The sequence below is a fragment of the Podarcis pityusensis genome (assembly GCF_964106645.2).
Source record: "Podarcis pityusensis genome assembly, chromosome: 17".
In the NCBI taxonomy this organism is placed as follows: Eukaryota; Metazoa; Chordata; class Lepidosauria; order Squamata; family Lacertidae; genus Podarcis; species Podarcis pityusensis.
Window position 1 is genome coordinate 23,377,406 of NC_138042.1, and position 72,089 is coordinate 23,449,494.

General features: G+C 40.8%; 3 protein-coding genes across 6 annotated transcripts in view; all 3 read right to left on the bottom strand.

The window, feature by feature from the left end:
- Positions 1-10,080: 10,080 nt before the first annotated feature.
- Positions 10,081-49,995, bottom strand: ZDHHC21 (zDHHC palmitoyltransferase 21). Of its 3 annotated transcripts, none has more exons than XM_080987935.1 (9): positions 49,872-49,995; positions 44,018-44,129; positions 42,916-43,125; positions 41,233-41,331; positions 38,292-38,403; positions 36,265-36,403; positions 28,672-28,788; positions 11,081-11,124; positions 10,081-10,602 (listed from the first exon to the last, which is right to left on the bottom strand). In XM_080987935.1, the coding sequence occupies exons 3-9, from the start codon at positions 43,067-43,069 to the stop codon at positions 10,470-10,472; spliced, it is 798 nt and encodes a 265-aa protein (XP_080844061.1). In that variant the 5' UTR covers positions 43,070-43,125; positions 44,018-44,129; positions 49,872-49,995; the 3' UTR covers positions 10,081-10,469. The 3 variants fall into 3 exon arrangements, with proteins under 3 accessions (XP_080844061.1, XP_080844060.1, XP_080844059.1); XM_080987934.1 differs by having other exon boundaries at positions 42,916-43,119; positions 44,014-44,129; XM_080987933.1 differs by lacking the exon at positions 44,018-44,129 and having other exon boundaries at positions 42,916-43,119; positions 49,868-49,964.
- A 9,953-nt stretch (positions 49,996-59,948) lies between these two features.
- CER1 (cerberus 1, DAN family BMP antagonist) lies at positions 59,949-62,765 on the bottom strand. Its single transcript, XM_080988439.1, has 2 exons — positions 62,270-62,765; positions 59,949-61,076 (listed from the first exon to the last, which is right to left on the bottom strand). The coding sequence occupies exons 1-2, from the start codon at positions 62,762-62,764 to the stop codon at positions 60,783-60,785; spliced, it is 789 nt and encodes a 262-aa protein (XP_080844565.1). The 5' UTR covers position 62,765; the 3' UTR covers positions 59,949-60,782.
- Positions 62,766-70,691: 7,926 nt separating this feature from the next.
- The window catches only part of FREM1 (FRAS1 related extracellular matrix 1), a gene marked incomplete at its 5' end in the record, with an annotated part of 715,053 nt that continues 713,655 nt past the window's right edge, over positions 70,692-72,089 (bottom strand). For both annotated transcript variants that reach the window (XM_080987621.1, XM_080987620.1), the window contains one exon: positions 70,692-72,089. This exon is cut by the window's right edge and continues 1,870 nt beyond it.

The following is a 72,089-nucleotide window of genomic DNA, read 5'->3' on the forward strand; positions in this document are numbered from 1 at the left end:
GTGACTTTGGGGTTGAGACCATGACTGATCACAAACCAAAGCTTTAGCAAAGGGGATGTTTTGAGAAAAAAACGGCTAAACAGAGAATGTTCAAAAATGAGTTTTCAGAGAACTCACTGTCTTTTATAAGTTGAAGTATTTCCGTTTACAAATTTGCTTAGCTGTGTTTTATTCCAAACGAACACATCCTCCATCCTTCCTCAAGTCTGTTTACTCAGCTGGATGTCCAGAGGGTCCAATTTTCCTAACAATTGCCCTTGCACGCTAATATAATTGCTGCTCATATGGGTAATTGGTCAGCCTACAGCAGTGCTAGCATGCATTTGTTCATCTGTATTACCTGGCAGCTTCTCAAAATGAATTTTCAACCTCCAGATACTGCTGGAATACATGAAAAGAAGAGCAAGCTTGCAAATGATTTCCGTGGAAGCCATGCAGTAGACAGACAAGTGGGAATATGGAACATATTTCTAGCAAAATACACTTTGGATTCCAAAATACCAAAAGCAAATATGTGCACTATATAGGCCAGCTCCATAGCTTGTTTACATGAAATAGGATTCCTAAACAGAATCCCTATAACTTCTGTACATCATCACACATTTCACATATGCCATGGGAACTGCTGTGTACATTGTCATTGTGATGGCAGAGTACATTGGAATATAGGAACATAAAAAGTGCCTTGCTAAAGCGATCTAATCTAGTCTTTAATCCTCAGCAGTAGTCAGCCCTATGTGCTTTGGAAACAATATTTATGTGTGACATCCCTCTTTTATTTATTACACTCTGGTTCTGACAAAGAAAAACCTGAGTGACAAAAAAAACGTACTACATCATGTTTATTTCACCATTATATTTTGCAAATGAAACCACAAATGTGTTATTTTGTATATATAAGAATTATACAAAAATACAGCAAATAATTAGCAATGTGTGCATTGTAGATGTGACTCTTCAAGGAATCTGGGATGCTTGCTTAACTATTTTGTCAAGAGATTAATAAATCTGAACATATCAAAGTACTGCAAAATCAGCTAAATAGTGTGTGTTTTTCTACAGGCAGCGTACTGATTTTAAAAGAGAAATTTAACATACAATTGTTTATGTTTATTTAAAAAATAAGATTTCCCAAAATACAGTACATAAGACATCTTAACAAAAGTAAATAATAATAATTGCTAACATAATTTGTAAAGAAAAACGGGGATGTTACATGAAGGAAAACAAATACAAAAATGTTTGTAAAGAAGACACATATATTACTTTGAGATATCACTATACAGTAATAGCACAATATGATTCTCCAGTAATCTTTTATTAGTCAAATTCAAGTACTAGACAGCTTCACAATGCCAAATGTAAATAATTTTTCAGTGTTGTTTTGTAGCAGTCTTGGTACAACAGATAAAACAACAACAACCAAGATGGCACTCAGATATGCTCTAAAATGCTGAATTCCTTGTTACAAAACATTATATGCGCCACAATAGAATATACTTCATTATGGCACTTTGGTTGAAAGTTGGTCAGAAGAGATATACCATATGACTTTTAGTACAGCGGAGAATGAAAAGCTGCTTCAAGTATATTCAGAAAGTACTAAGTTTGTTTTACCCTCCCCCCCCCCAAAAAAAACCCCAGCAAGCAGCTATCACAATACCAACCCTCTGAAAACCTCAGGCGTAACATTTTCACATTGTGTCCTGATAATGTGTATACAATTACATGTGTTTGACTCTATGGCAGGCAGTGAGATTCTGCTAGACACAACAAGGAAATGATTTGAGTTTTAACAGGGCTAGGTTGGAGGAAATCCCATACCTAGGGTACCTTCAAGCAGTTTTCAGCTCCATTCTACATTTCTGTTAAGAGCAGTTATTGCTGAAGAACCACTTCATAGATACTTCTAGATATAGATACAATGGTACCTTGGTTCTCAAATGCCTTGGTACTCAAACAACTTGGAACCTAAACACTGCAAACCTGGAAGTAAGTGTTCTGGTTTGTGAACTTTTTTCAGAAGCCAAACATTCTCCATTTTGAGTGTTACACTTCTGGTTTGAGTGTTACGCTGAGGTCTGTCTGTTTTTGCTATTTACTTTGTGGGTTTTTTTGTGTGACTGAGTGGAACCCAGTTCAGCTACTGATTGATTGATTGATTGATTGATTGATTGTGTGACTGCAGTACTGTTTATTGCTTTCATTTTATGTATCAATGGTCTTGTTAGATTGTAAAATTCATGTTAAATTGCTGTTTTAGGGGTTGTTTTTAAAAGTCTGGAACGGATTAATCCATTTTGCATTAATTTCTATAGGAAAGTGCACCTTGGTTTTGGAATGCTTTGGTTTTGGAACGAACTTCCGGAACGGATTAAGTTTGAGAACCAAGGTACCACTGTAAAATGATTTATCAAGCTTCAGTGTGTAGCTACAACACAGCAATCAAATGGCCATTAATGTTGGATCATAGATCTGTAGCAATCCTAGAGGAAAAACATTATTTGGAAGTATCCTAAGGAATTCTTACACATTACCTTTTAAAGCTACAACATAACAGCTCATGAGAAATCAAGCCGTCACGCGTGTTTCTCATATTCACTGACACAGGGAAGTAAAGACATGCTTCTTCTGCAGATCCAAAACATCCGCTATTTTTGGTTTGAACCTATAACCGCAGTTCCATAAACCAGACCAAAACTTTTGACCTTCAGATCCATTCAACTCCTTGACCGGCAGGTGATGGCTGCTTTAAGTTCCACAATTACTAATACTATACACATTCCCTTTAGAAAGATGCTTTACCTGGAAATCTTAGCTATCCCATCTAAGTTTGGGTATGCCAGGTCAGAGGAAACAGCTTTTGTCCCTCCTGTTATAGGATTTTAGCAGCCAGAGGCAGATGTTGGCTAAACAGAAGTATAATTCAATTTGTTGAAATCAAGTATCTCATCCCCCAAAATATATGGGGGAATGGTGTGGGCAACCAGTATCTGTTGCTAGATATAAACGCTCTTTTATTTGCCCTGTACTGCAGCACTGTTTATTTCTCTTACTTACCTGGGAATAAGTCTCCCTGTGTATAGGATTGCACAGTAAATAACTTGTTCAAAGGTTGAGACCAAAAGATACAGCTCACATGGCCAAACTCCCATTGGTTTTAATGGTGCTGAACTACACCCAGTTTTTATTCTACGTTATTTTCTCTTTAGAGCGGCTTTCTGCTACTCCTTATTTCCTCCTGAACTACAACAGAGGCATATTTTAATGCTGATCCACAATACAAAGCTATTAGCTATAAAAGTGAAATCTTTTCATCATTTAATTTCTGACTGTGCAATTTTAAATCACTGGAAGCAAAAAGTTTTAATGCTGCATTTTTTCATTATCTAATACTTTCTAACTGCAAAACTCTACAGATCTTTCATTAAGCTTGCTTTGGTCATCTGTGTGGTGCCTCTGTATGCAAACACTTGTTGATTCCCAGAAATTGAAATTAATATTGCTAGTGTGAGAATAGGTTATCTGATTTACTATAGCAAATCATCCCATTTTGCATTAGAAGTGCAGCATATATTTTTGCATATTATAGAATAAACATATGGTTCCTGGTTTGTACTAAACCATTTGAGTAGCTTTGGGGCTTATTAGGAATTTGCACTGTCAATACCATTATCAATGGCACCATCAAATGCAGTTTGCATTATTTTGGGCATTCCTTTTCCACAATCAAGTCTTCTCTGCCATTTCAACCTACCTTGCCATTAACCTGTTTGCTGAGATACCGTGTGATGATTAAACAAAAAATGGACACAGCACTCTTATTGGGTAAATTTTCTTCCAATCTTTAACTTGTTTTGTGTGAGGTAGAGAGGAATATATATACTGTACATGAAAAATGAAACACACTTGCTGGGGAGCAAACCCCCAAATGGGCTGGTCACAGGTTTGTGATAGGCCTGTAGCAAAGTGCCCTCTGGTGAGTCTGATCCTCCATCAGTGGGTCCTATTAGGCTGACCTAGCCATGGGGAGTGGCAATGGTAGGAAAGGCATTCTAAGCAGTGCCGAGTGATTGGCTCGAACTACCCTTTCCATTTTTCACAATGCCCTGAAGCACTGGGATGGAGCCCCCGGGAGATGGTGCCAGGTGTGGGAATTGCTTGGTCCCTTAAAAAGTTGCTCAAGGATGGTGGGTGCCAATGTTTACATCAACAGGGTTTACTTCCACCTAAACCTGGATTCTTCTTCTCTGGCGATCACTCGTAGCCGAGTAAGATTGTCTTCCATAAACACGATTTTAACAATGAGTCTGTAAGGGACTGTGGAGGCCAATTCTGGACCCACATGTCCTTCCACAGTGGGGACATTGGTTCCCAGGCGGGAGTTGATCACGGTGTGGATTTGCCAAGCGTGCCTTCCTCCTAGCACATTTCTCCTTTGCATTCTGAGTTTGAGTGTCTTCAAAGTCCATGACACCTTTGGTAAAGGCTGTTGTCCAACTGGAGTGCTCGCCGGTCAGTGTTTCCCAGTTGTCGGTGTTTATACTACATTTAAAAAGATTTGCCTTGTCTTTAAACCTCTTTCGTTGCCCACCAACATTACACTTTCCATTTTTAAGTTCAGAATAGAGTAGTTGTTTTGGAAGACGATAATCAGGCATCCACACAACATGACCAGTCCAACGAAGTTGATGTTGAAGAATCATTGCTTCAACACAGGTGATCTTTGCTTCATCCAGTACACTGATATTGGTTCGCCTGTCTTCCCAAGCGATGTGTAAGATTTTTTTGGAGACACTGTTGATGGAATCTTTCGAGAAGCTGGAGATGGTGTTTGTAAGTGCTCCATGTTTTACAAGCATACAGTAAAGTTGGTAGTACAATAGCTTTGTAAACAAGCATTTTGGTTTCCCTGCATTAGGCTAAGTGTCCCATAAGTCCATGACCCATGTTTGGAATGGAATTACCTTTCAAATCCAGTGGTCTACAGTAGCTCCCAATAACATCTAGATCTCGATGTCTAACAACCCAACCCAAGCTGCACAGTATTTTTAAAAGGGGTCGTAGGGAGAAGACTCCTTATGTCCAAGAAACAGAACATCCCCCTAATATATGGAGTCTACGCAAAGCTGCACCTGGTCTATCTCCAGAGCAAGAGAATTTACAGGGAGTTCTGGGCTGCCTGCCTTTCCTAGTGACTGCATTATGAATCTGCAGTGGGGCCAGTAGAGCTACTGCCTTGGATTATCTGAAGAAGGTTTTTGAAAATATCCTCTGAAACCTAACTTGCACGCTATAGAACTGTAAATATATTTATCCTCATACACTGACATGACAAGTCCAGTTCTAAGGCTGTGTTTGCTGCTGTATAAAGCTCCCAAGCTGATGAAACCAAATGGAGGAAGTCTAGTTGTGAATTCTTCACTTTACATACCATTGACATCCCTTTAATGAAATGGATGTATATGGGAACATGGCCATAAAGCTAGACTTACACCAGAGCACCGTTAGCTCTTAGAGCATACTGTACATCTCTCAGCACTAAGTGTAGAGCATTAAATCTTTTTCAAGACTGGGGTGCTATTTCTAGTTGCAAATATGTCCCATAGCACCAACTATACATATAAGAAATAATAGAAGGGTGGTTTTCATTCTACTGACGCAGAAAGTTAAGAAAGCCAGAGCCATTTTTGTATAAATTTTAAACTGTCCTCCATTTTGCCATTATGGTAATAACACTTTTATTTTATTTTTATAGCTTAGAATAGGAGAAGGGGGGGGGGGAATATTACTGTTCAATCAGTGCACATGATAGGGCATTTCCAGATCAGATCTCTTAAAAATTCAGGGGGCACTTCTTGTGATTTATCACACTGATATGGTGAGGTAAACACGGAGTACAATAGGATTGTCCCACCCCGTGAAATGTGTGCAGAAAGCATGTTGCACAGGGTGCATGTGTACCAAATCACACGTGTAGGAGCTGCTACATGCATTCCTGATTCAACAGGCATGTGCAGTACGCATTTGGAACCCTACTCCAAAGTGTTGCCTAACTTGCAGGCTGCCCAGAGGGGAAACAGAGGCACATGCAGATCTCTAGGCTTGACTGTGAGCTGTGGCTCAGATGGTATGGTTGCAGTGCCCAGTCTCCATCGACAGGTGAGGTTTGTAGACTTTGTTCTCTTACTTGGTCCTAATGAATATGCTGGTCAGGAATCTCAGCAATCATTGCAGCTGAACATTGTCATTACATTCGCCCAGTGAGCCTTCCCACCCACTTTTAGGCAGCTGCCAATAACTGAACTAGGCCTCCCTGCGTCTCCTCACTCATTGGTTAACCTAGGGATAGTTCAGTCAGTAAAGCCTGAGAATCTTACTCTCAGGGTTGTGAGTTCAAGCCCCATATCGCGCAAAAGATTCCTGAATTGCAGGGGGTTGATCTAGATGACCCTTGTGCCCCCTTCCATCTCTATAATTCTGTGATTCTATGGCATCCTAGGATCACCCTTTGTAAGCAAAAGCGTGCTTCAGTCAGGGAACAAAGAGTTAAAATTACAGGACACATCATCACGAAATCTAGTTGGTAACTACCCTAATGATATTGGAATGGAATGATAAATTAAAGGTGTTAAAATATATATTTTTCTAATCAAATAAATGAATAAATTCTGCCTAAAGTCTGATTCTTATATTACATACATTTACACAGCTATTAATTATTTTAGGTGCCAGATCGCAGGCATTCCCCCCCACCTCCGCCAACTGCCTCGTTTACAATTATTAATGCTTAGCATTGCATGAACATTATTCAACTACTTCAATTCAGACATCCAAAAATTAAGAGATTATAAACAAACGGCACAGATGCAAAATAAGAGTAGAAAGCTAAGCAGCTGCCCTTGTCATATTAAAACACATTTATTTCCAACTAATCTCTCAATTTATTATCCTAATGTTATGTTTCAGATCCACCAGGAAAAGCATTTCCTAGGATTTAAATCTGGGGTTTAGTGGTTATGAGGTGACTCCACAGAACTATCTATCATTATGAAATGAGAGGTAATATTACAGAGCAGATAGCCAGTCCAGTTCCTTTAAACTGATAATTTCATAGCATTTTACTAGGGGATGGACACTAAATATTAGATAGAGAGAGAGAGAGCGCTTACAACATTTCATTGAACTTTTACCATTTCAATGGTCTGCCTGGATTTCGTAGCAGTATATGCAGAACTGGCAGGAGTTAACCACCTGAGAACTGACAAAGGCTCAATCCCTAACACATCAGATGATGTTGCAAGGACAGATATTGACTACTCCAGTCAGGTTTATTACTAAATATGTCAGCAAAAAACCCCTGCAAATATCTGAGTGCCAGAATGAGCTCTTTGTTTTTTCTTTTCTTTTCTGGATACACAGGGACTGTTTTTCCAAGTCAAGTAATATAAGACATTTATTGCACCATCATGCATCAGAATCTAAACATACTTTCTGGCACAAATCTCAATACTCAAGTATGAAAAAGTGACACATAAAAATACCCTGAATCTTGTTTTCTGAAGTTAGAACATTATTTTTATTCGAGGGTGGAATACCATTGTCATTACATAATTCAACCAAGAGAGGGCACTTTGAGAACAAGATAAATAAAGATATCTCAACCTCGAATAGTATGTATAGAAACTTTTAGAATGACTGGGACTGTTTTTCTGATGCATTCAAAATTATCTTAGATTTAGACTTTGCACAAAAGGCATGCATTCATAACAGTACCTTAGGCAGTAGAACACAACAGGCATTTAACAGACGTCATTACTGCTTCTGTCCTGAATTTGATTTTCAAAATAAATAATAGCAATAACATAACTGCATAGAGCAACTGTTCCAATTGATATTAAAAGGTGCTAAAATGGAGTTACGGAAGCCAGAGCACAAACAATCTTAGGAAAAAAGGAAATTAAGAACTGTGTTCCTTAAAAGGGAAATGGATACCCTGATTCTGTCAAAAATCTGAATGGCTTTTGTGACTTTTGGAAGACTGGTAGCTCATCTCTTTTCTTAATCAATTTGCATGGAACATTTATATTAAGTCACGTATTTAAACTTTCCTAAAAGCCTAACAGCAGGCTTTCTCAAAATGAAAAGACCAGAGGGACATTTCAAAACATGAAATAATTGCTGTCATTTTTATGGCGATGCATGCAGAATTACCAGAATATCCCATTTTTTAGAAGAGGCTGGAAGCTGGGGAAGGTGGCCGAGGAAAGGATTGGCCATTTCTTCGCTTGCACTAAAACTGCATTTACTTACTTACTTACTTGGAAGTATTTGCTAGCAACCACAATGTAATCAAGTTTATAATAAAGTTACATCTCTGTGAGATACAGTTTAGGATGTCTAGTTCTGTTTTTGTAGGACGAGTCTCCTATCCGACATGGGCACTGCCTCGGTGGGTTACTTTAACCACATGCAGTATTTGCCTGCCCAGGACCACGTAGGCTGAAGATTGAAAGGGTGCAAAATCTGCTTGCACAGGTGAGCACCTTTTATATGCAAAAGTGGAGCACAGATCATGCTTCCATGGGCAAAGCGCTTATGCTGAAATCTGGGCATGCGGCAACTTTTGAAGAACCAGAAGGGGTTTGCTTCCTTTGCCAATGCCACCTGCCTGACTCCTGTCTGATAGGGCTAGTCATGCAGCAATCAGCAGCACAAAGGCTCAAAAGCGCGCCGCCGAAGGAAGAGCTGCACACACGCTGTACTTCGGGACGGTTACGACACGACGTTTGAACTGGTTGACAACAGCACTCGAAAGGAAATAGATACGATAAGGCGGAAAAGCACCAGGACAGCAATGCTTCTTTACCAGAAGTACAACTGGGGTTAAGCCAGGGTTCTTGCTGCAAACTGTGATGCTGTCCTTGATTTAGTGCACTGCTCCTATCTACACAACATTTCTCAGAACTGTTTCTCTGGATCAGCCTTCTGAATAGGGAACATCCTTTTAATGGGGAGCTATCTTGCTAATTTTTATTTTATTTTAAAGAATTCACCCATCCTGCTGAGTAGTACTTGACATAAACCTGAAATCAACACCAACATAGATCTTTGACTCGGATTACCGTTTGATCAGGTCTAATATTGCCTTATAGGTATGCCCGCTTCATCTTGCTTTTAATCACCAACTGCAATTTAATAAATTACTACAATCTCATACACACTTAACTACTGTTTATCTTTTAACATCCATATTTGCTATATATAAATACTATTTTTAAAAATATCTCCCACATATATTACCCAACCTATGCACGCTTGTGATTTAAATTCTATATATTTCTAGCAGTGACTATACAAAACAAGTATTATTTCAGTGACAACACAGTATTTTATATGTTTATATTAGCTATATTTTATACCGATCGGTAAAACCTATAGGTATGATCCAGCCAAAATTAAGCAGTGCAGTCTTCTGCAAGTCTGCTTGGAAGTAAGTCCTATTGAGTTCAATGGGACTTACCCCCCAGGTAAATGTGTTGAGGATTGCAGCGAAAACCCACAGAAACACATGTCATAATAAATTTGTTAGTCATTAAGGTGCTATAAGACCTTTGGATATTTTTGCTGCAACAGACTAGCACAGCTACCATTCAGGAAACCGATGGGCAGGTGGCTCACATGCCCCCCCCCAATTAGGATTGAAGAGATGCGTAACTTTGACTTGATCATGCCTAATTTTAAAAAATACACATCTACCACAAAGGGCTAATTATTGCATTTACAAAAAACAGGAAAAGAATCTTTTTCTTCCTTTTAGACTTAACAGTGGGCTGAATTCTTCTGCTTTGCTTTTACATAGGAACAATAGACACTTTTAAAATATATAAAACTGAGGACATAAGACACAAAATTGCCCTTGCTTTAAAAAAAGCCCAGTGTTAAAATGCCACCCTTTTCAAGAGATGAACCGTTCAACTGATATCATGCATCATAAATAAAAGACAACTTTGTGGATTTTAAGCCAGGTAAGCAGGAAAAGGGTCTTGCCACATAATCTAGTAAGTATTATTGATTAAAAAAAAAAGAATGAAAAAATTCAAGGCAGACAAGACACTTTTGAAACCTATTCATCTATGTAAAACATATCACACTGTCCAATATAAAAACAATTTTGTTCATAACTTTGTACATCAGCTGTGTTTGTTATTAACCTCAAATATTAAAGTAATTCCTCTAAAAAGCTAATTTGAAAGTAAGTACACTTTAAAAGTAAACAGAGAAATGTGCATTTAATCCCAATACGGAATCAAGATCATTATTATTAAAATAAAGCCTGGGGCACATTGTGACGTCTAAGATTGGTGGGTAGATTTTAATTGGCTTGAGGACTGTCATGGTTCTATTATCACAAAACCTGCAACACACTTCCAGCATGGAGGACCCATCTGTGCCCACCATCCATCTGTTTAGACGTGATTGGCAAAGTGGTGGGGAACTCTCAGTGGTCGCCTTTGCCTGAAAGGAATAAACCACAGGATCTTCCAGCGAGTGCCAAAAACTTCTGAGAAGGTCTGCTGCCATGGCTTTCGGGGTCTCGATCTACAGACGACAGCATTATTAGTGAAAGACAGCATTCCCATGGTGCACTTCAGTCAACGAGAACAATGCAGGTTGGCTGGGGAGCCATTACTTGACTCTGATGAATTGCATCCCAGCCACTACAAGAGCAGCTTTCCTTTCACTGCAGCATGCAGATGAGATTTAACTATGAGAAGCACGCACTGCATCTGTATCAACCAAAGGCAGCCTTAAAGCTACGGCAGCCCTCGTGATCTGCACAGTGTTTGCCAACAAAACAGAAACTTTCTCTAGAGCCTGTGCTTTGAAAAGGGAGTTTTGATGGCTTTAGATAGGAAAGAATAGTCTGGTGTTGTTTTTCGCTAAAGGGTCATACGAATCACGGCAAAACAGGGCATGCAAGGCTTTCATTGGTGCCTTCAGAGTTTCCTAAATAGACAATCTTTAACTGTATAGCCCCCCCATTAAGCCTTTAGCACATCAAAACAGAGATACTTACATGTCTTCGCAACAGTTTGCCAGTTTTTCTATGCTTGTAGTGTCCTGTTATAGAGAAGACATTCTTAAGTATTCCCTCGCACAGTGAAGATTGGAAAATAATTATTCCTGCAAATGCATATATAAAAGAACATACATACAAAGTTCTAATTCATGGCAAACTAAGGCCCGGGGGCCGGATCCGGGCCAATCGCCTTCTAAATCCAGCCCTTGGACAGTCCAGGGATCAGTGTGTTTTTACATAAGTAGAATGTGTCCTTTTATTTAAAATGCATCTCTGGGTTATTTGTGGGCATAGGAATTCATTCTTTTTTCCCCTTCAGAATATAGTCCAGCGCTCCACAAGGTCTGAGGGACAGTGCACCGGCCCCCTGCTGAAAAAGTCTGCTGACACCTGTTCTAATTGCATTAGAGATATTTAACACGTCTTACAGAATGAATATGGATATTATTCTGTAGCCAAAGCCAGTGCAAAAAAAATAAAATGAATGCCACGTGAGTGAGATGAATAAACACCTAGCAATAAAGGACAATGGGAGAGGGTTCACCTCAGCAATATCTCTCTCAAAATTACAAATACCTAAATACAGATGGGCGTTTACTCCTGCTAGATTCAACGTGCAGTTAAAATAATTATTAAAACCAGGCATTCCGTCAGGTAAGAGCTTGCTCCCCTGAAGAATGTAACTTATCATCCCCTATAGAAGAGATATATGAATAGCACCACTTAAAACCAGTGGTAAGACAAGTTTCCCATAGCAAAGGTCACAATCTTAAAGTGGTTTTGAATGTCAATCACCCAGTAGAAATCAGCATTTATTGCTTGCCTGCTCAGGTGGGTGAAGACTAAACACCATATAAACATAAGCAAAAACTTCTGCCTGCATTTGTGCTTCCCCGGTCTCTGTATAAGGCTGTCTATGATTACAGCCCAAGTGAATTTTATCACTTATTTCGTAAAGTGGCGCGAAGAGGTTTAGAAATACATGAGAACTGGGGTGTTGCAGAAGTTAAATTGGAATCTACCTGTAGATCTTGGGATGATTTGTAGTAAAGCAGCAAGGATTTCCGACTCCCATTTTTCTTTTTAAGCAACAAAAGTAACAAAATTACTTTCCCACCAAAATTAGGCTGCTCAAATGAACAGAAAGCACACCAGGAGCGGATGTTTGTGTGCAAAGATTGCAAGGTCAGTTCAGCTCTGGTATTGAAAAGAAATTCCCAAGCTCAAGAAGTCTTCAAAGACACCTTGTTCTCCCATCCTAACTACGAATCTTTGGCACCTGACTCTCACTGGTAGATCTTGGGGTTCTAGTAAAAAACTGATTATCTCTGACAGGCCCAAAGCCTGCATTAGAGACCTAACTGGTGTGCAATTGTTCACATGCTCTTTCTATCAGATATTGTACTGCGAAGATTTTGGTCTTCCATGAGCCCCAAGGAGGCAACAGGGTAGATATCCAAATGGATAAAAAGAACAATACATGATAGTATAATTTCCATAATATAACTGCAATAATCCTATTGTGTTCCTACTGTAAATAAAGAGGTATGTGTACAAAAAGCAAAAAAAAGCTTGACCACATTGCTAGGGTGGGGAGAATTAAACCAAATTGCAATAAATTGCAATAAAACATGCTCATATTTTCAAAGCCAAACTGATACGCTGCTCTATTTTGCTAATTCAGAACTTCTTCTATTTTAAAATACCTCCCTATTCCAGTAATAGCTTTTCTTTTTTTTCGGAATCTGAATGGGACTATCAATAGCCTATTTGATATTCAAAAAGGCTGCTCAGCAACCTCAGCTGAACACCATGAATAGAGGAATGGAGAAAAGAAACTACTGCCCTTTGAAAGTTAAATATGGAGACTGCTGAACACATGAAAGCAAGTTTGTCTCTCATCCACCTGCAAAGTTCTCCTACCAAGCAGATGGGCGAAATCTACTTTCAATGTGGAGCGAACTAATTTACCTTATGTGATTTTTTTTTGGACTGCAACTGAAAGTCAAGCCAGTAATTTGGAAGTAAAAGGATTGAAATATCATTCCTAAAACAGCCCCCTCCATGTGGAATGTCTCTCCCCCTCCCCATTTGTGTCTCATCACAAAGGATGGGTAACTTAAAAGGGTTTTCCCCTTTTTAAGTTGCTTTTACCCATATGAAGGCCCTGATCATTTGGGACCTTAAGTCCAGGGTCACTGTGGGGGGAGGGGCCTGCAATGACAATACAGGGGCTGTTTAAAGTTAGATTTGTAAAACAGTCTAAATCATAGAAAGATTTTGCCATTCACAGTTTTGTTTATGACCATGTGTAAGTATTCGAGAAAAAATCAGCAGCAAGTACAGAATACGGTGTCAGTTTAGTTTTAATTTGTGCAGTCTTCTTTTATATAAAGTGTAAAACTTGTAACTGCGCTAAAATTTCTCCTGCCCTATATTTTCATAACAGATACCATTAACAGTAAAGGGTGTTCTCTAGTGCACTCTGTATGCAGTCTTCATTTGTCACACTAAACCATGGTTTAGCACAAGCCACAGCAAACCATGGCAACATATACTTCCCCTTCCTCTTCCTCTGCAGATAGAAATAGGACTTTTTGTTTTCCCTTAAAAGCAGCTTGTTCTTTGATCCAAACTGTAGGTCATGGTTTACTAGCCATAGCTAACCACGGTTAACTTTCAAAAATCAGCTGTGGGAAACACCACTTGATGTTCAACCACAATTCCTTTCAAGTTGCTTTCAAGGCAAAAAGAAATACTGTATTTTTCTGTGTATAACACGCCCCCTATTTTTTGGGACTTCAAATTAAGAAAATGGTGGGAGACTTCCCAGAGTTATTAAGCTTTTTTTATGGGGGAATGCCCAGACTTGTTGAGCTTGGCAATCGGTCACCCGCCTGAACGCAGCTGCCAATCGCATGCCTCACAGAAGACAACCATCGTCTGCCCAATCGCCAACAGCAGCCAGAAATCGCCCACCCAATTGCCGCAACAACAGCCAATCCCAAACAGCCCTTGGCGCATACACCAGTCACCTGCCCAATCGCCACTGTATATCTCCTACTCATGGCTGCCAACAATCGCCCGCCCCCCCATGCACTACCCTGTATAAGACAACCCCAAATTTTTAACAATATTTTAAAATAAAAAACCCTTGTCTTATACACAGAAAAATACGGCAAGTTTCAATCCTCAGTCATCCTAAGGCTTGGAAATCAGATATGGGGAGATTTAATTTTGTCTGCATATATTATATATATGGCATGGGGGGGGGAGCGGTTGAAATATATATTTACATACATTGGGGACAGAGTGACTTTTGCAGCTGTTGTTAAGTTGAAAAACAATGAAGCACGGAGCAATGGATAAATTTCTGGAACAATAATGGGATATCAGCTCCGCCCAAGGCATGGTGGATAACAGCAACAACCATGGGAAAGAAAGCCATAACATCTTACAAGGACAGGAAGAAACATCACTGACAGAATACCGGTAACTGCCACACACAGGAAGAACAAGGATATAGTTTGAGTTCCTCACTTGCAATTTTATGAATCATTTAATGTGTCAACACGAATAGAAGTTATTAATATCGCAGTTGTTGTATGGGGGGTTATGATGATGACTGGAATGCAATGGAAATCAATAAGATTTTGGAACGCAGAAATAAAGCAAATAATCAATTTATCTAATCTAGCACGTGGGAGGCCACTTTACCAAAATTACATAATTCGGTATTTGAAAGATTGTTATTAATAATTGTATTATAAATCAGTATTGTTATAATGAGGCTATTATTGGTTTGTGATTGAAAACTAATAAAAAATATTATTTCAAAAACCCTATGTATGAGAAAAAAGGAAATATATATTTACACACAGAGTCTAAGGAAATATATAAGTTAAAATGTCCAGGTTTTTTTTTTTTAAAAAAGACGGATCCTAACAGTTGCATACAGAATGCCAGAATCCACCCAATTTTCATCCTTTAGCTCCTCACTCTTCCTTCCACAAGCTGTTTTTGATGACTGAGAGACATTCCAGAGGGAACATTTAATAAATAACAGCAACAAGTATAGGATTAGAAGAAACAATGGCCACAAACGCATGCACAGAAATGGCTTCTGCTTATGCCCAGGATGTTTAGATCCCTGCCAAAAGAATTTTTTTCCTCCAGCATTCGCCATGTAACATTTTAGAAGCAATATGACATAAATGCATCTTAAAGGCAGGAAGTGAAGTTAATTCGGACAACGTGGGAAAAATAAATGGAAAATGTAGGTAAGAATTAAACAATTATTCTGAAGAAGAGGAAAGTTCGATGTCTAGATGCTTAGCTCTACTTGTAAAAAGGTACAGATGGGCAAAGCCTATGTTACATTTATATCTCCCATCCCAGCTATACAGCAGCCCTTAACAATATTGATTGGTTCAATACGAGCTCAGAAGGTATGTTTCACTTTCTGAATTGCCAATATTTCCCGTGGCGTTTCAGCTTTCTCTAGCAATCTTGTATCTAAATAGTGACCCAGAATGACCCTGCTTAGCTCAGTACATCTCAGGAGATCACAGCTTGAAGTGGGCAAATGGGAATTCTTGTTCTTTCACTTAATAAGAGCACGTCCTGGTAGACGAGTTGCTTTTCATCTTAATGTCAGTAGTTAAATACTAAAACATTCTTGATTAATCCTAGATCTTCAAGGCTTGTTAAATGAACCTCTTATACCAATGAATCGGGAATATTTGAAAGTAGGAATCGTTAAGACTAAAACATTACCGCCCGATTTTCCCAGATGAAGCATTGAATATGGTAGCAGGCAACTATCAAAAACTGCTTTGAAAAAAAGTTCAAGTGATTGACTCATCAGCTTGCTTGAGAATTCTGAACCCGAAGAGATTTCATGGGATGGATCCAAGTTGATTCAATAGCTCCAGATGGCAATGAATGAACTGTCAGAGAGGAAGGAGCCATCCACCAGGTTTCCTCAAGGACCAGTGCTGGGCCCAGTGCTGTTTAATGTATTCTACAAATGAGTCAAAAGGAAACTCAGATCTACGACCGATGAAAATGGAAAATGGAGAACCCAGATAACAGGGTACTAGAATAGGAGTACTTGGCAAACAAAATACACTATTTTTTTTTAAGAACTCATAAATGCACAAGTGAAAGATGAGGAATAACTGGGTGCCAGCAAGAAGGATGTAAACGTTATGCTGGAAAATGGGCAGAGACTGGAACTCTAAAGTTCCATGTACTTTATAGAGCTATATAGCTCAAATTATGTTTTTTTAACAACTCTGCTTTCAGTACTCTAGTTTGAGTACAGTCATACCTCGGAAGTCGAACAGAATTCGTTCCAGAAGTCCGTTTGACTTCCAAAACGTTCAGGAACCAATGTGTGGCTCCTGCAGCCAATTGGAAGCCACAATTGACGTTCTGGTTCCAAAGAACATTCATGAACTGGAACACTCACTTCTGGGTTTGCAGCATTCAGGAACCAAAACGTTCGACTCGCAAGGCGTTCGACTTCCGAGGTACGACAGTACTGCTAGACTGAGGCCACAAAGCAGATCTGGGTCTGATCAGTGCCTGCATGAATAACTACCCAATAAACCCACATGGATATGATTTGGGTTCCAGGATGGATATTCCTATAAGAAAAAAATAATTGAATAAATAAAAGCCTAGCACTTTTAAGCCCCATCCAGCATATTTCTGGGCAACAGAAAAATATTCACAAGGTAGAAAAAAATGGAGAAGAGCTAGAACTTAAAATAGCTTTGCAGGCACATTCTAGGTGGAATAAACTTTGATATAGCTCATGCAAGTAACTGCATTGGATTTTAGCCTTATATTCCAGACTTATATTACAACTCCCATGAACCACAGCAAGCATGGCCAATGGCCAGGGAAGATAGTAGCTGCATTTCTGCAATATCTGGAGGGCCAAAGGTTCTCCACACTGATAGAAGTGCAATGTTAGCTTTGCTTCATACACTGCTACAATTATTTAGGAGCAAATAGCAACAACATTGTAGCTTTGTTTAGCAGTGCACATTTTAAAGTTCAAAATATGTCCAAGCCAATGGAGGTGTATCGGGTTCTGTTTTTAGAATTTCTGGACTTTTGAAAAATAATATGCACATTGAACCAAATGTATTCTAGAATATATTTCTAGAATTTCTAGCTCAATTTACAAGTCCCAATTACCACTGCATGACAAGGAGAGTAAGGACGAGTCCTTTGTCTCCTCCCTCCATCATAACATAAGTTTAAGGGGGGGGGGAGCCCAAACCCCGATATGTATTTGAATCTGTAGCTTCTATAGTAGTACCTCAGGTTAAGTACTTAATTCGTTCCGGAGGTCCGTTCTTAACCTGAAACTGTTCTTAACCTGAAGCACCACTTTAGCTAATGGGGCCTCCTGCTACCGCCGCTCCGCCGGAGCCCGATTTCTGTTCTCATCCTGAAGCAAAGTTCTTAACCTGAAGCACTATTTCTGGGTTTCTGTAACCTGAAGCGTAGGTAACCCGAGGTACCACTGTATTGGATTGAAAAGCTAAAACAAAACAAAAACCTTCCACCCCATAAGATACATTCTTACAAAGAGCTGTTTAAGAGGATTGCTTCTCTCCATATGAATCTACGCAGACCCGGAGATCAGCCTTTCTTCATGTGCCTCCTCTGCGTGATGTCTGGATGGTGGCAACACAAGAATGGGCCTTCTCTGTAGTGGCTCCCCGTCTGTGAAATGCTCTCCCCAGGGTGGTTCACCTGGCACCTTCATTATACACCTTTAGATGCCAGGCAAAAACGTTCCTCTTTAACCAGGCCTTTGACTGATCCGATTTACATCCTATGCCCTTTTAAAATGTGTTGTGGAAGGGGGGATTGTTGAGTTGTCTTTGTTTTTATTATACATTTTGTGTTTTCTTTATATTGTGATTTTATGTTACAAACCACTGAGATCTGTAGGTTTGGATGGTATACAAATTTAATAAATAATAACAACAGGAGCCAAAGTTATTCTTTTGGTGGTTGTTTTTTAGAGCTACAGAGCTTCTTTATAGTTATAGCCATTTACCTAGGTGTAGGTCCCACTGAAGGGTCACGGGTGGCGCTGTGGGTTAAACACAGAGCCTAGGACTTGCCGATCAGAAAGTCGGCGGTTCGAATCCCCGCGACGGGGTGAGCTCCCGTTGCTCTGTCCCAGCTCCTCCCAACCTAGCAGTTTGAAAGCACGTCAAAGTGCAAGTAGGTAAATAGGGACAGCTCCGGTGAGAAGGTAAATGGCATTTCTGTGCGCTGCTCTGGTTTGCCAGAAGCAGCTTAGTCATGTGGCCACATGACCCGGAAGCTGTACGCCGGCTCCCTTGGCCAATAAAGCGAGATGAGCGCCGCAACCCCAGAATCGGCCACGACTGGACCTAATGGTCAGGGGTCCCTTTACCTTTAAGGTCCCACTGAACTTCAGTGAGGCTTACTTCTGAGTAGACATGCACAGTTAATCTCATATCAAGAATGGCAGTGTTGCGTCTGAAAATTGTTTGCTTTGCACACCGATAGATGCAAATGCATGTTCCCATTTGAAGCTTGGGCCCTTCTCATGAGTAAAGCTGCATCTAACATTAAAAGCAACGGGGAATCCCTCATTCATAAAAGAGTTCCACAAATGCACTGTAGCACAGACTAGATAGACAACATAGGGCATCGAGATTTTAGTAATAAATGTACAATACGTGCCTTTCATGATGTCTGGAATCACTAAGATTTCTTAGATATCCAGCTATTTGAAGCCAAGCATTATTTTCATGCAAAGCAAAAAATTAGTAGGTTTACATCAGTTTCCCACTTTGGAACAAATATGTCTCAATTCCATTTCAAGGCTATATAGTGATTCCAGTTGACAATTTAATTTATAAAATCATTTAGCTCTCACAATGCCCATTCAGTTCAATGGGAAATTTAAACAGCTGTAAGTCACACAGTCCGTATAGTTAAAGCCATGGTTTTCCCAGTAGTGATGTATGGAAGTGAGAGCTGGACCATAAAGAAGGCTGATCGCCGAAGAATTGATGCTTTGGAATTATGGTGCTGGAGGAGACTCTTGAGAGTCCCATGGACTGCAAGAAGATCAAACGTATCCATTCTTAAGGAAATCAGGCCTACATGCTCACTGGAAGGACAGATCGTGAAGCTGAGGCTCCAATACAGACCCTGATGTTGGGAAAGATGGAGGGCACAAGGAGAAGGGGATGACAGAGGACAAGATGGTTGGACAGTGTTCTCGAAGCTACAAACATGAGTCTGACCAAACTGCGGGAGGCAGTGGAAGACAGGAGTGCCTGGCGTGCTCTGGTCCATGGGGTCACGAAGAGTCGGACACGACTAAACGACTAAACAACAACAACAAGTCACACAGTGCCTCTGAGATGGTACAACACCCAAGTCAAATAAATAAATTGTTAAAATTTGTGTTTTTTTATCTTACCCAATTTGCCGGAAAAGTGGTGTAAAATAATGTTAAAACACAAATGATTAAATTAAATTATCAAATGATAAATTATTGTTTATTGGGTAGTATATATGCCTGTAAATAAATAATCAACTAATTCAAAAGAGCCAAACAAGAGTAGGCTGAGAAAGCTAATAGGATAAAAAAAAAGGCCTTATAATTCCACGATGAAGAAAAATATAGGGCAAATCATACATGACTTAATTATTTTATATTTCAGTATATGTAGACGTAGACCATTATTGTCTTAGAAGAATGCGACATCCTACCCTGATCCTGATTGTTGCTCTACTAAAACTTAATTATAAGGATTAATACTGCCTTTGATTACATTTCTAGCATGTTTGAAAAAACAAGTAAAGCCCTAATTATTAAACTAATCAAAACAGTATTTAATAGATTATCAGATTGAGCATATGATTAAAATATTTTGCTTAATTATAATAAGATGCTTTTCATCTCCATAAATAAGTATTTTACAATATGGCTGTTCCAGGCTCCGGTCTGATGTTGTTATATGAAAATGTCTGCTATTTATGACAGACCAAGAAATTAACACTGTATGTAACAGGGATCAGAATATTATTTCCAATTACAGATAAGTCACTTGTTTTATGTTAAATAGTTGTTCTTCACAATCTTTCCTTTAAAGAAATTTTACTGAGCCAAACATGATACAATTTTTAATATTCTAAGGACAATTTTTGTATTCGTAATTTATATTTGCCTGGTGCCTTTGTTTCATATTTTCAGGTGCCGGGCAAAAACATTCCTCTTTTCCCAGGCCTTTGACTAATTAAACAAACAGTGGGAGAGGTATTCCTTTTGTTTGTAACTGTGGTACATATTTTTGAGTTTTTATATTGCAGATGGCCTTGTGATTTAATAAATAGCAACAATTATGATAATAATCAATTAGGCATCTAGCAAGAGATTTTTTTAGGATAAGGCTACTTAAGCAGCAGGGACACGGGTGGGACGCGAGTGGCGCTGTGGGTAAAACCGCAGCGCCTAGGACTTGCCGATCGCATGGTCGGCGGTTCGAATCCCCACGGCGGGGTGCGCTCCCGTCGTTCGGTCCCAGCGCCTGCCAACCTAGCAGTTCGAAAGCACCCCCGGGTGCAAGTAGATAAATAGGGACCGCTTACCAACGGGAAGGTAAACGGCATTCCGTGTGCTGCGCTGGCTCGCCAGATGCAGCTTGTCACGCTGGCCACGTGACCCGGAAGTGTCTGCGGACAGCGCTGGCTCCCGGCCTATAGAGTGAGATGAGCGCACAACCCTAGAGTCTGGCAAGACTGGCCCGTACGGGCAGGGGTACCTTTACCTTTACCTTTTACTTAAGCAGAAGTTTTGAAACCACACCTTCCAGTAATACTATATGTGTAACTTGTTTTATGATTGTAGCTGGAGTAGAAGTTCCCAGTTGCCCTAAAAGTAAACACTACAATCCACACCAAGCTCCTCTGTGCGGAGGTAGTCCTGCTGATTACAATGAAAGCACCAGGTCATCGTTCACCGCCGTCATTCACTGAAATGGGTGTGGGCAATGAGAGAAATACTGCAAAGAACAAAAATGTAAATGGTTCGCCATTTGGTACACAGGACAGAATCCTTTACAAATTTGAAGGGGACGCAAGTTGTGCACGAGCAGTTTAGTAAATGTTCCATGTATATTAGCATAGATAGATAGATAGATAGATAGATAGATAGATAGATAGATAGATAGATAGATAGATGATGGATAGAGATAGATAGATAGATAGATGATAGATAGATAGATGATAGATAGATAGATAGATAGATAGATAGATATAGATAGATAGGTGATAGATGATAGATGATAGATGATAATGATGATGATGATGATGATGATAAAATTTATTATTATTATTATTATTATTATTATTATTATCTACATCCCGCCCTCCCCAGCCAAAGCCAGGCTCAGGGCGGCTAACAACAATAAAATAGTACAACATTCTAAAATCATTTCATTATAAAATTAATTCAAATCAAATTGATGACAACCATTAGGCTAAAGTTCTGTGAAGATTGCCAAAGGAGGAAGTCAGGCTGTGCCCTGACCAAAGGCCTGGTGGAACAGCTCTGTCTTGCAGGCCCTGCGGAAAGATGTCAAGTCCCGCAGGGCCCTAATTTCTTGTGACAGAGCATTCCACCAGATTGGAGCCACAGCCAAAAAACCGCTGGCTCTAGTTGAGGCCAGCCTAACCTCTCTGTGGCCTGGGACCTTCCAGATGTTTTTGTTTGAAGACCATAAGTTCCTCTGTGGGACATACCAGGAGAGGGTATGTCTCTGTGGGACATACCAGGAGATAGATTTAGAAATATATATATAGCTAAAATTTTAAGCATGTACAGGGCCGTCTTACCCATAGGCGCCTTGGGTCCAGGGCACCCAGAGCGCCAGGCTCTCAGGTATGCCAGGCTGAGAGTCCGGGGCCCAAGAGTTGAGTCCAGGGAAGCCCGCCCATCGGTCAGAGCGCTGTGGCGGGCTCTTCTGCTGCAAGCGGCTCTGAGCCGTGAGTTTGGGGGCAACTGAGCCAGCGAGATGCTGAGGCAGCCAGCTGGCTCCGCCCTCCTGCATGCCTGAGACTGGGCAACCGGGGGGGGGCACCGGGCGGATCTCTGCACCCCGGCGCAGCATTTACTAAGACAGCCCTGAGCATGTATAATTTTAACAAAGTTTATTTAACCCCTTTCCATCAGTGTAGATCATTAAACAAAGCACATTTCCTTGACAAATTGGAAGGCCAAGGTAAATTTGTCCATACCGAAGGCTAAGTGCCTCTGAAAAAAGGACATAAAGTTCCAGTCACAATCTGCTCTTTTCTTTCCAGAGCAGACCTCAAAAACCAACTCACTGTGTCCAGAGTTGGGTGCATGCTGGTGGTGGAGATTGTCAATGCTTTGCTAACTAAGTTAATAAAAATATAGCAAACTGATTCAAAAGTGTTCTTTTCTGCCCAAAGGCAACTTTTATCTTTTCTGTTAGCTTTTCGCTATCTGCTGTACCCTTTGGTATCACTGATCTACATTCACTCCTTGATTTCCCCCCATTACACACTATCACAGACCTTGTGCCTGCTGTTAGTGGATTCAGTGTCTATTATTCAAGTCTGAATCAAGGCGTGTGTTTATGTGTGCATGAGCATCAATTGTGGAGAAGGGTGGGTCTACTGACCTGTAACAGAGCTGGCTTCCTGAAACATCAGTATCCAAAAAGTGTGAAAACAGGAAATGCCCAATACATGCATATCTACATCCCAGTCTATTACCAGCCCTGCCAACATGCAGGAGACATTCCAGGGCACATTAGGGACAATTTCCTTGTATAACAAATTTATGGACTGCTCTTTCACTTTATATTTTTATAATGTTGTTTGTACCACCTCCAGTTCCGGTTCTCTATTTCAAACGTAATATCCCATTCCTTTCCTCACATAGGTCTTGTGAAATCTTTAGGGCCTGTCACTGATTCCTAGACCCAGCTATAAATGCTGAAAGCCAGACCCCTAGTTATCCCAGCGTAATCCAGGATTTCTTTTTCAAACTGTGTTAATTGTCTGGTAGCAGCCTACTTTATTGCTGGCTTGGATGTAAATTAATGTACTTGAGCCCAGAACAACCAAGTAGAAGAAACTATGTCCTATATTCTTTTCAATGTATCAACAGTGAGCAATCTACTACGCTTGCAGAAATCCCAAAGTCTGTAAAGACCTTTGGAGCATCAAGTGAAGCCTATAAATATATTTGGAGCACAGAAGTAAACTCCCCAGATTTAGCAGGGCGATATGCTACAGGGACACGGGGGGTGCTGTGGATTAAACCACAGAGCCTAGGGCTTGCCGATCAAAAGGTCGGCGGTTTGAATCCCCGCGATGGGGTGAGCTCCCATTGCTCAGTCCCTGCTCCTGCCAACCTAGCAGTTCAAAAGCACACAGTGCAAGTAGATAAATATGTACCGCTCCAAGCGGGAAGGCAAATGCATTTCCGTGCACTGCTCGGGTTTCACTATGGTCTAAACCACAGAGCCTAGGGCTTGCCGGTCAGAAGGTCGGCAGTGTCAGGGGTCCCTTTAGCTTTATGCTATAGAAATTAAAGGTGACAGAGTGAGAATAAGTATTCCAGTCCAAATTTTACAACCTTTGAAAATGGTCAGTATTAAATGTTTTGCTATCCAATCCAAGGACTTGAATCTGTGTTTCCAAAAGGAACACACATATGACCTTCCTTGCTGGCTAAGTCAGTAGAACATGGTTCATGGGTTCAAGCCCCATTGCAAGGGTTGGACTAGAAGGCCCTTGTTGTCCCTTACTACTCTGCAATTCTATGATTCTATATGTGGAGCCCTCCTTAGAAAGATAGACTCCAGTTGAACCCAAAACCTAGAGTCACCCGAAATAAATAGAAAGGACTGTAAACTTTTCCAATATGCAGTTACAGCGGCGAGAATATTAATGGCCCAAAGATGGAAACAGGAGGAACTACTGACCCTGGAAGAATGGAGAATGAAAATGATGGACTATGCAGAACTAGACAAATTAAGATTAGATATCAACGAGACCATAAGTTCATCGAGGACTGGGGAAAATTTGTAGAATATCTGAAAAATATATATGATGAACAAACAACGTTCGTGGGATTTCAAAAAGCTCTGTGAAAGGTTGAAGAGTATTGTAAAAAAGAAAATAAGATTAGGAAGGCATATAAAAATGCAGTATTAAATCTAGGAAATGCGTAACTAAAATTTAATTACGGATGATTGGCAGATAAGCTGAATGAACTCCATAATATATAATTTGTGATAAGCCTTTGATATGGTATTATATGTATATTGTATTGAAAATTAATAAAAACATATATATATATATACCTAGAGTCACCCTTCTCCATGAAAGCGACTATGTGTTTGATTTCATTAGCCATATGGTAGCTTTCCAAACGGTGTTCTTCACATACCCCTCCAGAGGAAGGCATATGTAACAAAGAATGTTGAATTCTGGAGGGGTTGCTACAATATGTAAATATTTATTTTCTTTTGTTAATGTTGCAGTTGCTGTTTGGGCACCCCAATTGCGTCACAAGGTTTTGATGGTTACTAACCTATCTAATGTATAGTGGCTTTGCTTCTTCCACACAGCCACATCCCTACCTATGGTTTTCCAAAAATTTAAATAAGTTATATACAGTATATTATTTAAATGTATGGTAATATGTATCTGTAGGTAACAGACACTGGAGCAGCAAACTGGAATATGCAACATGTAGGAGAGTTAAATTCAGATAATGTATCATGTTTTATTTCAGCCTGAGCATTTGAAAAAGAGCCCTAAAATTGTTAACCAATTTTGCTTTAAAGCAAGTGTAAATTAACAATGCAAAATTAAAAAAGGAGATGATATATAGCACTGTGTCAAATGCAAGCAATAATGTACAAAAATAACCAATGCACAATATAAATACGAGCCCTCTACATCCACTAACTGTTATTATTTTCCTTCTCAAGCCATTATAAACAAAGTGAACTTTTCTATCTTCCCACCCAACTGTTCAGTATTTATGTTCCAATGGTGCCATCACATTATCATATACAGTTAAAACAATTAATTAACAAGGAGCCCTGGCAGCATTAATCAAATTACTAATGTCAGTGCACAATCAGTTGAGAGTACAGCAAAATACCTATTAAACAAAACTATGAGAATGTATTCGGAATTTTTTTTTAGCAGATGGAGAAATGAAAATTACATTGTAAACAGTACAAAAAGCAAAATATGTCACCTGCATAATGACATATTTATGTTTGTGTCTTTCACTGAATAATATGTCGGGGTATGAGCTAAATTTATTTATAAAAATCCTTTAACTCTATTAATCATTTGCAAGAGCATATGGAAAAATGAAAATGCATCCTGTTTAGAATTTTAAATAAAAAACAATCAAAGGTAATCCTTAAAATTAGGCTTCAGATTAGTCTCTTCAAAGGATGCAGTTCAACTGAAACATCTGGTAGTGTTATGTTGAGAGACAGACCTTTTTTAACTTTGGAAATGAGATTAGTAGATCAGTTATTTGTAAGTGTCCAAGTAATTTCTAATTATTTTATCTGGGTCACAGATAATCCGCTTTTACTGGCCTCCCACAATGACATCAGAGGATCACTGCTTAAGTGATTATCCTGTTACCTTCCAGCAGCCACTGGGAAGCTGGATTTTCCATTTGTACACACGGAGAAATGGCAAAATGCTCCAGACAAGTGGTGTGTCCAAATCAAGACCGAGAGTTTGGTAAAAAAACATTCTGTTTGCAAACCACTGGCAAATCAAACAGCAAGAGCATTACCCTAAATTCCAGTCACCTGAAAGAAAAATGTTATCTTGCACAACTCACATTCTGTGATTGCATAATATAGTACATGTTTACCATTCTAAATTATCACTCACTTAATTCAAGTTACTAGAAGGTGTGTCAGTAATTAATGACATGATGGATGCATGTACATATTCATACAAAACAATAATTCAACACAGATAAATGATGGTAACATAGACTGATGAGCTTAGAACAAGAACTGAAAGTTAGCATACTAGGAAATTATTTCACCAGCCGTGAATGCCTAAAATCAGAAGCAAATGTACTCCATTTGAAAGTTTCTCACTGACCCACCTGGATGAGGTTTGCCAGATACAGATCAAGGGATCTAACCAAACCAACAAAACAAGCATGAAAATAAAAGGACGGGAACCATAAGGCAGTCATTGGGTCTTGGGAATGCATCAAAATTCCCATATAGCAACTTATGCACTTTGGTTGATATTAGTTTCCAAAATCTTTTCAGGACATGGATAATAGGAGCATGGATTTGGAGTTTTCCTAAGACATATTCCTATTATGTTTCAATATCATTTTTTTATATGTTAAATCAAGTATTTCCATTTTTTCAACAAAATGCTGAGTCTTCGTGTCACCTTTGACACCTATGTGTAATTCTTTCAGTACCATTCTATTCCAAAATCTCTCTGTGTGAAATCTAAGACAAATAAGTCTATTTCCTGTTGTCCTAATCCAAATCATGGCTTAGTGCAAAGCAAACAAGTCAGCTAGTTGTTCTAAAGCAAACCATGGCTTACTGCAAAGGCTACTCCGGAGGAGATTGCAGTCACTTTTGCTCCTCCCAAACCTTTCTGCTGCTGCACTGTGCTAAGCTGTGACTTTGCTTAGCACATTGTCCAAATGCAAGCTTGTGGTTTATCTCTCTATCCAGCCTTACCACAAGCTGTATACAATTTTGTCCTCTGGTTTACACAGCTCATGCCAAGACTCAAGAGAGCTAAAACCATGAGCCTGTTGTTCAGAAGACACACTAAGCCAGGCACAGGCAAACTCGGCCCTCCAGATGTTTTGGGACTACAACTCCCATCATCCCTAGCTATCAGGACCAGTGGTCAGGGATGATGGGAGGTGTAGTCCCAAAACATCTGGAGGGCCAAGTTTGCCTATGCCTGCACTAAGCCAAGTCACTGGCCGAGCTTAGCAGCAGAAAGACCAGGATGGAGAAAAGTGGTATAGATCTCCTCTCCTGGAACACATGTTGGCTTAGTGTGACATGTGGATCAGGCCATTCCCCATTTGGATCATTGCAATATATATATTACTACTTTTCCCAGCTTTAATTTTTGTTCGAAATGTAACGTTGGTTTAACGCCTGTGTCACAGCAGTTATGACATCTCCTCACAATAAGGTTTTCTTCCACTGATTCTAGACTTTGCTACTCTTTATCTCCCTGTTCTCACCTTAAACTATTCCTTGCAGTCATGCTCCTTTCTAGTTCCATTCCTCGATACTTTCCATCAGTCTTCCCTTTCCCAGGATGTTCTCCCACCCCCTGTTCTCTGCAGTGGCTCCCCATCTGTGGAATGCTCTCCCCAGGGAAGTTCGCCTGGTGCCTTCATTACACACCTTTAGGCACCAGGCAAAAATGTTCCTTTTAAACCAGGCCTTTGGTTAGTCTGATTTACATTCTATGCCCTTACATTCTATGTTTTTTTTTGGGGGGGCAGCTATTGGGTTGTTGTTATTATTTTTATTATATATATTGTGGTTTTATATCTTGATTTTATTCCGTAAACTGCCCTGAAATCGCTGGGTATAAGGTGATATATAAATTCGATAAATAATAATATTTTAAAATTTAGGCCCCAGTTATTTTTTCTTCTACATTTTTTTTTAAGAGCAGCTTTCCCATTTCTTATGCAAACATTAAAAATCACACAATTACCATTTTTATTTTACTTTCACGACTATTTGAGTGAGAACTGATAGGACAATTAAATGAGATGAAGGGAGATCCCGGCTTAAATTTGTTGAGTTCCATTTTAGTGGCAGATGCACACACATCTGTTTACTATTGGATTCTAATGCATTATTGCATATTGTTTTATTTGGTAAAAGTTGTTTTTTTAAAAGTTATTGTGACTTTTTATCTAGGATCTGATTGTTACTATTAATGTTTGATGTTTAATTAGTGTGTGTGTGTGTGTGTGTTGGAAGCTGCCCAGAGTGGCTGGGGCAACCCAGCCAGATAGGGAGGGTATAAATAAAATAAAATATAAAATAAAATAAAATAAAATAATAAAAATGCCAATTTTATATACCAGGCTTGTGTCACTGCAGAAGGGCATAAGCCAATTCTCTTCATACCACTTTCCTGGCTGAAACTGCCCACCGTCCCCACACTATAATTTCCCCCAACTCCCCATTGCTACAATTCTGATCCAAATCATCTCCACTATCCCACTCTGTGGCTCCATTTGCCCTATGGAAAAAAGAAAAAGAAAAACCCAGTTGCAAATCTCTGATGATCTTGTCTGGTTGTGTTTTGAGTGTACCTCAAGTTCTTATATTTGTTGATATTTTGCATTATAGATTGTGCCTGGCAAAGAATTACTTGTTTTTATTTAAGATACAGCTTAGCATACTTTTAAGCACTTAGACAACAACATGCACAGGGGGAAAATGTTATTCTGAAGGAAAGAATAAAATACTTACATTGAATATACCAGTCAACTGAGTATAAAAGAGTCCCGTAATTCCAATCAGCATTATTAAACCCATGAAGGTAGATATTCTTATCAGGGCAAGTTCATGTCTAAATACAAATATATCCTGTAAATAAAGAAAAATAGAAACCATTTTTAGCTGTCTTTTGCATATAAGAAATACAATTAAAGTGAAATTTACTTTTTTTTGTTGCATACTGTTTCACTCAGCATCCAAGTTTCAAAATATATACAGACCAATGAAGGATAACAAAGTTTGGCCTTTTAATGTAAGAGTAAGTCTTTGAATTGGCACCCAATCTCAAATCTGAAACAACAGATCTCATATTCGTTCCACAAAATTTACAGCATATCAAACTATTAGCAAGTTAGAAATGGATGGGCTAAAATAAAAAGGGTTCTGTCCTCTTCAGATTCAAATTGTTCTACTATTTCAATTTTCTCTTTCTTCCTACAAAGCCCTTCTAGAGCCACATTTGCCAGTCAGGTACTACTGGTGTGGAAAGGAAATGGTAGCTTTACAAAGCCCAGTATACACAGCTGTGCAAGCAAAGGTCATGTCAATATGTAGGGCATGATCACCTGAGAGTATTTCTCACTCTTTGCATGAGCTAGGTGTACTAAACTATATGAACTAAACATGCACTTTTGAAAGGGTCCATGCAGACAGACTCATGCTTTTTTAACTTATGGAATAATGGAGAGCTGTGTTTATAAGAATGCAGAGAACAGACTGTCCCTCACATCAAGAGCATAAATCTCGACTAGCTTGTGGACTGGTGATGGAAAACAAATTTTCTAAGAAAACTACTGTGGCCAAAAGCTGCAGTTAAAATCAGGCACCGGAAGAGGCACTTATAGAATCATAGTGTTGTAGAGTTGGAAGGTAAAGGTAAAGGACCCCTGGATTGTTAAGTACAGTCAAAGGTGACTATGGGGCTGCAGCGCTCATCTGGCTTTCAGGCCAAGGGAGCAGGTGTTTGTCCACAGGCAGCTTTCCGAGTCATGTGGCCAGCATGGCAAAATCACTTCAATGGCACACCGCGACAGAAGCCAGAACGCACGGAAATGCCGTTTACCTTCCCACTGCAGCGGTATCTATTTATCTACTTGCACTGGCATGCTTTCGAACTGCTTGGTTCGCAGGAGCTGGGACAGAGCAATGGGAGCTCACCCCGTTGCGGGGATTCAAACCGCCAACTTTCTGATGGGTAAGCCCAAGAGGCTCAGTGGTTTAGACCACAGAGCCACCCCAAGGTCCAACCCCCTGCAATGCAAGAATCTCAGCTAAAGCATCCATGGCAGATGGCCATCCAACCTCTGCTTAGAAACCTCCAAGGAAGGGGAGTCCACCACCTCCTGAGGGAGACCATTCCACTGTTGAACAGCTCTTCTCAAGCTACAGAATGTCAGTTAAGTACAACCTGCTCTACACTTCCAGATTCTATATTCCCAATTCATTCTCACTGAATGACTCACCCCCCTGACACCTACAGAGAATGAGCAAAAATTTGTGCACACCATACAGCTTTGTGTTTAAAGGGAAACTAAGTAGCAAATAGCAGAAGAAAAGTTTTGGATGAACAGTATTCCACAAAGAGAAATTGGAGCAAGCCAAAAGTGGCACATCACTGAGAGCTTAAGGGCAAGATCAGTCATATATACCAGGCCACCTTGACTACTCTTCATCTGCCACAGCAAAGTACAGTGGTACCTCGGTTTACAGATGCTCCAGGTTACAGACGCTTCAGGTTACAGACTCTGCTAACCCAGAAATAGTACCTCGGGTTAAGAACTTTGCTTCAGGATAAGAACAGAAATTGCGTGGCTGTGGTGCGGCGGCAGTGGGAAGCCCCATTAGCTAAAGTGGTGCTTAAAGTTAAGAACAGTTTCAGGTTAAGAACAGACCTCCTGAATGAATTAAGTACTTAACCCGAGGTACCACTGTACAAGTCAATGAGAATACATTTGCCCAGGCTGAATACAGGGAGTGACCGATTTGCACCGGTCCAATTGACGAGTGATCACATGCATGCTTGGCACTGCCGACTCAGAAGTGGCCCCCAAATGGGGCAGGGTTATGCACGTTCCACCCAATGCACACGGGGGTCAGGAATGGAACCCCCACCCAAAATGGTCACTGTCTGTACTGCAAAGCTAAGACCAGAGTCTTAACACCCTGTCACACTGACACACTGTCAGAAGTACTAATGAAGGCACACCTCCTGGCCTTTGACATCTGAGGTGTGTATTTTCAGGACTCAGACTATTCCTGTGACTTTACTGTTTCTGAATTTTAAATTGTTGCAACTAAACCTGGGACCTACTGGTGAAGGTAGGCTGGTAATACTACTGCTGCTGCTGCTGCTGCTACTACTACTACTATTCTGTGAACCGCTCTGAGACCCCCGGGTATAGGGCGCTGTATGAATTCAATAAATAATAAATACCACTACTACTACTATGAGTAAGAATAATGCACTCCTACTGAACCACTTGCTCCTGCCAGAGGAAGACTTTGCAAATTTCAGCAGCGCCCTTTCCAAGGCCAAAATTCTGTACTCCCCTGCCTCTTGCCTTCTGATCAATCTACTACATCATAGTTGTGACATCATAGAACTGGTCCCTCTGCCCTAAATCCACCTCTGCTCCTGCTTTCTTGCAGTACAAGATTCATAAACCCCCAAGCCACACCTTAGCTCCCATGCATTGTCAAAACAGGAGGCACACTCTTCATACCGTTTCGATTTTTAAGCATTGGCTATATCACATTATAAATCGTTGCACTTGCGTTTCTATTAGTACTATATAGCTCCGTGATGATGCCACACACCCCAGTCTGAGTACTTTTAAGCAGACAAGTGGATTATAAATAAATATCATCTAGATTCCTCAGTACATCCTAACCCAAAAGGATTGCAATATGAACCATTAATTTATTATATATTTAACAAGAAGAAACATGCCCTAAATCCTAGATACAATCACAAGGGAGTATAAGCACTCATGTATCTTCCCTAACATATGGCTGTACATATTCCAAGATATGTTTGCTTGTGTGAACATGCAAAAAAGGGTGGTGGTGGAATCACCTACATTCAACCCAAGGAATGATTCAAAAACATGTAACACGTCCTTAAAATATAATACAAGAAGCTGACCATAGTCATGGGCTCTCAACTGTTACCACTTGAAATCCCAGATTGAACACTTCCCTTTGAAGGGTGCTTAAAAACAACAACACTCATGTGCACACCCATGATGTTTTCACATGATCTAGTTGATTGGTCTAAATGGATTTGGAAAAGGAGTAGACCTGGTGTGGACTATGGCTTCCACCAGCCCTGACAAGTAGCATATGGAGATTCATGAAATTTTCTGAAGTTAAGAAGGGGTCCTCGTATTTGTAAAGGTTAGGAAGCACTGGATTAGAGATTTCCTTCCTCAAACCAAATCAACGTATTTTCCTCCCATATAGTCAGGATGACCACACTGCTTGTCTTACCCTACAAACCAGAAGCTGTGGTTTACAACCAGATCTGGCCAGTTTCTCAGCAAGTCAGATTCAAACCAGGGGGCAGGAAGTTGCCTTGTTTGGCTAACCAGTGTTAGCATGGGTCCCTGATCTGCACTAAACTCTCCTGAAGCTCTCCTCCTGGCTGTGTGAGTCCAAGGATTTCAGAGGTTCTTTCCTGCTCATCCATGCAGTGCTGCTGGTGCCAAATCAAAGCCATCTCCCGCTGAACTTATGGATCTACACCAAAAAATATTTGGGAAAGAGTGCAGGCGCAACCTGCTTTTCTGCACAGTTAAAAGTTGCTTCAACTGGCCAGTGTCAGGGCACAACCCAGTGTGGTATAGTGGTTAAGAGCGATAGACTCGTAATCTGGGGAACCGGGTTCGCATCTCTGCTCCTCCACATGCAGCTGCTGGGTGACCTTGGGCTAGTCACACTTCTTTGAAGTCTCTCAGCCCCACTCACCTCACAGAGTGTTTGTTGTGGGGGAGGAAGGGAAAGGAGATTGTTAGCCGCTTCGAGACTCCTTCAGGTAGTCATAAAGTGGGATATCAAATCCAAACTCTTTTTCCTCTTCTTCTACAATGTAGAGGATCCACTGTAGAGGAGGTCTGATGCCACTTGGCATATTATCATTCCAGCAGATTTAACAAGACACAAAATGTACAGAGATGGAGACCCATGCTAGCCGCTCTTGCTGTAAGCTGGTCAAGTACATGATGTTGTTTTCATACTTTCTGGAAAGCACAGTACTCCCTGGGAAAAGTTATACCTGTCAGATACGAAATAAGCTATCCTTTCTGACAGTGGCCAGGACACAAAAACCAACAGTCCCTTAATAGATTTGTGCAGTTCCTTTTTAGCTCTTGTAGTAACACTGCTCCTCCTACTGGAGGAAAAAGTACATTATCTGCAGCCTACTAAACGAATGAGAGAATACATATTATACTTTTAAGGACTTCAGTTTTTAAATACTTAAGTTTTTATCCTGCAAAAAAAATAAATGGTTCCTGTGGATCATGCAAATAACAATCTCTTTCAGATGAAATTAATGGACTATGCAGAATTAGATAAATTAACAGGAAGAATTCGAAACCAGAAATTCACGGAAGACTGGAGTAAATTTACGGACTATTTGAAAAGTATTTGTGAAGACCAGACGACGTTTGTAGGTTTACAAGAAGTTCTGTGAGGAGTATTATTGGAAGTATTGCAGAAATTGATAAAGTAAAGGATAATTTGTTAAGAGACTTAAAGACAATATAAAGTTAAGAAATGTATAAGAAGTGGATGAAACGGTGGATTATCAGAGGTGCTGATGGAAGTCTAAAAAGATTGTATAAGTGATATGTTTTGTGGTACATTTTATAATTTATATGTTAAAATCAATAAAAATTATTATAAAAAAGGAAAATAACAATCTCTTTCATTAAATTAAATCTTATTCAGTAGCTTAAAAAGATAAAAAAGTATAAGGAACTGAAATGCCCTATGGGTATCAGTCAGAGAAGATGGGGTCGATAAAAATAAATGCTTAATCTTAGATTTAATTTAAGTGAGGTTTTACAAATTGCAATACAGTTAAATGCTAGTTTCATTCAGGTTTTTTTTTAAACGAGCAGAAGGCAGATAAGTCATTAACAGTGTGATCCTACAACCTACAGTAAGTATGTGGATCTGTGACAACCTTTGTACCTGTGCATCTTTCTGTCATCATTAGCATTATGGAAAAGCTAAGCATTCACAAGAAGCAGTTGTGCCAGTGCAGTTGCTTTGGATCAAATTCTTAGAAAACGTACAAGACACAAAAAACATCTATTCAATGCAGTGGACATATTCTACTGCAAAACGTTGACCGTACTAAGCTATTGTCTTAAACGGAACTAGTTTTTATAGAACAATTAAATGGATTTTGCTTGCTGTTTGTGTCCCTTAGTGTCAAACAGCAGAATGAGTGATTGGGTGGCACACATTTATGGGGGATATCAAATCCTCAGCTACACAGTCAGAAATGAGCCAAATAGTACACTCATGTCATTTCTGAAGCTGCAGATCTGGCTGAATTCCCATATATTTTTCACTCAGCTACCAATTCTGCAGATTTTTTATTTTATTGCGGCTATCAAATCATCTGAACCAAATCATTTGCAATATGCAAACAACACTGAATGCCAAAGGCGTGATTTTTTTTAATTTTTTTTTTGAAGCAAGAGGCTCTCAAAACATCAAAATCTATAAATTGGGACCTATAATCAGTTTAAGATATCAGTTGAGATATCAACAAGAGTTTTGCCCACATATGCAGACCCTCTGTTTCTCCCTTTATGTGATCAATGATTAAACCAATAAATATCTAATAAACCATAGTTTCACAACACTCTGAACTGCAAAAGTATGGCCACTAGCTTTGGAAACAGTCAGGATCTTAAACCATGGTTTTAAGTTGGTTTAAAATCCTAGTTTGCCCAAAAGCTGATAGCTATGATAATACACCACATTAATCTCCTGAGGTCCTTATCTGTGTTCCCATCTCTAATGACATTTCTCCCTTGATCATTTTCCTCATACATAAAAAATTGTTTTCAAAAGCTGATATATTCCATTCTTTAATATTGCACCTCTCTATCGATTTTGTAGGCAATTCCTACACTGTGCTCCTTATTTGTGAGGTCCTTCATGACAGAGCCCAAGGTCCTGTAAAAATACATGTCTGCAGGGCCAGATTTAGGTCTGATGAGGCCCTAAGCTACTGAAGGTAATGGGGCCCTTTATGTGTCCAGCTGTCCTTTGTCAACAACAAATTGTCGCTGTTTTCTGTGTTGAATATATGCTATATGGTAATTTATGGACCTAATAGGTATCTAAAGCCATTTGCGCATGACAAAATATGTATTTTATCAAAGTAATTGTTGAACTGAAATACAATTAAGAAAAAGTATATTAAAACACTGTTGCTGTATGAAGGTTTTATTTTATTTGTTTTTAATTTTATTTGTTTTTTATCTTATATTTTAGAAATGTACACCCAGGGTTTTCTTTCCTTTAAATTTTTTGGGGGCCCACAAGAGAGTGGGGCCCTAAGCTATAGCTTGTTTAACTTAAACGTAAATCCAGCACTGCATGTCTGACTTCTAGACCACTTTTTATCTGGGGAATATAACAACCCCAAAGACTGTACGTTCCTGGGAGAATATACGTTCATAGTTCTTCATGTATATGACATCCTTCATCAGGGTGGTTCAACATTTGGCTCTTAATACTTGATATGCCTCTGAGCAAGTACATGTCTCCACTATGAACATTACACATGTGAAGGAAGGTGTTAACGCTCAGATTCTGCCAACCCATCCCCCCAAAAAACCAGACTTGCTTACATCTGTGTAAACACCCAAGTTGCCACATCTGGAGAGCTTGATCATTGGTATGCCCTGATGTTATGTTACCTAGGCATTTAAAGGTGCTCAAGTATATCTCCAAGCTGGTATGGAAAAGAACAATGTGTACCATTGGTGTACATGTAACCATTGTATTTCCTGCATAACATGTGATAGTTGGCCCAACACTAATGTTGTGTATTTTATTTGTTGTGCATTTTGTATTTTAACATTGTATTGTGGTTTTGAACAGTTGTAAGGTGCCCTGAGTGGCACCAGAAATGCATATAAATAATCATATATAAATATATATATAAATAAACAAAACTGTTGTGTTTAAATGCAGTTTAGAATTGTCAGGCGTTAGAATCAATGTCAAGGGTCCACAATCCTTTATTTTCTCCCTATAGATTCGCTATAGATACCTTCAAAAGCCTTTGCATTTTGCAGCAACTTGCTGGTTTTGTAAGAGCTATTGTCGGGTGTTTGGCCCCTCCTCATTTTTCTATTTGCTAGATCAACGGAAAGAAATCCATACATTTACATATGTCAAACCAAATTCACATCTCTACCCTAGAATGCAAGAACAGGTAAAACACACACACACCCTTATCATACAGTTAACTATGAATGATAAACTGTGATTATGTTAACATTTATCCACATCTTGCAAGCATAATTTTTTTCTTACCCAATTAACTTTTTTTAGTGGTTCAAAGTAATAACAGTGGCAGAAATCAAGTAGCAGCGTATAAGAACTGAGAAGTTCTGTGTAGAAGCACAGCTGCAAAAACAGCCAGTGATTATCTTCACCAACGCAGTTATTAATCCTGCAGAAAACAAGTGTAAACACACACAATGGAGAATTAGTCGCTTTCTAAATTTTAACAATGAAATAAGCCTTTCAAGCCAAACCAATGACCTACCAGTTGGGGACAGGGCAGAAGGGAAAATGTTCACCACTTATCTCTTTGTACTTTCATTCCTCATCTATCTCTGTCCACAGTCTTCAGCTGTACGGTTCTATTAGTCACCTTGGCTTTTTACACACCAAGGCAATGTGGCTTTTGGTAAACAGGGGAATTTGAGGGAGACACATTCTTCCACTCTTTATCTAACATTCTTAGTAAAAAAATAGGGGGTGAAGATTCTGTACTAAATTTTGCTTTGCCTTTATAACTAGAATCACCACATAGGACAGGTTGAGTGAATGAATGAATCTTTATTTGAGACAGCCATTGGCCATAGCAATAAAACAACAATACGATATACAAAGAATAGAAATAAAAAGTCAATTATATAAAATACATTTTAGGGTTTTGAATCAATAGTCCAATAGTGGATCTTGTTCTGATTGCCCCAGCTAAAAACTTTGCAACCTTTGCTGTCACCTTCTCATCCTGATCTGCCAAGAGAAAGGACACTGTGGCAGTGGTTGGGCGACCCGGAATGTACAATAAAAGAGGGGTGATAATCTCATTCCTCAAGTCTTTATAAAGAGTGCAAGCCAGAAGGGCATGCACCACCGATTTGGTACTGCCATCTCCACAGGGACATAAGCGTTTTTCGTGTGGAATCTGTTGGAATTGTCCCTCAAGTACAGCCGAGGGCAATACATTCAATCTTCCGAGAGTAAAGGCGCATCTATATTTTAGAATTGCTAGGTTATGCAGATAGGGTGCCAGAGAGTCGAAATGAGAAGGTGGAAAATAGCCATACCACGGGCTTAGATGGGTTTAGATGATCATATATTGACTCAATAAGATATGAACAAGCCTTTTGCCTGCTCTTGCAATCTCTTCTCTCCTCCTTTTCATAGCATGCAGTGATTAAACATGGAAGTCTCCAATTAACCACAGTTACCCTACCGGTGAACGATGATTAACAGAATCAGAACAACCTGCCATCTTAACTCAACCTCAAGCCATGTTTCAAAATCCTGGCTCGTAAGCATAGTTTTCCTGTTTAGATTATAGCTCGGTCAGTAGAGCATCTCAGGGTGGTGGGTTCATGCCCCACGATGGGCGGAAAGATTCCTGCATTGCAGGGGGTTGGACTAGATGATGCTTGTGGTCCTTTCCAACTCTACAATTCTTTTTTTTAACAATATTTTTATTGTTTTTTACACATATCTTCCAGTATCACATCTCATGAACATCAAATCAAATCTCTGGCTATCACAGCCTAAGACTTCCTTCAACCCTGTCTAATGGTTTTCTAAAATCATTTCTAATTCTGCATTTTGTTACTATAATTATTGCTATAGATCCAAATCCTAAATAAACACATACTTAATGCCTTTGGCAGTAATTTATATAATTCTCCTTACAAAACGTCTTGTAACCCTACAAGCGATTCCATACAATTCTATGACTCTATGAAATGGGAAGCCATGGTTAACTGGAAACATCTGGGTTTCGTTGCTGGTTTATCATAAAGGGAGAAGAGAAAAGGTTGAGTGCATGAGCAAATGCTTATATGGATCTTGGCATGGTATTTTGAAACAAAATTATATTCTAGTATTAATGATCCATTTCCAAAGCTTAATTTTGAAAACCAACATTTACACCTTGAATCCTAAAGTCACTTTGGGGGGGGGCTGATGTTTATGGTGATATCATCACTGTGAAATATGCAGCTATTGGGAAACAATGACAAACAATGATTACATTAGCAGTCAGTGTGCCTACTTAGGATGTGGCGAGGCAATCAACTTACCACGGGCAATGATGATCCATTTTCCTAACACAGTGCCCACATCGACTGCAGTGGTGGGAACGCTTTGGTCTCATCATATTACATTTATTACATAATTCCCAAAAGTCTCTTTCTAAAGAAAGAAAATGCAGAGTCGGTTATTACAAACTCTCCCCTTCCCCAGAATTGCCATTATGTTTTTGCTTCTTTAAGACCCATAAAGTCTTAGTGTAGTTGATGATTTTACAGGAAAAGAAAGGAACGTATAAAAATGTCCCTCGTTTGCATCCCGATAAGCCAAAACGTACCAGGTGTTTTAGAAGACCACTGTGATGGCTACAAAAGAGGAAAAGTACAACCCCCCCCCCTTAATTTAATCAAAGCATATACAAGCTTTCAGTTTCACAGAACTCTTCATCATGCAAAATGGAATGCCCACAGAATTTTAGGTAATGCAGTCTATAGAATTTACAAACATCAGAAGATGTCTTATACGGAGTCAAACCAATGGCCCATCAAGCAATCTGTTGTGTCCAGTGCAATATGCTGTGGTGGGTGCTTGTTTGAGAGGTGCCTATGACAGTTTCTCTGGTTTGTGAAAAGGATAGTGACACCTGCCATGATCAAACTACCTGCCTTCATTAAACTAATGCAGTGACTACAATGAAAATAGCCTCTAAACGGTGTTCTTAGTGTACATTAGGTCACTAGAACAGAATTGCAAACTGTAAGTCCCATTTATTTAAAATTAACTAAGGTGCACCTAACACTCTCTGAATAGCACCTACATGTACAGCTATTTTTAAATTAATTTGGCTTCTGATAATGCATTTAGTTTTGGAAAGGTGCATTTGTGGTAAAAGGGATTTGCATCCAAAGGCTTCCCTCTCTGGAAGGATACAACTCATAAGCTTGATTATTTGCTTTAAGTGAAGAGGAGACATAATTAGATTTTCATATTTGAGGATGACAAAAGGAAAGGTGACCCCTGAAATGGAAATGGAATTAGCCAAGGTGACATTTGCATGGTCGTATGCTTCTCACTAATACACGTCATATATAGAATTATTTTATAGGGTTTTTCAACCATTTCTTATTGAATTTGCTTATATGGAAACATTTATATATTTATTTATGTAGGCTCAATTTTAAGTCGGAGAGCTGCCATGTTTCTCATCTTGTTGAAAAATGACATCATTTGCACATTGGCAGTATAGAAACCCAATATTCAAGATCATTAAACTAGTAATAATGCCAGATGGGAAACTGATTTTCAATCTGTTCCCATAAAGCCAATGTCACAAAGGTGTTACTCTTTAATAAGAGAGTTACCATTAACAGAAGGCAAGTTTTCCAATGTGATTTAAAACAGGCAAGAAATGAATCTGACCATACCAGTTTGTGCAATAATACAGAAACAAAGATAAAATTATCTCTGAAATGGTACAAAACAGTCTAAATTAACAGATACAAAATAACAAAATAATCAAAGCTCCTTTAGTTTTATTTTGCAACAAAGTTTGTGGAGTCGGTCAGGTTTTGTTGGAGGGGATTGTTGCTCTTGCTGTTTGTTTGTTCAGTTTGGTTGTGTATTTTCAATGTCTTGTATACCATTTAGGACCACTTTTGTTAGGTTGTTGTTATGCTTTTTTTCCTCAAGTTGTAAGCTGCCTTGAGCATGGTTCGAACTGTGGAAAGGTGGCATACAAGTAAAATGATGTATGTACCGGTATGTATGTATGTATGTATGTATGTACCTAAAGCTTTTAATTCAACAAAATCCAAAGGAATGTGCATTTCAGAAAGCAAAAGTCATGAAGTACATTATGTTTTATCAGAAAGCAAATCTGATAGATTTAAATATGTTGGTGCAAAGTTTCTTGGAACAATTTCTAGTGGTACTGATGCAAGACCAGTGACTTCAAAAACATTTCTTTGCTTCTGCTAAACCCCTAAGAGAAATACATAGTAGCTTACTGACTAATACACTTTGCTCCTGTCTACAGCAAGTCTAGCAATTATATAACCCCTTTTTAGCTCCAAGTAGTTTAAGCAGCATATAAGATACAAAAACTATGACCAATGTTTCATTTAAAAACTAGCAGGGCACAAAGTATTTTATATTGTCGCAGCTAAATAAATGTCACCATCACACCTGGTAGAGACAGAAAGGAGCAATAGAACTTGATGCCATTAGCGTAATGATAGCGCTGTGACCAAAATCCCTTGACACACCACATCAAGTGGTTTCATGTTGATATTAAAGAGCAGGGGAGATAATACAGACTCAAACCACCATGGATGTAAGTTCTACTCAAAGTAGACCCATTGAAAATAACATGGCTAACTTAGGGCCATTAATTTCAACAGGTTTGCTATGAGTATAACTTGGTTGCATGCAACCTCACAAGCTCACACCCGCTGGGTAACATTTAATTCTCCTTTCACCGCGTTCTGGAACCTCGCTGTAAGATAAAGCAGAACCACACCAATGCACTGTCGGATCTCAGTCCATGATGGCAGCTCGAAAACTGGATGGATATTGTGGTGAACACATTGGAAGCTGCTGAGAAATCTAAGAGAGTCAATCAAAGCACATGTCTTGCGAAGGGTAACCAAGGCAATATCTGCCCCAAACCCTGGCAAAAACTCAGACTGAAATCACAGAATCATAGAATTGGAAGGGATCCCAAGGGTCATCTAGTCCAGCCCCCTGCAAGGCAGGAATCTCAGCTAAAGCATCCATGACAGATGGCCATCAAACTTCTGCTTGAAAACCTCCAAGGAAGGAGAGCACACAACCTCCTGAGGGAGACCATTCTGACAGCTCCTACTGTCAGAAAGTTTTTTTCTGATGCTTAGGCAGAACCTCCTTTAGTTGGAATACATTCAAAACTGCACCTTTTTTAATAACAACAACAACAACATCAGCAACATAAAGGAAGGCGAACCAAAACTGTACCTGTAACTGGTATCTTTGGGCTTTCAGGTAGTCTTCCTGGATCAGCTACTGAGGCTCTCAGTAATGAGACAACACAGAAAAATGCAACTAGGTAGTAACCTGTAAAATATAACGGCAGTCTTCTTAGTGGAAATTTTAACGGGCTTTTCTCAAATTACTGAAGAAAATGAATTGCATGCATGTCTCTGAAGCTTCAAATGCAGACTGCTCCACTTTTTGGAAGCAAAAGAAAATATAGGGAGAATACAGACTATGTCTTGCTGCAGCACACAGCAAAGATAATAACCTACAGGTGGACTGACCTGCTGCACAAACGGCAGAAGCGGCAAGGATTTGTGGCACTTCTGGTTATGAATAAGTAGACTGATGGGCATGGCAGATGGCAGAGAGTCTAGTCTATGCTACCAACTTCCTCTCCTATATCCCCATATTGCTCCCCAGCTCAGTAGACTAAGGGTATAACCACTCCAAGATATTAAAGGGCTGCAGAGGTACTGCAGCCCATAATAAGAGTGGTACTAACACAGCCGCTAGACTTTTACTTGTTAAATATTTGTTAAAATATGATCTTACAGATACAAGTGGCATTGATGGGAAATGGCAAATCGATTACTCAGAGAGTCAGTCAATATTTCCTGTACCTATCATGCTAGGATCAGTAATCTCAAAACACCCCAGTCAAGCCTAATCTTGTTTGTGAAATCATACATCCCTGGTACCACTTGGTACATCTTTAGAGGGTTAAAAGTTACTTCTTTGGGGAGGAAAGCAGAAGGGATAAACACTACCCATGTGTGGATGGAGCACAGCAGGAGACACACACTCAAAAAACACTGTTGCTGTGAAGAGGAAAGGGGAAATGTGCAAAAGAGTACAATGTAGAAGTTTTGGGTGAACTATTGATATTCTTGAAAGCACTCCCAAACTTGTTTGCAGGCAGAATTACCAGGAGAGCGCTCTCAATCACCCCTTTCCTTTAGTTAGGGTTGCCATGCATCCAGAAATTCCTGGAATACTGTAGTCAGGCAGATATTGGCAAAATGTCTAGCAAAATAATGTGGACGTATGAAAAAAGCTCAACAACTTTTATGTCCGGATTTATTGCAACTTTAGCATCTGATCTTTACTTTTAAAGCTATTCATCTCTCCATCCAGATTATTCTTTCTCTCTTATCTCTTTGCTCCATCTGTTCTGCACAAGCTCACCTACTGCCAGCTCCCTTCTCTCTCTCTTCTCCCGTTTGTATCTCCATACAATCTGTTAAACCGGTTTCTATGCCTCCTGTCTTGAGAATATAGTCAGTGCACAAAGTTGATGCAGAACATATTGGGAAAAAGCTATGGAAGTATCAAATTAGCCTACCTGAACACAGTTACAATAACTGTGGATTTGTTTATGAAAGTCAATGAAAATATTGCTATGATCACCATCTCCCCCCTCTGCAGTTATTGGGAACTTTTTTTATTCCTTAATATATGATATTAAAAGAAATTGACTCTTTCCTTCAGAAGCCTCAAAAAAAGCTGCATATGATAGAGTTAACTGCTGTAATATGTCCATTTGATTGGCTTTTAACTAATTACCCAATTAGTCAAACAGATAATAATTAAAAGTTTTTAACTGACTGCAGTGGCACACTCAGTCCGAGTGAAATAAAAGAACTAGCGAGAAATGTGACTTACACAGTAGTGTAACCAGTGATATATGCTCCTCTTCATAGTGTGGAAAGAGGATAATTTTTGGAATGAAGAGCGTGTTGAAAAGCCAAACAAAGATAATCAGGCCCATACAGAACCAGCCCTGAGGATCAACAACAAAGTGAATCTGTAGTCCCATTGTACATAATCTGAAGGCAGCTTGCTCCACGCAGAAAGGGGGGGGGGACACTAAGCCTAAGGAGGGGAAAAAAACATTAATTAGTTTAACAATTTTATGAAAGTTCCCAAGCTGTGTCAGTAACACACAAATGAATGGCACCACGCATGAAGGAAGCAACCTTCAGCTGTAGGTGAAAAAGAAGTTAAGCCAGGGAAGCTGCCCTTTCATGAAAGAGATGCCACTCCAAGGTTCACACTAGGAAATCAAATAGGATTCCACACATCACTGAATGACCTTTAGCCAGACAGGCTGCCAGTCCTCCATTTCTTGTTGCCCACTAAGTTTGAAATCCTATACACACTTTCTTGGGTAACCAAGTCACATGAAACACAAAAATAATTACTTTTGGACAAACATTGCTTATCATTATTTTTACTTATTTATTTTTAGAAGAAGAAGAAGAAGAAGAGTTTGGATTTGATATCCCGCCTTTCACTCCCTTTAAGGAGTCTCAAAGCGGCTAACATTCTCCTTTCCCTTCCTCCCCCACAACAAACACTCTGTGAGGTGAGTGGGGCTGAGAGACTTCAGAGAAGTGTGACTAGCCCAAGGTCACCCAGCAGCTGCATGTGGAGGAGCGGAGACGCAAACCCGGTTCCCCAGATTACGAGACTACCGCTCTTAACCACTACACCACACTGGCTCTCTTTTAGGGGCTTTACATTCAGCACATAGTTCCTAGAGTGGTTTACAAAACAGATGACAGTAAAACACACTAAGAAAAGCATCATCATTAAAATAAACAATAAAACAGTATCATTTTTTTTTTTAAAAAAAGAGGGCAACAGCTGAAAGCTTCAAAAGTTGGGGAAAAATTATAATAATAAGGTTTTTTGCTTGGTGCTGATAAGGGAGGAACATAGGTGCTAGGCAATTCTACCTGGGAAGGGTAGCTATATTACGTACCTACAAAAGCTGTGCCTTATCAGGATTAAGCTTCAGTTTGTTGGCTCTCATGAAGCCCATTACTGATTCCAGTCATTGACTCAGCACTTCTGCAACTTCACCTGAAATCAGACTTAAAAAAAGATAGGTGATTTATTATCCTGTTTCTACTGCCAACTAGTGATGGGGGCTTTGTGACATAAAGTATTCTCTACAAATATTTCCCTAATAAAAATAACAGAGAAACATTCCTATAGAGCAAATCTTTTTTTTTTTTTTTAAAGGTGAAAGTTGCACAGCCACCATCTACTTGATCACTTTGCCTAAGATAAGAACAAGATATTTGCAACTGGCCAGGGCTTGTTATAGCTTTTTTTTGGGGGGGGGGGTCTGGTATAGGTTTCCTTAGGAATTGTATCACAAACAGCTTTTCCAAGCTGGCCAGAATTACCCCCTCTTGCAAAGAGGCATTAACCACATCCACATCCTGGTATCAGCCGTGCCAGGAAAGGGTCTGCAAGAAATGTTATTGCTGCACCTCTCTAAGCAAACTCATCCACATCCTCTGGTCAGAGAACCATAGAACTGTAGAGTTGGAAAGAACCACAAGGGTGAACCAGTCCAGTGTAGGAATCTTTTTTTTGCTCAACTTGGGGCTCAAACCCATGACACTAAGATTAAGAGTCTTATGCTCTACTAAACCAGACTAACAGGTGTTCTCAACATCTCCCTTGAATGAGCTATAGAAACAGAGGCATTCAAGTCAAGGCAAACATTAACGTTCCTGGACTAGGTTTTCAACAGAAGTACTTGCTCTGCCAAACAGAGAACTTGGCAAGGAAACTAAAAAAAATCCCTCGGATTCCATCAGCCAAATACTCATAGATCCATCATCCCTGTGGAGACTACCGCCAGTGTAAACTTCATTGGGAAATGATCTGATCGTGACGTAGAATCAAACTCCCACAGGTTCAGATCAACTTGTTTATGAACAGGCTGTACTTGAGCAAAAACTTTAAACAAATCAGATATTTATCTAAGGGGCGGCTTTACTCTACTCTTAATTTCACACTTTGCCTACAAACCATAAGTATAGACCAACCAAATGTGTTTCAAATCTCTCTCAAGCAACCCCAAACTTCTCCTATATAAATTCTGCACCTGCATCCAATTAAGAATTCAGGTAGTCATATTTAAAGTCCTACACCAGATGGGCAGGGTAATACATTATTATTACTATCATTACTACTACTACAAGTCAAACCGCATTTCTTCTGCTACACCTACACACTGCCACTGAACTCCACCTAAATTCCTCTCTTCCTTGAATATCACAGATTGCATGAACAGCCTTTCTTAATCTTCTACATCGCATCGCAACTAGCTTTAAATAGCCGTTGCAACTCCTTTTATTCTGTGAGCGCCATCAAGCACAGAGCAGGTTGCCCGACACATTTTCCTGTACTGTGCCGTAAGTGCTGAGAATTTCATCAACATGTGCAACGATAGGTGCTGTTTTAGCATATTGTGTTATTGCTCAGATTAACAGATTTTGCATCCCTTATGATATCTGCCATATCAGAAAATTGGCACAGGTGTTTTCTTTTTCGCCATAGTTAAAAAAGTTTTCTTTACAAAGGTGCTCCACATGTTAAGTGAAGTTGCTTACATTTCGGTAAGATGGCAATGATGTTGCTAGGGGGGTTGTGGGAAAGACCAGCATCACTGCTTCATCGGTTCTCGTTTTTACTACCATAGAATCATAGAACTGTAGAGTTGGGAGGGACCCTGAGAGTCATCTAGTTCAATCCCCCATAATGCAGGAATCCTGCCCACAGCTGCGCTTGGGTGCATTATTGCAGTTTTGCTATTAACCATTGGAAGGAACAGCATAACAGCTAGGCATACCAGGGATGGGAAATCTGCGGCTGTCCAAATACTGCTGGACTCCAACTCCCATCGACCCTCAACCAGCATGGCCAATGGCCAAGGATGATGGGAGTTGTAGTACAACAGCATCTGGACACCCACAGGTTTTCCACCCCAAGGTACACTCAGGTAGGCCCCTGTATGGCTGTGATGATCCTAAACAGGAAAGTAAATACCACTGAATTCAAAGTAAGCATGGCTGGGAACACGCTGCAAGTTGTCTATTAGCAGAACTCTGCCAATTAGCCTCCTAGTGACAGCAAAAGTGATTAAGCTGACAAATAATTATCGTAATAAAAGGAGCATGAGTTGTGAAATCAAGCGCCACAGAATCAAGAAAAATCCAAGCATTACAGAGGGAAGACTACTATACTGCTATCAAACTTTGCATAGCTGTCAAAGTGCTATACAGGAGGGATACTTGGTTATCTGTAGTTTCTGGCAACAGTTGAATACATTTTTGTTTCAACAAGCTTCTCCAGCTGCCTTAGGTGTTAATTTTGTAGTGTTTTTAAACCTGTCTTTAGTTATTTGCTTTTAGCATTGTGGTTTTTTTAAAAAAAACAACTGTTTTTGAAATTATTCTTAGCCATTTTTGTGGTACATCTGTAAAATGCCTTTGAGGCAATTAACATTAATTTTAAAACAAATGAATTCAACAAGTTTATGTGCAATCAAACCAAGGGAACTTCAGGGTGCTGGTAACTTTTTCTTTGGTGTATGCATGTTTCCAAAGTGACCCTGCTGTAAACCAGCCCTTTTAGCACAAGTACCCATTTGTAGATAATTTAATTAAACAAATAATCTATTTTTAAAAAGCTAATCCCAGTGTGCCACACAAACGTTTAGCAGGCATTTCACACCTTCAATTGTACTATCTATATCAAATATTGCTAATCTCAGCCAACTCCAAAGCTAAAGAGCATGCTTTCACACAGCCAATAAAAATTATTCCCATCAGACCTACTACATCAGTTGGTACATGCTTACACACGGCGCACACCTGTGGTTAAGGTAGAAATAACTATTAAAACTAGGTATATTTCTAATAATTTTCTGCCAGGTAATATAACAATCACTTAACATTTATATTGGCATCCAAGCACTTCACAGCCACAAACCAGTAATTCATAGCCATTGGTTCAATGGGTAGCTTGAACTTTATGATCTAATTATGGGCAAAAAAATATGAGCTGAAACAGGTCTGCGGTGACTTCATGGAGATCATTAACCCACTGCTAAGAGCGGGAAATGGCTCCCTGACTCAAACTGAGGATATTTTCTTACTGTTATCTGAAGGAAAGGAGTTTAGTAAACCAGATGTGGCACAGGTTCATCTCCAAATGGAAGAAGAAGAAGAGGAGGAATCAAGTTTCTGACCACCATCAACCCTGAAAAGGGTTTGTTCCAGTGTAACCAATTGGTATTTGGAGCGGCACCTTCACTAACAATTTGGTAGGCATTGATACTATGACCAGTTACAGATACAATCTGGATGACATCACCTAGTGATGAGGATCATATGAAGAATCTGGAACATGTTCTCAAGAGGCTGAAGGAACGTGGATTATGAATCAACTGTGATAAATGTGAGCTCTTCAAGGAATGAGTTACATACAAGGGACAGACCGCAGGCACCAAATGACTACACAATTCACCTGAAGAAGTAGAACTTGGAGGCACTTCCGTTTCAGCAAGCTTTCCTAGGCATGTAATTTTAGCATGCAATTTTCAACCTGTGATTTTGGTAAAGATCTTTATTTTTAAAATAATTTAACTTATACAACACACTATATATAACCTGTGTTTTCTTTTTCAGTATCTTAAATTAATATTTCAAATTAAGTCACTTAGAGTTATAGAGTTGTAGAATTTGAAGGGATTCCAAGGATCATCGAATCCAATACAGGAATCCTGCCCACAAATGTCCCTGGGTGGGCTCAAAACACCAACCTTCCAGACGCACTGACCCACTGTGCCACAGGAGGGCCAGAAGCCTTCCGTTTGAGTAATCGGTATATAAATTTGGTTACTTAAAAAAAAACCCTAACAATTAAATAATTACTGCCTTTTAACTGCCCCAGGTGATTGCTTCATTCACTCAGCACTGCAACCTCTGCCCCTACCAGGCTCTGGTGCTGCCAGTCACTGGGACGTCTGCCCTGGTATTGGTGCTGCCAGTTATTCCCTCTCCATGAACATGCTTACTAGGCATTGGCAGTGCCTTTGTATGCAAGTTGGGCAGCCACCACCATTCATCTCCCAAACTGTAATGCCCAACACAGGCAATGCATTTTTGGAGGTATGAGATGCATGGGCGTAGCCAGGATTTTTGTTAGGAGGAGAGCAGCCAAAGGGGGAGGCAGAACCTCAGATAATTGAGCACTTGCAATGCTTTTCAATAATATTTGTGGATCTAGGCCCCACCCCCTTGGCTACGCCCATGATGAGATGGCAGCTTCCTAGCACCAGCCCTACACATCGCAGAAGCAATAGAAAGGTATTGGCCAAACTGGTTGGCCAACCACCACCTTTTTCTGTTCCAAAGCAATAGAGAGAGCCAGGAAGTCTCAGGGCTGCCTCCCAGAACAGCAAACAGTGGGCTTTCTTAAACATATGATACCGAGAAGCCTCAGGAACACAACAGTATTATTACTCTTACTGTTATTGATTTAATTTGTACACCTGCCCTTCAGCCAAGCAGCACAGGGCGGTTTACAATATAGAAACACAAAAATATATAACATAGCAACAAACAAAAACAATAAAAACTTCCCCCCAGTTTAAATGGACACAGATTGTTGAATTAGCCAAAGGCCTAGGAGAAGAGGGACATTTTTGCTTGGCACCAACCAAACCTACCTAGGGAGACCATTCCACAAGCAGGGAGCTACCCAAAAAAGCAGGGAGCTACCCCAAAAAGGCCCGTTCTTGTGTAGGCACCCTCCGGACCTCTTGCAGAGGAGGCACACAAAGAAGGGTCTCAGGTCATGACCGCAAGGTCCGGGTTGGCTCATATGGGGAGAGGCGGTCCCCGAGATATTACGACCCTGAGCCATCTAAGGCTTTATAGGTCAAAACCAGATCTTTGAATTGGCCCCGGAAACTAGCTGGTAGCCACTGTAGTCAAGCCAGGATTGGCGTTGTATGCTCAAACCATCTTGCCCCAGTGAGCAACCACAAATTCTGCACCAGCTTAAGTTTCCGAGCTGTCTTCACAAACAGTGCCACAAATAATGTGTTGCAGTAATATAACCTGGTGGTTAGGCTGACTCGATAGGAGCGCAGCTGAACCACCAGCCGAAGCTGATGGAAGGCACTCCACACCACCACCGAGGCCACTTGAGCGTCAAGGGACAGCGATGACCCAGAAGCACCCTCAAGCTACGTGCCCGCTCCTTCAGAGGCAGTGTAACCCCTTCAAGCGGGCTTTATAGGTCCTTGCCTGGCAGAGACACCTGGATCTCCTCAACTGCAAGCCAACAAGCTCCATGGAAGTGTCAAAAGGGTGTGTGTTCATCAACCCCTTCCCAGCTCCAAGCTTGGGAAGAAGGGTTCATGTCTGATGGTTCTTTGGACCATGAGGTGGTGGTGAGGGACATTGGGCTTGCAGATGACCCTGGTGATGGAGGAAAGCGAGACTTCTTGCCCAGATGTGAAGGAGAGGAAGAAGAAGAAGGAGAGGGAGAGGGAGAGGAAGAGGAAGAGGAAGAAGAGGGAGAGGAAGAGGAAGAGGAAGGGGGAGAAGGAGAGGGACAAGGAGAAGGAGAGGAAGAAGAGGGAGAGGGACAGGGAGAAGGAGAGGGAGAACCCAGCCCCACTTCCCTCCCTCCCACCACCTCCCAGTTCTGCCTCCCCTTGCCCACAAGTGCAGAAGGGCCAGGAGCATCCCGGGCCACAGCGCCCCCTTGCGGCCCCTGGCGTCACTCCCCTTCCATCCACTCACCGTTGGGAAGCTCCGCCGACCCTCATGTACCCCATGCACTCGGCCGTACTCCGGCTTCCGGCTGCTGTTCTGCGCACGCGCACGGAGGGGGAAGCAAAAAAAAAAAAAAAAAAAATGCTCTCTCAGTCGGAGGAAGGACGCGGCGCGCTTCCCGCCCTTCGCCTCCTTTGCTGTCAAAGCGACTTCCTGGCGCTTTTGCAGGCATCCTAGCAACGGGAGCGCGGGCGGAGGGCTCGCTTCTCCCTGGCCCAGAGCTGCAAGCCTGGAGCTACGGAAGTGGAGGAATTGCTGCGTCCCAGGCGAGCAGAGCAGAAGAAGCTCTCATCATAATAACCCAGCGCAAACTTCCTTGGGAGCATTAAGCCCCCGGTGGGACTTGCTTGTGAGCAAACCTGGGAGACGTCGCCTGCAAACAGTCTCGGCGCGCTTCGGTTGCTGATCCAAACTGCTGCAAAATAGTTGGGTGTTTTTTAAGCGATCCAATGCTAACTTCTCTCTCTCTCTCTTTTAAAAAAATATTTTTATTGGAATTTTATTTGCAACATAACATAGCCCCCCAATACACAACCCACCCTCATTAAACGTGAACATAACGTACACTGAGCATAACATACAACAATACAAACAACGAAATAAAAGATTTCCTTTATCCTGTATCTGACCTCCTTATTTACTTCTTATAAACTGTTTCCTTTATGAATAATTATTAAGATTTTTCTAATTATAACTTAAATATCCACAAAGTCTCCTGCAGACATTAATCAAAACAAGTCCAGGTATGTATTTTAGGGCACTGTCTTGTGAAGTATTCTCTGCATTTCCCCCATGCTTTTTGAAACTCTTGTCTAGTGTGAGCCAATGCTAACTTCTTAGGTTAGTGTCATTCCTGGGAACATTTGTTTAAAGCGCCCTTTGTAGTTACATACCTTTTACTCTCTCGTGGTGTTACATTTGCAGGCTGAATTACAGTGAATTTGGAGTTACAGTGTCAGGTAGGTGCAGCCACCAGTGTGGGTTTCTGGGTGCAATCAGTGCCGGATTTACGTATAAGCTAAACAAGCTATAGCTTATGGCCCCTCTCTCTTGGGAGCCCCCAAAAAATTTAAAGACAAAAAAAACTGGATGTACATTGCCCAAATATAGGATAAAAAACAAATAAAACCTACATACAGCAACAGTGTTTTGTGTTGTGTAGGCTCCTATTTGTTACGTGCAAATGGCTTTAGATACCTATTGTTTAGTCACTTAGTCATGTTCGACTTTTTGTGACCCCATGTACCAGAGCACGCCAGGCACTCCTGTCTTCCACTGCCTCCCGCAGTTTAGTCAAACTCATGCTGGTAGCTTCGAGAACACTGTCCAACCATCTCGTCCTCTGTCGTCCCCTTCTCCCTGTGCCCTCAATCTTTCCCAACATCAGGGTCTTTTCCAGGGAGTCTTCTCTTCTCATGAGGTGGCCAAAGTATTGGAGCCTCAGCTTCACGATCTGTCCTTCCAGTGAGCACTCAGGGCTGATTTTCTTCAGAATGGATAGGTTTGATCTTGCAGTCCATGGGACTCTCAAGAGTCTCCTCCAGCACCAGAATTCAAAAGCATCAATTCTTCGGCGATCAGCCTTCTTTATGGTCCAGCTCTCACTTCCATACATCCGGACAAGCCACACCAGTATCCCTGCCAAGAAAACTCCATGGACAAAGACACCAGGCATAGATACCTATTAGGTCCATAAATTACCATACAGCATATATTCAACACAAAAAACAGGGACAATTTGTTGTTGACAAAGGACAGCTGGACATATAAAGGGCCCCATTACCTTCAGTAGCTTAGGGCCTCATCAAACCAAAATCCGGGCCTGAAACTGCTCCAAAATAGTTGGGTGTTTTTTAAGTGAGCCAATGCTAACTTCTCACATTAGTGTCATGCCTGGGAACATTTGCTTAAAGGTCCATTCGTAGTTACATGCCTCTTATTGTTTCATGGTGTTACAATTGCAGACTGAATGTTACAGTTACCACAAATTCGGAGTTACAGTGTCAGCTGGTTCCATGCTTGCAGCCACCAGTGTGGGTTTCTGGGTGCAATCCCAAACAAGCTTTTTAGGAAATAAGCTGTGCTTTTTTTCTGGGGTGACACAGGGGTACACATACACCTAAACATTTTGTGAATCTTTGTGCTTTTGTCCATTTGCTGTATTTATTTTTCCCAATTTGAACTATAAAATGGCAATTTTCTTGAGTGAAAATGAGAGTACCCCTAAACATTTTTTTAAAAAGAAAAAAAAGCACTGGAAATAAGTACTGCTGAACTCTGCGGGATATAGGGGCCGGCTCCCTGGGTTCCTGAGCACCCACAAAATTCCTCATGAAGTGGCTGGGCACCCACAAATTTCGGTGCCAGTTTCATGCATGCTGCGGTCGTGGGGCCAAGCTGGCACTCCTGCAGCGGGACCTCTGAGTAAATATGTTTAGGAGGAATAAACGTGTATTTTGAGGAGGAGGGAAATATTTGGACCACACTGGTCAGGAGTGCAACAGGGTGTGAGAAGATACTGGAAGATCATGCTTATTGTAGGTCATATTACTCTGGAGTAAATATCCCCCCTAGTAGAAATTACAGTCCCACTTCTTTCATATAAATGGACACTGGAAGAATGGCAGGGGTGCAGAGTACAGAATGTTATTTTAAGGGGCAATTCGCTTGTGATAAGTAATCCGGAATATGCCTCCAACTAGAGACTCAGAAATTATCAGAATACCCCATTGGAATCAATGGGAAGTTCCTGAGAGCTGTGAATGCCAATTGCATATGACTGAAATAAAAGAATAACCTACGAATAAAACAAATAATATTTAGAAGGGATGGAGTGGGCCACAGGAATGGAACATATCATTCATCACATTGAAAAAGGTAAAGGTACCATTAGGTCCAGTCGCGGATGACTCTAGGATAGCGACGCTCATCTCACTTTACTGGCCAAGGGAGCTAGCATATAGCTTCTGGGCCATGACTAAGCTGCTTCTGGCAAACCAGAGCAGCACACAGAAACGCCGTTTACCTTCCCGTTGGAGTGGTACCTATTTATCTACTTGCACTTTGACGTGCTTTCGAACTGCTAGCAGGAGCTGGGACCGAGCAACAGGAGCTCACCCTGTCACGGGGATTCGAACCGCCGACCTTCTGATTGGCAAGCCCTAGGCTCTGTGGATTGATAGTGAGCACTAATTGGTATTAGCAAGGACAGACCTTCAGGAACTGGAGTGGGGTGAGGACCACCCCAGTTCCAGGTACCATCATTCCAATTCTACAGCCTGTATTGATGTGTTCCTTCTAAGAATCTATTCCTTGCTTTATTTGTAGCTTTATTTTATTGGAACCCATTTGTGCCAATTAGAATTTGTAGCTCCCATTATTTCCTACGAGCATTCAGCTGGCTCTCATTCTTTCCAGTGGGCATCCTTGCCATCCATTTTGCAGATCACAAAATATATGGGGGAGTCCTAACAGAAATATGCAAATAAGTTGGGTATCCCACGTTTCACATCTGCAAAGTTATTTCTGACAAAAAATTGCCAAATATAAGGTCAGCTACAATTTGCCAACACATTATTCAAGTCTAGCAAATTCCCCTTATGTGGCTATGAAACAGAAATATTTTAAGAGAATTCTGGCCTGAGACAAATCAGCGATGGCTGGTCGCCATAAGCAGCTCAGAATGGACAGCAGTTTCGCTGCTCCCAGCTGGGAATAATGCCTTGAGCACCCATAACTGATGCACATACACAATCTCTTGGCTATGGAAAGTCACCCCCCATCTGTCTGAGTGGCATGATGCCCACTCTAAATTAGTCTGACTTCTGCCCTCCAGCAAAAGTCCTAAGCAGATCCTAAATTGTAATAGATGAAATGGGTAGTTTAAAGATTATCACCATGCACTGTGATATGTATTTGGTAAAAATAAAAAAGTACTTATTGGATAAATTGTGAGTGCTGTAATATACATGCTTTTAGTAGGATTAGATTCAAGTTTGGAAATAAACTAGAACAATTTCAAATCTCACATTCACTACACATGCAATGCATGATGAAACGCACAATAAGCAATGGTTGGAGCTTGTTAACATATAGTGGTAGATTCTGGCAATATCTGCTGCACCATTTAATGGAGTTGCGCATTCTGTGTATCCTGAATGACAATACAGCTCTGAAAAGGTAGAACCTGGGAGGCTGTAATCGGAAGGCAACTAAGCAATGCAATCTAAACTGTATCTACTCAGAAGTAAGTCCAGGTGAATTCAATGGGACTTACACCCAGGCAAGCGTAGCTCACACTGCTGCTTTAACTATTTTTATTATGAAACGTAAGGAGTGCAAGGAGGCTTGTTAGATATGACTGGTCAATAATTTGGAAATCATAGAATCGTAGAGTTGGAAGGGACCATGAGAGTTATGTAGTCCAACCCCCTGCAATGCAGGAATTTCAGCTAAAGCATCCAGGACAGATGACCATCCCACCTCTGCCTAAAAAACGATATCGTTGCTCTGTGTAAACTTCCAGAGGGATGGCATTGTGCAGTAAAACAACAACAACGATGAATAGTCTTGTATTATCTTAGGAACAATCCTGGGATAGCCCAATTGGTAGAGCATAAGACTCTTAATCTCAGGGTCATTTGAGCCCTATGATGGGTGAAAGTTGCCTGTACTGCAGGGGGGTTGGACTAGATGACCCCCGGGCTCCCTTCCAGCTCAGGAAATCTATGGGGGCATGGGCGTAGCTAGGATTTATTTATTTTTTCCATTTCCATTTTTTTATTTTATTTTTTATAACATTTTTATTTTATTTTATTCACATAATATACATTCTTTACAACAAACAACTCCAAAATAAGCAGACAACTCCCAAATAAAATCATATGTAACAAAACCGTAAGTCTCATGTTTTCATTTACACTGATCTCCTCTCCGATACCTTTACTTGATATTTCTTGCTGCATTCTGTTTTCCTTATAGAATCTTTACAAAAAATTAAATTTCTTAAATACTGTACCAATCTTTAACAATTTCAATTAATCCCTTCACCATAGCTGTCAACGTTTTCCCTTTTTAAAGGGAAATTCCCTTATTCCGAATAGGATTCCTCGCAAGAAAAGGGAAAAGTTGACAGCTATGCCCTTCACCTCCCTCCCCCACAGCCCAGTATTTTTTGGGTGGTGGGGGAGTTGTTGAGGTTTTTTGGGGGAGATCACCAGTAAAAATCTCTCCAAAAGAGGACATTACGGGCGGGGGGCAGGCTTCTGCTGGAGAGGGGGCAGAACAGCAGTTAATTGAGTCTTTTTAATGTTTTTAAATAGTTTTTGAGTATTTAGGAGGGGCAGCTGTCCCCCCCCGGCTACGCCCATGGGAGCAGCCAGGGTCCACTCCCAGCCCCTAGACCGCCTCCTCTTAATGGCAACCCAGTTCTCTCGAAACCCACAACGGCAAACTACGCATGCGCTCCGAGCTTGCAGAACATCCGGCTATCCAGAAAGAGGATCGCGGGGACCCTGTCTCCATGGCGACGGTTGGTTGCACAGCGCCCTCTTGCGGCTTGTGACGGAAGTCGGGCGCGAGTGGAAGTAAACTCGCCCTCTTCGCCAGCTAGGCTAAAACGCGGAAGCAAAGGGAATGGTTTTGTTTTTGCTCCTGCTGCTTGGAGCATCGGGTTAGCCTAATCCTGCAGGACAACAACAACAACAACAACAACAACAACAACAACAACAACAAGTTTTCAGTTACAATAATAGCTGCATTGTACAATAATAGCTGTACTGTAATACAGTACAATTATTAATACCGATCATTCAGATGCCAAATTATATAATTTAGGTGCCCCCCTGCATGCTAGAATAGATGGTTTGCTGATTTACTTTATTTCTGCATTCCAAAATTTTATTAATTTCAATTACACTCCAGTCTAAATTGCAATTCCTTATACAACAATTGCAATATTAACGACCTCCATTTGTATTGACACATTAAATGATTTATAAACCTACAGGTAAAGCAGTAATAATAATAATAATAATAATAGGTGTACCCCGCCCAACTGATTGGGTGTTACTCCACTTATGGTGCAACTCTTCTATGCTCATAGAGAATAGTGCGCATGTTACGTTTGTCACATGCTGCTCCTGAAAACAACCTCTCTGTGGCTCCCTGCCTGTGCACTGTCTCACCAGAGTCGTGCATGCCCTGGTTATCTCCCGCTTGGACTACTGTAATGCTCAACGTGGGGCTACCTTTGAAGGTGACTCGGAAACTACAACTAATCCAGAATGTCACAGCTAGACTGGCCCTTTCTCATGTACACAGCTCTTAAAAGGTAAAGGGACCCCTGACCATTAAGTTCAGTCGTGACCGACTCTGGGGTTGCGGCGGTCATCTCGCTTTACTGGCCGAGGGAGCTGGTGTACAGCTTCCGGGTCATGTGGCCAGCATGACTAAGCCGCTTCTGGCAAACCAGAGCAGCACACGGAAACGCCGTTTACCTTCGCGCCGGAGCGGTACCTATTTATCTACTTGCACTTTTGATGTGCTTTCGAACTCCTAGGTTGGCAGGAGCAGGGACCGAGCAACGGGAGCTCACCCCGTCACGGGGATTTGAACCACCGACCTTCTAATCGGCAAGTCCTAGGCTCTGTGGTTTAACCCACAGTGCCACCCACGTCCCCACACCAGTAGGGTAACAGTGGTTAATTGGAGACTTCCATGTTTAATCACTGCATGCTATGAAAAGGAGGAGAGAAGAGGTTGCAAGAGCAGGCAAAAGGCTTGTTCATATCTTACTGAGTCAATTTATGATCATCTAAACCCCTCAGCCCTCGCGGGGATTCAAACCACCGACCTTCTGATCAGCAAGTCGTAGGCTCTGTGGTTTAACCCACAGCACCATCTGCTTCCCTACACAGCTCTTACGACATGTTAAAATTTGTCCGTTGACAGTTTGCTTCAAGCTTTGAACTGGTTTGAACATGGCATCAAAATCAAACTAAGTACTGTACACTTTCAGTCCAACGACTTCTGCCTAATGGAATAACTTTTCAGATATTTACACTTCATATAAAATTAGCATCTAAGAAAAACATTTCTTCACCAAATTCAAGTGAAAGAAGCACACTTCATAAGATCTCTATTGATTTAGGACACTGGAAAATTTCACTTTTCTTTCTTTCTGGAAAAGCTACAACTTCAGAATGAATTATGTATTTCAATGGCTGTGGAGAAAAAAAGTTTGTCTCACAAAATGGAAAATATGAAGCTGGCTTTTAAAAATAGTGGAATAGTGCTTTTAAAGGATATGGCAGTCTTCGCTGTTCAAAGCAATAATAATAATAATAATAATAATAATAATAATAATAATAATGAGATGCTTCATGCCCAGGCTGTTTGCAATCTTGTTGAGCCTGGTGGTCTTCAGTACAAAGTAGGAACCAGAAGGTTAGACAGACTATGAGCCTCTCTTTGTGAATGAGAGGATTTAATCTTGTTTTCCACACACTTCCTTGGCACTAGTTACATGAAGTGACAACTTTGTCCTCTCTAATAACCATGCTGCTTGGGGGATGGCAGTGGGGGGTGATGTGGTGTTAATTGTAGGTGCCATGCACCCCAGCATCATAAATGGGGCCTCCAAAGGGGGGGGAAGCTGAAATACAACAGAATAAAACGTTTATTCTGCTGATTTTAAAAAGGGCTTGAGAAGGAAAAGGACTTGTGACATTGACCCTTGCTGGAGCAAGACTCAGTCCCAACTGGGTTTACCAGTTGGAGCGCTGAGAAATTCTGCTTCTCCTGGAAGGGAATTAACTTGCCTGGAAGGTTTAATAGGTCTTTCAACCACAGGGCTGGATTTAGGTTTGATGAGGCTCTAAGCTACTGAAGGTAATGCGGCCCTTTATATGTGATATTTTAGGGAGCAAGATAGCAGGCGGGGCACATTGCTTAAATTACACAACACAAAGCACTGTTGCTGAATCTAAGTTTTATTTTATTTGTTTTTTATCTTATATTTTGGAAATGTACACCCAGTTTTTTTCCTTTAATTTTTTTGGGGGGCCCAAGAGAGTGGGGCCCTAAGCTATAGCTTCTTTAGCTTATACGTAAATCCGGCAATGTCCAACCACAATGAAATTGCAGGCTTATCAGGTCCACAAACAGGCCTGTGAAAATCTGGTACAGTATAGGAAGAATACAGACTCTGTATTCTGTAAGTCAACAGACAGGTTGTTTCTTAAAACACACCTGCTGTTTCAGCCCTCGAGAGAGAAAGCATGAATGTATTATGACTTTTGAGTGCTACAAAGTTAAGTTTGAACTGTGCAGTTCAGCTGCAGAAAGTCTTTCAGCAATGCATTCTGCAATGATCCTTAAAAACCTGCAAAGCAAAGGAGAAAAAAACAAAAACAAAAACCCTTTCCGTGTTTGGAGAAACAACCTTGTGTCTGATATTCCTAAATATTGTACAGCCATGCAGAACCTTCCTCGGGAGTTCCCTGATGTCTGTGTTATGTTGTTGTTTATAAATTACCACAGGAACCACCAGCTGTCGTCATAAAAATTTTATTGGCACTCTGTAAATATTAAATCAGCATGCTAAAATCATGCCATGTGTAGCGGCAGCTGATGCTCTCTTATGGAGGCAGCCTGCAAAAGAAGGGATAGCACTTTGTTCTATAAGCCTCCTACACCAGAAGGATATTTTGCAATGCTAAAGCAGGTTTTGGTCCTTCCATTGCCTTTAAGGCATGATCTGTAAACCAGAATCTCCACCTTTTTTCCTGCCATGCTTTAATATGCATACCTCCACATGAGCTTTTCACTCCAAACATATGCATTTAGCAATATGTGAATCCCCACAATGGGGTGAGCTCCCATTTTGCTTGGTCCCTGCTCCTGCCAACCTAGCAGTTCTAAAGCATGCCAAAGTGCAAGTAGATCAAGAGGTACCACTCCGGCAGGAAGGTAAATGGTGTTTCTATGCGCTGCTCTGGTTCGCCAGAAGCAGCTTAGTCATGCTGGCCACATGACCAGGAAGCTGTATGCCGGCTCCCTTGGCCAATAAAGTGAGATGAGCGCTGCAACCCCAGAGTCGGTCACGACTGGACCTAATGGTCAGGGGTCCCTTTCCCTTTAGAACTATCAAGTGACGAGACACACAATGATACAACTGTACATGTGAATATGTCCTAAGGTTTATTAGAGGTTTATTAGAACACTATCCATGGTGCCAGCTAGCCACTCATGTTACTAGAGTCACATACACATGAATTTAGATGAATAGTTCCTAGGACTGCAGCCTAAATTATTAACATATATGCATTAAAAGAAGCAATACCATCTAGTTACCAACTTTTTCCACAAAGCAAGATCGTATATGCTTTGAAGCTATTAACAGGTAAATCTAATAATGGACAAAATGGTCAATTTTAATATGTTGCTGATAACAAAAAGGGCCTGAATAATTATATTATTAGTATTCTACTTTTATTAACTTGCAAGCAGTGGATCTTTCAGTGTCAATGGCTAAAATAAAAGTTAAATGGCATTGAAAGGGTTTTGTGCTCCTGGGAAGGGCTTCAAAGTTTCAAGGTGTTACAGTTGTCTCCAACTGAACCTCTTCTATCAGCAACCAAAAATAAAAAACCCATGGAACACAGTGTTGATTAAACTTTACTGGCATTGTGAAACTGTGCAGGTATTCGTGGTGATTAATCTGATATTCTAACGCAGAGAAAAAGTGTACTCTAGGGGCTGACAATTAACTTCATTTAAAAAGTCTTAAAGTTAACAGTCTCTGTATAAGATGCACCATTGCAATAATTGGAAACTGTCCTCCTCCCCCACCCCCCAATTAGGAATAGCTCTGAAAATCCTGTAAAATAAAATAGAACACTATGACAAATTAAAAGCAAAGGGAACTTTACAGAAACAGTTACCCTGTGACTACAGTTAACAGTCCCTGGGGTGTATACAAGACCACTGTCCTCTGGCTTGAATTTGTTTTTTCTTCCTTCCTTTTTTTTTTTGGAGCAATATTCCGTTAGCACCTGGGCTCAACTTGCTCTGAATATGGAAGTTGACTCTGAAAATCAGATCCAATTAACACATCCTTGATATAACAGAATACAGTGTTAATTACATGCAGCTGATCATTGCTGGGTTAATTAAACACTCACCCCCAAAAGCTAAGGCACTAATCTAATTAACAATTACTACAGCTGCTGTTTTCCTCTTTATACCTCCTTTCTAAATGGTGCGTATTCACAGTTAGGGCCCAATCCGTCAAGTTCTCAGTATTGAAAATTCCCTTTGATCCGGATGGGATTTTTTTTGGTAATGAAAGGTTAGGAAAACTGAGTTCTGGTTGCTTTATTCAGAGAACTAAGGACATAAGGATAAATGGATTGACAAGGTATTATTGCCCATGAGTGCTCAGAAAGATTTGCATAGAAAGAATCCCCCCTTTTTTCAGTTTGATAATTAATTAGTTGGCTCCATCAGTTAAGAGGCAATCCTGAACACATTCCTGCATTGTTGTGCCCAGAGTGCAGCTGAACTAACTGGGTATATGTGCACCTAATAAATAAACTGAGACATAATTTCGGTCAGAAATCACAATTACAGACATGAAAAACTGTGGTGTGCACCTAAAAACAGGTAAAGGGCACCTATAGTAGTAGCTGATCTTTAATCTCATGTGTGGAGAATCTCTATCTCACTCACTCACTCACTCACTCACTCACTCACTCTCTTACACTTGCACAAACTGTACCAGAGGCTTCTTCAAGATGTTGTGTTGGCATTAAACTGAAGTCCTGGCTATTCTCGCCAGTGATAAAAATCTACTAAGAAAAGTTCGTTTTGAAAGGCTCAGTTTTGTTCATACACATTGGCATGCAGATCTGAGTGCAGAAATCCCATTTTGAGATCTGTTGTTTTCTGAACCTCACACTTGCATTCTTCAACGATCATGACGACCTTGATTACAGGAGCAGCGGTTGTGCAATTCATCTCCAAACGTTCCGTGGAAAACTTGGTGGGCAAGCAGTGCGAGCAAAAGGTGTAAAGGCGATCTTCAAGACCAGGAACGTGAAAAGAGCTGCACCTGCCGAAGCACAAGTTGTTTTGCACCACCAGATCCTCACAGTTCTCATGTGCAATGCTCTGAAAGAAAGCGCACCGCTGTTAAAGCACATTCTATGGCACTTCATTAGACAGCAGATAAATACAAGAAATGGAATCATATGGAATACTTTTGAAATATGAAGGCATTATTCAAAACGTATCTCAGGAGTCTTTAGATCAACACTCTGTAGTGGGCCAGTAATATTATTTCCATATTACAAATAGGGGAGTGAGAAATAGTGGCTTTCCATCTGACTACCAGTGAGTTCACAGCTAAACAGAGATTTGAGCCAGGGCTTGTAAGCACATTTCTCAGGCACTCAACTAGTTTGCTACATCAGCTCCATATAAAACCATTATCTTCATACAGAATTACATTTTTTTAAAAAAAAATTAAGTCACTTTTTATATTTGCTGCTACAATTACTGGGGTGGGTGGGTGGGAATAGGCCCTTTTTCTATTTCAACAGGCATTTTAGGAGAGTTTCTGGTTATATATATATATATATATATATATATATATATAATTTTATCCACTGTATGGTTTTTTATCATTTTTGTGTACACCGCTTAGAAATGTCAAGTATTAAGTGGTATAGAAATAGCTCAGATAAATAAAATGAAAATAAATTCAAGGCAGAAACATACATTCCTGTGCTCTAAAATCTAGCACTGTATATTGTTTTCTGAAACTTCCATCGTATAAAATGGGAATCATGCACCTGAAGCATTGACATGCTTCCAAGTGTTTGTAAATTTTTATAAAAACAAACAAAAACAAACCAAATCTGAAGAAGTGTGCATGCACACGAAAGCTTATACCAATTACAAACTTAGTTGGTCTCTAAGGTGCTACTGGAAGGAATTTTTTTATTTTGTTTCAACTACAGCAGACCAACACGGCTACCTACTTGTAACTAGAACAAATAAACAAACAGGTTATTGCAACGAAACTTTTTAGCCGCCCAAAGCTACAGGCTGTCTCTGGCACAGACACTTATAATGTTTTTTGCTTCTATAAGCAAATTTTGCACTGATAAGACCATGGGCAAATCAGCCCTTGCACTTCTGTAAATCTGGAAAACAATGGCCCGCCTCACAGGGTTACTATGGGTGTGTGTGTGAACCATTTTGCAAATTAAAGTTGCAATGCAAATAGTAGCGTCACTGGATGTTCCTAAGTATATAGAAGGAGAGTTGGGTTAAGTACTGATTTTAAGATTTAACTTTACCTGAGAGAATGGGATGGTGCTGCAGGTCTCCTGATACATTTCATTTGTCTTGATTGGAAGGACAATCACATCAGACCGTGACTTGCTTTTCAACATGAAAAGGTCCCAGAACTTCTTGGCATCTTTCCTGAAGGGCAGTTCTGCTTCCCTTTTCCTGTGAGGGTGGCAAGGAGCGTTTTGCGTTCTCTCTGGAGATGCACTTGTGGAAGAAATTCTGTTTCCCAAATCTTGAGTGGCATGTCTATCTTTATAGGCCAAAAGAAACCTAGGCACCTCTGGGCCATTTTGCCTCTCGCCCTCCATTTCTGCCAAGAGGTGTGTCCCAAACAAACCAGTATCTGCCAGAGTTCCTTCTTGGCCCCTTAGATATTTCACTAGCGTATCTCTGTCTTGAGGCAGGAGGTGTAGAAATCTCCTTTTCTTTTGCAGTACAGCCATTTGCTCTGTTGTTCCAAGCCATGAAAGCAGCATCATCTGGAGCAACAACAAAAACATGACCTTTAAAAAAATTCTGGCGTGCTTTTCCCTTCCTCACTTTCTTGCAGTTTCAAAAAAGGCTGAAGGCAGACTGCTATATTTATACACAGGGCCTGAAGTTTTAGATTCCAGCTGCTCCAAATTGGGGGGGGGGCATGAGGAAGAGATAAAAAAATGGGGACCAAGAAGGTGACACCCATTAACACTCATTAACCCCAGACTCCAGGCCAAGGGCATCTTATCCTTCCTTTTTACTCTTGGAGGATGTGTATTCAAAGTTTGGATCTACAGTAAAATGTGTTTTCCTTGCCAGGGAGTGATTTTAAATGTTTGGACTGATTGTTTAGCTGCTGTCTAGGAACTGTGGAAAAGTTCCCACTTGTGTATTAGCTTCTTTCTGTCCTGCTGAATATCTCAGGAGAGCACAACAAAGGAATGTAGCCGCTCAACACAAGAAAAGGAAGACTGCCACATTTGTAGGTGTAGGTTAAAGCAAGGTTAAATCATCTCTCTGAGCACGATGTGCCTATATTTGTAAAATTCCAATGGCATTTATGGCCAAACAGACAGCTTTTCTCCCCTTTTTACTTCAGGTGCACACACTGTGGTAAATACTGTGGGGAATGCGAGACATTAAATGTGGCATTTAATGCGGCTACGCAGAGAGTGATTTCTGTGACTTTATGAAGTGGTTATCATGTTAAAGAGAACTAATAACATTGTAAAAACATATACTGTATGGAGCAGTCCAGTCACTACTGCTAACAAAAAAAACCCCACAACAACGAAAAACAAACAAACATGGCCAAAGTTCTTCCTGCCCTGCTTTTTATTGTAAGTAGAGATAACACCCCCTTTCCCACCTCAGCACAGTGCTACCTTCAAAATTAGCTATCGTGCTTCTGGGCTAGATGATATTCACGCAGCCGGGTATCATATGCAACCCATGTCTGCAAACGTTTTGCTATGGGCAGATTCATTAGCACATCTAAAGCAGTTTCAAACTATTCTGTGTAGACACACATGCATATCCAGATCAGACCCACAACCCAGATAAAAATCCTGATTGTTGTTGCAACTTCCTGGGAGTTAGGATCAAATCTGTCCTCAGGAGTGCTCCCCCCCAAAAAAAAATGTTTAGGGGTACTCTTATTTTGATTCAAGAAAATCACCATTTTATAGTTCAAATCAGGGAAAATAAATACAGTAAATAGATAAAAGGACAAAGATTCACAATATGTTTAGGGGTATGCGTCCCCCTGCGTCTCCCCAGAAAAACAACAGCACTAGTCCTTAGATATAAACTTTCTAGGTAGCTTTAAATCTTACCCAGCAGGAAAGCACAGAAATCTCTCCCCGCACCCCAAAAAACCCCTCTTTATTGTTAAATTTATACAGTGGAATTTTACTTGGGAGGGTAATGAATGTGTCTGAAAATAATAGTGTATGTTTTTTGAGGGAGAGAGAGAGAGCTGTTCGATGACACTAAGCAAATCACCCTCTGCACTGCACCGGATTATACCGGCCTGTTTTTCAGATCCATTGTTAGGATTGCTGAGACCATGTGCCTAAGGAACCTCAAAATATAATGTAATAAATTTGTACACATGACAGCACAATATAGCACACCCATTTACTGTAAAACTGACCTTGGGAGTCAAATGCAATGCTGCTGCCATGTGGTATCTGGACCAGCTCACGGGTATATTTGATTTATTTATTTGATTAAGTGGTATGTTTTATTATTTGTTATTTTATTATTTATTTATTTATCGCATTTCTACCCCGTTTTTCGTTCAAGGAGCTCAAGACGGTGCACCTAGTTCTCCTTTTCCTTATTTTATCCTCACCACAAACCTGCAAGGTAGAATAGGCAAAGAGAGGGAAAGAGAGAGAGAGAGAGAGACTGGCCCAAGGTTGTCCAGTGAGCTTCACTGCTGAGTGGGAATTTGAACCCTGGTCTCCTAGGCCATACTCTAAAACACTAAAAGCTACACCACACTGGTAAATACAAAAATTCCTTCCTGTAGCACCTTAAAGACCAACTAAGTTAGTTCTTGGTATAAGCTTTCGTGTGCATGCACACTTCTTCAGATGTATCTGAAGAAGTGTGCATGCACACGAAAGCTTATACCAAGAACTAACTTAGTTGGTCTTTAAGGTGCTACAGGAAGGATTTTTTTTATTTCAACTATGGCAGACCAACACGGCTACCCATCTGTAACTGGTAAATACAAGTTATGCAAGTTGTGAGGAGGGGGCAGGCTTGTTCTTGTGCCTCAGCTATTGTAGATTCTATTTATTACTAAGGAAATCACTTCCATGTAAAGGTGTACTTAATTTGTGTTGTAGCTTTTGCCGTATGAGTGAGGACTTGCCTGAAAACTACTTTCCTATGTTATTTTAGTTTTCTAGGGTGCAACATTTAACAAATATTACAGGAGAACTAGCCATATGCTAGTAGTGCCTTTCAAACATACACTAGAGAATATAAATTGCAGGATTGTGCACATCACCATATACAGAGGTACCTCGGGTTAAGAACTTAATTCGTTCTGGAGGTCCGTTCTTAACCTGAAACTGTTCTTAATCTGAAGCTAATGGAGCCTCCCGCTGCCGCCGTGCAATTTCTGTTCTCATCCTGAAGCAAAGTTCCTAACCTGAGGTACAAGGGCATCCTGATCAAATTTGCAGATGACACCAAACTGGGAGGGGTGGCTAACACACCAGAGGACAGGATCACACTTCAAAACAACCTTGACAGATTAGAGAACTGGGCAAAAACAAACAAGATGAATTTTAACAGGGAGAAATGTAAAGTATTGCACTTGGGCAAAAAAAATGAGAGGCACAAATACAAGATGGGTGACACCTGGCTTGAGAGCAGTACATGTGAAAAGGATCTAGGAGTCTTGGTTGACCACAAACTTGACATGAGCCAACAGTGTGACGCGGCAGCTTAAAAAGCCAATGCAATTTTGGGCTGCATCAATAGGAGTATAGCATCTAGATCAAGGGAAGTAATAGTGCCACTGTATTCTGCTCTGGTCAGACCTCACCTGGAGTACTGTGTCCAGTTCTGGGCACCACAGTTCAAGAATGACACTGACAAACTGGAACGTGTCCAGAGGAGGGCAACCAAAATGGTCAAAGGCCTGGAAACAATGCCTTATGAGGAACGGCTAAGGGAGCTGGGCATGTTTAGCCTGGAGAAGAGGAGGTTAAGGGGTGATATGATAGCCATGTTCAAATATATAAAAGGATGTCACATAGAGGAGGGAGAAAGGTTGTTTTCTGCTGCTCCAGAGAAGCGGACACGGAGCAATGGATCCAAACTACAAGAAAGAAGATTCCACCTAAACATTAGGAAGAACTTCCTGACAGTAAGAGCTGTTCGACAGTGGAATTTGCTGCCAAGGAGTGTGGTGGAGTCTCCTTCTTTGGAGGTCTTTAAGCAGAGGCTTGACAACCATATGTCAGGAGTGCTCTGATGGTGTTTCCTGCTTGGCAGGGGGTTGGACTCGATGGCCCTTGTGGTCTCTTCCAACTCTATGATTCTATGATTCTATGATTCTACTATTTCTGGGTTAGCAGAGTCTGTAACCTGAAGCATTTGTAACCTGAAGCGTCTGTAACCCGTGGTACCACTGTATTACATATATTATGCCAAGGTCCTTTACACTCCTCATCACTTCCTTTTTAAAATAAAAACAAAAACTGAAAGTGGTGTGTCAATCAGCACAGAAATCACAATGGGCTAAGTTCCAACTAAGTTCTGTTCAGGACAGACCCACTGAAATTAATGGACTTAAATTAGTCATGTCCCTTAATTTCAACAGATCTCATCCAACTATTCACAGATTCATAGAATCTTAGAGTTAGAAGGGAACTTGAGGGTCATCTAGCCCAACCCAACATGCAGCTGTCATCCATATGAGGATCAAATATGCATCACGCCATAAGCAACTGATATCAGGCAATAACTTGTACCTCCTATCTTTTTTATTTAGAATGGCAATCCCCAGGAGTTCAGGTCTTGATACCTTCCCATATTAATGCAATACTTATCATTGGTGTAGACAGGATTTCTTTGAGGGAGGGGGCTTTTGGAGGCGATCGCCCAAAAAGTTGTTGAGCTTTTTTGTGAGAGCACCATTATAAATCCCCCCCCCCAAGAGGACATTATGAGGGGCAGACTTTTGTTGTGGGGGGCAGTCTTCTGCTGGGCAGAACCTCAGTTAATTGAGTATTTTTAATACTTTTCAATATTTTTTGAGGCTGGGGGGGCAGGTGCCCTTCTGTCCCCCCCTTGGCTACGCCCATGACAATTATTTATATTTCATCTTGATTTACAATGCCATTGGGAGTTGCATTGGGCAAGAATCTCCTGGCTGCTATACACGTAAGATCTGGGATCATAACAAGTCTTTATAAATATATACACTACTACAGGGGGCAGATGGCAGAGTGAGCTACTCTTTTGCTTCCTGACTTCGGGAGCTGAGACAACAAAAATGCAAAGAGCAATTAAAGTAACTGATTCGGACATAGTTATTCCCTATCGTTCTAACGGAAACAACAGAGTCCTGTGTCACCATTTTATTATTTCTTTTTTTATTGACTGAAACTCACTTTGACAGATAACTGAAGTGTTGTTGTTGTTGTTGTTGTTAACATTTATATCTCGACTTTCCCAACACTTTGAGGAGCTCAAAGTGTATCCTGCTTTGCAGAGAGGCATGTGGCTGGCACACACACACACACGCTGCCCGGCACAGAGAGAAAAAGTTTGTGATGGTTTGCAGAGTTTTTCCCAGCTGCCCCTGACAGACTGTAGCCTGGTTTCCATATCCTGCCTTATTTTGGGTTTGCTTGACTGTCTGAAAGCATTCTCTCCGTAGAATCGGATTGTGGATTGGCAAGAGTGAGCAGGATTGTGGATCGCCTTAGGAGGAAAGCAAAACGAAAGCAAGCCGGGTGCTTGGGAAAAGCAAATGGCATCAGGAATACACAGACAGCTGTTTACACAGGGATTACAACTTCAGCGACTGGAAGGAAATGAGTTCGGAGGCTGAATGGGGGGGGGGGGGGATCAGCTGGATTCAGAAGCATGCTCAGCGTTTAGTTTGGTTTGCAGTGTTATTAGTAAGGATAATACATTTTAGTTTGGATTTAAAGTATATTTTAGCCTAGCAGAGTGCCTTGAACTTTCCTTCCATTTTCTTAAAAATGTAAAGGAAATGAACAACTACCTGACTTTTAGAAAACATCTGAAGGCAGCCCTGTTTTTAATGTTTGATGCATTAATATGTTTTATATATACTTTTGGCCACCCAGAGTCACTAGGGAAATCCAGCCAGATGGGCAGGGAATAATAATAATAATAATAATAATAATAATAATATGTGCACTCTCTTCGATTTATTGCTCAAAACACTGTTGGATGTGAAATAAACAAATATATAAACTGTTGCCCATAGGCAGCTTCATATATGTAACATAAAGGGGGGGGGGATGCGACTATAGCTTGTATTTTCAAAAGAGACACCAATTACCAATCTTAAACACATTGCATCTAATGTTTGTGTAAGCAGAAGGCAGCTTGTGGAACCAGAGGTGGCAAGTGATCATTTGAAGAAGGAGAGCGTATCTTGAGCAATGTGTGTCCTACATCCCAGCTTTCTGGGTGGTCTGGAGATACCTTAACCATTTGAGGGCACACCTTACACTCTCATTTCGAAGAACTTAAAAAGAAGAACTCTTTCTGACTCTTCTAAACAGTAGTGCATGTTGGGACTGTCTGCATGTGTGCTCCAAATCAGAATCCTCAAGGAGCATTGGAAAACCCTGACTTGGGGTAACCATTTGAGTTCTCCAATCTGAAGGAAAAATAAAAGTCTCCCCTTTTCAGATTCTTCTCTTTCTTAATGGACATCATTTGGGTTACGAGAGCACCAGATTACAAGGTTCCAGCTGCTCGAGAAGCAGTGTCTCTTATCTACAGAAGTGCATGTGTATCTTTTTAGGTGCAATCCCACGCACTTCTCGGAGCCCCACCACACTCAGAAGGAAGTGCTTCATAAACAGTGAAATTTGCTCTCACAAGTGGTATTGATGCCCACCAACTTGGATGACCTGAAGAGCAAGTTTAGAAGGATAAAGCTAACAGTAGCTACTAGCTACAATGGTTATGTTCAACCTCCCCTGTCAGAGGCACTATCCCTTCAAATACCAGTTGCTGGGGAATCACAGGTGGGCAGCTGTCTACCAGCTCCATCTGGTACGCAGGCTGAGACCCTACCTGCCTGCGGACTGTCTCACCAGAGTGGTGCATGCTCTGGTTATGTCCCACTTGGATGCAATGCGCTCTACGTGGGGCTACCTTTGAAGGTGACTCGGAAACTACAACTAATCCAGAAAGTGGCAGCTAGACTGGTGACTGGGAGTAGCCGCTGAGACCACATAACACTGGTCCTGAAAGACCTACATTGGCTCCCAGTACGTTTCTGAGCACAATACAAAGTGTTGGTGCTAACCTTTAAAGCACCAAACGGCCTCGGCCCACTATACCTGAAGGAGCATCTCCACCCCCATTGTTCAGCCCAGACACTGAGGTCCAGCTCCGAGGGCCTTCTGGCAGTTCCCTCACTGCAAGAAGCGAGGTTACAGGGAACCAGGCAGAGGGCTTTCTTGGTAGTGGTACCCACCCTGTGGATGCCCTCCCATCAGATGTCAAGGACTTTTAGAAGACATCTGAAGGCAGCACTGTTTAGGGAAGTTTTTAATATTTGATGTTTTATCGCTGTATTATTGTTAATATTCTGTTGGGAGCTGCCCAGAATGGCTGGGGAAATCCAGCCAGATGGGCAGGGTATTATTATTATTAGGATGAGTGCTGGTGTGCTTAGGTTTTGCATGTGAGCTTACCATTAAGGCATCTACTTGGCCACTGTTGAGAACAGAATGCTGGACTAGATGGGCCTTTGGCTTGATCCATGCAGAACTCTGCCTATGTTCTTCACACAGTGGGAGTTATTTCTGAATAAACCCACAGAGGACTGCATAGTTAAGGGTTGTAGCCCAAAACTTGTATTCCTGCATTGCAGAGGGTTGGACTGGCTGACCCTTGTGGTCCCTTTCAGCTCTAGAATTCTAAATACGTGAGCATGCCTTGGAGAGGAGTAGGAAACAGAGGGCTGAGAACACACCACTTGCTTCTTCTACACTGCAATGTAGCAGGGGCTTTGTAATGGAAAAGAGGGTGTTAAGGTTCTTAGCTTTTGAATTCTGGTGCTGGAGGAGACTCTTGAGTGTCCCATGGACTGCAAGAAGATCAAACCTATCCATTCTGAGGGAAATCAGCCCTGAGTGCTCACTGGAAGGACAGATCGTGAAGCTGAGGCTCCAATACTTTGGCCACCTCATGAGAAGAGAAGACTCCCTGGAAAAGACCCTGATGTTGGGAAAGATTGAGGGCATAAGGAGAAGGGGATGACAGAGGACGAGATGTTTGGATAGTGTTCTCGAAGCTACCAGTATGAGTTTGACCAAACTGTGGGAGGCAGTGGAAGACAGGAGTGCCTGGCATGCTCTGGTCCATGGGGTCACGAAGAGTCTGACCCGACTAAACAGCAACAAGGTTCTTAGCACTTTTACTGGCCTCCTTTTTTCCATACAACCCCCCCCTCCATGCAGCTGCTTTGTCCATTTGACAAGGTGATAATGCATCTGGAAAACCCAGCTGGGGGGTTATGACTGGTAGAGGAAGGATTAAGCACCTTCCCCCATTGCAAATTGTCCATCCCTCTCACTTTACAGCCATGCTGCAGTTTCCAGCAGCACATTTGCCAGTGATTGTGTGACCTCATAGGTTTAGTGGACTCTGTATCAAAACAGCATTTACAGTACTCTGGAATATTGAAAGATTAGAACTCTATAGTCGAGATCCATTTATAAGAACATTTTTTTTATTAACACTCTAAGTATTACAGTAAATTATGGTACATATTGCATACTGTGTGTAGGGGTATAAAAGTTGATTAGCACCTTTTATTAAACAAAACCAAACCACAATGTTGATAAACAACATTTTCTTGAGCATTCAGGAAAGACTGTGCACATCTAATAATAACAATTTTTCTTTTCAACGGTCTTAAGAGGAGAAACAATTGTGTACAGAATTTATGATTGCGTGTAATTTTATGACTCTTATTACATGTTTATTTATGTCAAAGTTTAACATGGCATTTTTCGCTTCTGTCTGGGAAATTATTCTCTTTGCATCGGGTAACTATTTGCAGTCCTTTTGAGATGTATATTAAAGGCTTGTTGATGAACTGTGGGTTTGTAACTTTAAAAAGGAGTCCTGCCCTTCTCTTTTCCCCTGTTCCAGTTCATCAGGCCATTTCTGCATTGCCAGGGTTCCAAAATAGTTTCCTAACACATCACCATTTTATTTTACATCGTACAACGCATGGTCGGCTGATGCGTGGTAAAATGTCCTTACTACTAAACAGGATGATGTCATCTTTAGGAGTTTGACACATGTCATACCTCCCTTGGGGAGGTGGTGTTTTCCCTAGTTTTGTCCTCCAAGTTCAATTGGTGTTTCTTACAGGGGCAATTCCCTTCTCTGCTGCAGCCCACATTATTGACATGGCTCAGAGAGAGGAAAAATAAAGAGCTCGAAGAAACAGGTTTCCCTGGCCCACACTTGAAAAGTAAGACTACAGTACCTTAGTTCTTGAACTTAATCCATTCCAGGAGTCCTTTTGACTCCCCAAACCGAAAACCAAGGCGTGCTTCCCGTTGGCTGCAGGAGTTTCCTGCATCAGACATTTGGCTTCTGAAAAACGTCGACAAACCGGAACACTTACTTCCGGGTTTGCGGCGTTTGGGAGCTGATTTGCTTATCAACAAAGCCGTTCAAGAACCAAGGTACCATTGTATGTCCATGCTGGGGCCCGGCAGAGACAAGAAGAGAAACCACAAGTGAAGGACAGAAAGCAAACAAAGCTTTGGGTTTGACATTTCCCCCAATGCACAGTGAAACTGTGGAAGTTACTCACGGGAGAGGTAGTGAGGTAGTGATGATGGTCAGGAACTTGGGATAGCTTTAAAAGAGGATTATGCAGATTCATGGAGGGTAAAGCTATTGATAAGGGATCCGGGTGGCGCTGTGGGTTAAACCACAGAGCCTAGGACTTGGCAATCAGAAGGTTGGCGGTTCGAATCCCCGTGATGGGGTGAGCTCCTGTTGCTCGGTCCCTGCTCCTGCCCACCTAGCAGTTTGAAAGCACGTCAAAGTGCAAGTAGATAAATAGGTACTGCTCCGGCGGGAAGG

Excerpts from the sequence above, each read along its gene's own strand:
- CER1 (XM_080988439.1), bottom strand. The coding sequence starts at position 62,764 with ATGTTTTTGTTGTTGCTCCAGATGATGCTGCTTTCATGGCTTGGAACA. Across the intron at positions 61,077-62,269 it reads GCACCATCCCATTCTCTCAG|AGCATTGCACATGAGAACTG; the intron begins GTAAAGTTAAAT and ends GCTTTCTTTCAG.
- ZDHHC21 (XM_080987933.1), bottom strand. Across the intron at positions 36,404-38,291 it reads ATGGATCATCATTGCCCGTG|GATTAATAACTGCGTTGGTG; the intron begins GTAAGTTGATTG and ends TGTTTTCTGCAG. Across the intron at positions 10,603-11,080 it reads GCAAACTGTTGCGAAGACAT|ATCGAGACCCCGAAAGCCAT; the intron begins GTAAGTATCTCT and ends TGTCGTCTGTAG.